The following is a 72089-nucleotide window of genomic DNA, read 5'->3' on the forward strand; positions in this document are numbered from 1 at the left end:
GAAACGTTCCGGCCCCTGTCAGCCCTGCCATCGTGGGGGTCATGCCGAGAGGTATGTATACGTAAAATATACATATATCACCAGTGCTCCCAACATACAGGGTCAAGGTACCCGGGAGATTGCACATACACCTTCATGGGGAAGTTAAAAGGTTTCATTTCCAGGGGTCCTTGATGGAACTCGTTGTTTTCTTGCTAGTTTAACATTGACAAATTTGCGATAGCGGAAGCCCAATGTATATCCAGTCTCAGGTCCCATAAAATTTGCGAATTCGGTCACGGGTAATTGCGTGGGGGGGGGGGGGGGGGCTGGATTTTATTCGTTGGTAAAATGAATATTTGCAGTGGCCTTCACAGGGGATGCCCGATTAGCTTCCGAGTCAGGGGTCCCGTTCCATTTTGGGGGCACTGGATGAATCTCATTCTTTTCTGTTGTTTAACATTGTAGAATTTTCAACAGCACAAGCCCGAGATAAATCCAGTGTCTGTGTGCCCCACTAAAAATCTGCGTATGGGGTCCCCGTTACTGGATGTGGGCCCTGGATTTTATTCGTTTTAAAATTGATAAAAATTAAAAATTTTCGTGGCCACTCACAGGGGGGTATGTCCGACAAGCCTTCAGGTCGGGGCCCCATGGAAAAGTTGATAGGTTTCATTTCGGGTGTTCCTGGATGAATCTCATTGGTTTTTGTTGTTTAACATTGTAAAATTTGCAACACATCGGTAGCCCGAGATAAATCCAGTCAGGGCCACCCCCCTAAAATTCAACGAATTGGAGTGTGGGGGAGCCCCATGGGGAAGTTTTCTGGGGTTACTTGATAAATCACATTTGTTTTTTGTTACTTTATTATTATTTCGCTTCTTCAGTAAGCTGGTGCTTTCACGTGTCCCTTTCCATAGCACGCTGATGAAGAGGGACGAAATAAATAAGATATGTTAGGAATAGAAAAGGGGGGGGGTTTCACAGATGGCAGGGGGGGGGCAGAGCCCCCTAGTACTGTATATAAAATAACATGTCATGACTGATTCATCATCGCCGAGCCAAAACCGCTGAAGCTGTAAATATATCAAATTTTGTTAATAGTTTTTTTCACGACGTAAAGACTCACTACGAAATGGTTTTTCCATATTCGACAACCTAAGGGCGTCATAAGAGGGGGGGGGGGTCAACGTTGAAATCATGCCGAGCCGAAACAGCTGAAGCTATAAATATGACATTAGATCAATATTGTAATATAGACTCATTGAGAAGGGATATGTTTTCGGAACAATCGGATTTTTTAATCATTTGTGACACTACTACGTTAAAAAAATTAACTAACCAATTCACTCACTCACTTACTGAACATTCACTCACTGACTCCCTCCCTCACTCGCTAACCAATTTACTCGCTCGTTCAATCACTGACTCGATCACTCGCTCAATCACTGACTCACTTGGTCACTCAATCACTGACTCGGTCACTCGCTCAATCACTTACTCACTCGATCACTCGCTCAATCACTTACTCACTCGGTCACTCGCTCAATCACTTAATCACTGTCACTCGCTCAATCACTTACTCACTCGGTCACTCGCTCAATCACTGACTCAATCACTACTGGGTCACTCAATCACTGACTCGGTCATTCGCTCAATTACTTACTCACTTGGTCACTCAATCACTGACTCGGTCACTCGCTCAATAACTTACTCACTCGATCACTCGCTCAATCACTTACTCACTCGATCACTCGCTCAATCACTTACTCACTCGGTCACTCAGTCACTCGCTCAATCGCTTACTCACTCGGTCACTCACTGGGTCACTCACTCACTCAGTAACTCAATCACTCACTCCCTCGCTAACTGACTCGCACTAAAACTGTTGTCGGTGAATTGTTGGTCGGTGAATTGTTGGTCGGTGAATTGTTCGTCGGTGAATTTTCCTAGCGGTGAATTGTTGGTCGGTGAATTTTCCTAGCGGTGAATTGTTGGTCGGTGAATTTTCCGGACACGGTTCACTGGCTAATTCACCAACTCATTCGGTCCCTCACTCGCTCACATATTCACTCACTTGCTCAATCCCTCGCTCGCACATTCACGTACTTGCTCGATCACTCGTTCAATCACTGACTCACTTGGTCACTCAATCACCGACTCGGTCACTCGCTCAATCACTTACTCACTCGATCACTCGCTCAATCACTTACTCACTCGGTCACTCGCTCAATCACTTAATCACTGTCACTCGCTCAATCACTTATTCACTCGGTCACTCGCTCAATCACTACTGGGTCACTCACTCACTCACCCGCTCAATCACTTACTCACTGGGTCACTCACTCACTCGGTCACTCAATCACTGACTCGGTCACTCGTTCAATCACTGACTCAGTCAGTCAATCACTGACTCGGTCATTCGCTCAATTATTTACTCACTTGGTCATTCAATCACTGACTCAGTCACTCAATCACTGACTCGGTCACTCGCTCAATCACTGACTCAGTCACTCAATCACTGACTCGGTCACTCGTTCAATCACTGACTCGGTCACTCGCTCAATCACTGACTCGGTCACTCGTTCAATCACTGACTCGGTCACTCGCTCAATCACTGACTCAGTCACTCAATCACTGACTCAGTCACTCAATCACTGACTCAGTCACTCAATCACTGACTCGGTCATTCGCTCAATCACTTACTCGGTCACTCGCTCAATTACTTACTCACTTGGTCACTCAATCACTTACTCACTTGGTCACTCAATCACTTACTCACTTGGTCACTCAATCACTTACTCACTTGGTCACTCAATCACTTACTCACTTGGTCACTCAATCACTTACTCACTTGGTCACTCAATCACTGACTCGGTCACTCGCTCAATCACTTACTCACTCGATCACTCGCTCAATCACTTACTCACTCGGTCACTCAGTCACTCGCTCAATCACTTACTCACTCGGTCACTCAGTCACTCACTCACTCACTCAGTAACTCAATCGCTCACTCCCTCGCTAACTGACTCGCACTAAAACTGTTGTCGGTGAATTGTGGGTCGGTGAATTTTCCTAGTGGTGAATTGCATGGTGGTGAATTGTCGGTCGGTGAATTTTCCTAGCGGTGAATTGTTGGTCGGTGAATTTTCCGGCGGTGAATTGTTGCCGGTGAATTGCTGGCGGTGAATTTTCCGGACACGGTTCACTGGCTGATTCACCAACTCATTCGGTCCCTCACTCGCTCACATATTCACTCACTTGCTCAATCCCTCGCTCGCACATTCACGTACTTGCTCGATCACTCGTTCAATCACTGACTCACTTGGTCACTCAATCACCGACTCGGTCACACGCTCAATCACCGACTCGGTCACTCGCTCAATCACTTACTCCCTCGATCACTCGCTCAATCACTTACTCACTCGGTCACTCGCTCAATCACTCAATCACTGACTCGGTCACTCGTTCAATCACTGACTCAGTCAGTCAATCACTGACTCGGTCATTCGCTCAATTACTTACTCACTTGGTCATTCAATCACTGACTCAGTCACTCAATCACTGACTCAGTCACTCAATCACTAACTCGGTCACTCGTTCAATCACTGACTCGGTCATTCGCTCAATCACTTACTCGGTCACTCGCTCAATCACTTACTCACTCGGTCACTCAATCACTGACTCGGTCACTCGCTCAATCACTTACTCACTCGGTCACTCAATCACTGACTCGGTCACTCGCTCAATTACTTACTCACTTTGTCACTCAATCACTTACTCACTTGGTCACTCAATCACTTACTCACTTGGTCACTCAATCACTTACTCACTTGGTCACTCAATCACTTACTCACTTGGTCACTCAATCACTGACTCGGTCACTCGCTCAATCACTTACTCACTCGATCACTCGCTCAATCACTTACTCACTCGGTCACTCAGTCACTCGCTCAATCACTTACTCACTCGGTCACTCAGTCACTCACTCACTCAGTAACTCAATCGCTCACTCCCTCGCTAACTGACTCGCACTAAAACTGTTGTCGGTGAATTGTGGGTCGGTGAATTTTCCTAGTGGTGAAGTGAATTGCATGGCGGTGAATTGTCGGTCGGTGAATTTTCCTAGCGGTGAATTGCATGGCTGTGAATTGTTGGTCGGTGAATTTTCCTAGCGGTGAATTGTTGGTCGGTGAATTTTCCGGCGGTGAATTTTCCGGACACGGTTCACTGGCTGATTCACCAACTCATTCGGTCCCTCACTCGCTCACATATTCACTCACTTGCTCAATCCCTCGCTCGCACATTCACGTACTTTCTCGATCACTCGCTCACACATTCACTCCTTTGCTCAATCACTCGCTCACACATTCACTCCTTTGCTCAATCACTCGCTCACACATTCACTCCTTTGCTCAATCACTCGCTCACACATTCACTCCTTTGCTCAATCACTCGCTCACGCATTCATTCACTTGCTCACATATTCACTCACTTGCTCAATTACTCGCTCGCACATTCACTCCTTTGCTCAATCACTCGCTCACACATTCATTCACGGGCTCACATATTCACTTACTTGCTCGAGCACTCGCTCACACATTCCCCCACTTGCTCAATCACTCGCTCACACATTCACTCACTTGCTCAATCACTCGCTCACACATTCATTCACGGGCTCACATATTCACTCGCTCACTCAATCGCTCACTCACTCGTGACGAACTGTTTGTACGTGAAATTTTCATATTGGTGAATTGCGTGGCGAGATGAATTGCTGTCGGCGAATTTTCCCATGAATCGAGGATATAAGATATTCTTCAATAATGACTGATTTGCATAATTTTTCAATAGTACTTCAATATTTTCGCTCAACGACCTTCTTAGAATGATCACGGTTGTTACGACAACTCGGTTATAACGTCAATAAGTGGCGGTTGTAACTAATTCTCATAAGCCCCGTTCACATGTGCAGGATTGGGGGTCGCTTTGGTGATAATTACCGGCATGACAACTTTTTCCCCTCGTAGGGAAGAAAAAGGTGGGAGAGAAGCTCATCAAAAAAAGCCCATCTTTCTTGGGGTGGATTGGAGGTCGACACCGACCTTCTCTCCCATAATCCTTTGCGCCGCGAAAACTGCTACATAAAAGCTCCTTCGTCAACCATCTTGAATCAATCACTTCCGTTCAACCTACGTAACCAGTGACGACTTCCGGAAAGAAGAGGGGGGATTACCGGCATATACTTAACGACATGTGGACGGTTTGTAGCGAAAATCCCCGTTACCGGGAACTTCCCGGGATGTTTTATTGTACATGTGAACGCGGCTATAGAGAATAATGTTAACGAACCTCTTGCCCCTTTTATTTTTTCTCTATTTTCAACAAGGCTTAGTTGAAGTTTTGAAATCAATAATTAAGATTATTTACATGACTTATAAATTATATCATGATAATTATGACTCATTATGACTATAATTAATCACATCACATAAATATATTCATCCCACATTATTGTCAATGAAAATGCAACGACCCGGTTATAGCGACTCGTTTTCTTTTCCCTGTTAATCAGTGTTCTTTATAATAATTAGGGTGATAATGTTACGGTAAATGTGATAAATCCGTTTATTTTGCGTAATCACCTACCATTTTTGTAAGTTTGATAAACTTCCCTAAATTTATCACTTTTACCGTCGATTATGCATAATACCCAAGCGTCGTCCATGACATGATGAATCGTGCTGAATTCATCACATTTGCCGGTTATTATGCATAATCGACATTTCGTATTGGAAAGTGGGATAAATCGGTTCCATGTCCGTGATAACATTTTATTATCCAGATGACTATCGGAATCGGATATAATGAACTCTGATTTAGCGAATTTTTCCGAACATCTTCAAAATAACACCTATAATTAATGCTCATATTTGACGAATTCTGAAACCTGACCTTGATATAACAAACGCTTGTTTGACAAATTTTACGATTGTTACGATTTACATGCAATAAATCTTTTTCCCCCAACGTAAGATATAAAAAACAGACGAACATTCCCTGGATGTAATCACAGCTCCAATCTCAACAATTTCTTGAGAAAACTTCATCAACATGGAAACAAAAGTGACGCAGTCGAGCCGTTAGGAAGCTAGCCTCTCACTGTGCAGGTCTGGGTCCTGCAAAGTCTTTGGACGGATCATGCTGATCCCTTGGGAATACGTGAGGATCGTAAATTTAATTTAATAATTTAATTCGTCGTTGTATCCGAGGTGGTTGCATTTTATCGACGCTATAAGCAATGTTCATTAACATTATTCTTTATGGGAATGAGTACGAACAGTTAATAATTACAGCCGAGGTGTCGTTTACAACCGAAGTCGTTAAAACCGAGTTTGACGGTACGTTGGGAGTCGCGCATATGAATTCAACACGTTCTGCATGCACAAATTCCTTAGAAATTTCCCAGAGAAATGTTTACGAGATGCACATGTGCGGTTAAGTAGTTCGGTAAAACCCCTCTTAACGGGGACACTCCACTGATGGAGTCACCCCTCTTTTACGGCCAAATAATATTTTCCCTTGGTGTGTAATAGAAGTATACCATTGAAATCCTTGATAAACGGTCACCCATTTTTTACGGACGAATTTTATTTTCGTCCCACCAGTGGCCGCAAAAGAGAAGTTTTACTGTACTTAATCATCTCATTAATTACACTAGTAAACAAATTAATACTTTCTAAATCTCTTAAGCTAAGCAAATGGGTGGCTTTACTTAATAGGCGGCTCGTGGAGTCACTTCGGTTATAACTGGAGAAACCGCGAGACACCCAGACTGACGCAAAAATCAACGTAAGCACTTCGCCCCCCCCCCCCTCCGGGGAAGGGGGAAACCGGGTATCTCTGGTAAAACCAGAATTTATTGATGTGCCAAAGATTAAAAGCAGTGCATCGTAATGAACATTATGTAAATCGAATAATCAAATAAATCAAGTGAAAGTCAAAGTGGGCACCAAAAATAAATTATAGAAAGTTGTGTAAAATCATATCACAGGAGCAATCAAAAGTTTGATCGATCAAGGATTACATGACAGAGGGGTGTAGCACCCCATTCCGCTCAGACAATTCAAACGGTACTAGTGTCCTCTTGTCGAAGCAGTCGATTGACGGTGTATTGATAACTCATGTGGTCAATCCTATCCATCCCGATGAAAATTTTACGGGAACCACAGAAAACCACCACTGTGATGACGGTAGAGTTCGAACCCGGGTTCTCTCATTCGACCACCACAGTGGTTTAGTGTACATACCTACGTTTGACTGCAGTTGTCTTGAATGAAACGGTTTCTGCTCAGCTCTGCGAACTCTTAACCCACCACCTCAAAACCCGGCACCATTGGCACAGTGGCTCGAAACAACGAGCCAGTGATACCATTGCCACGACGATGTTGAGTGTAAGTGGCTGAGCAACTGACCTCCAAATGCAGAGAGGACGAACGCAAAGGGTTCGCTCACTCAAACTGCCGGGGGTCACGATGCTCGGTACCTCTCTGGTCCACAGAGCTAAGCCAAACTAACAGAGGAGAAAGAACAACGAACCACAAAAACATCAAACGAAGACATTGGGAACCCTTCCCAGAGCTACCTAACCGTTTCAATGCCCACGACCGAAACCCTAAAAACTGTGACTCTTACCTGAATCTAGATTAAGCCTCATACAGAGGCCTTCCTTCGAGGATAGACGCAAACGCGTCTTACCGGAATGGAATCTCCAACACGAATGATTTTCAACAGACGTTTCAACACCTCCAAAATGTATTTTTAGGAGATTCCGTTGCTCAATAATGAGCGAGAAAGTAATTCATTTGTTGAAACACATTGTTATTCAACTATGGTAAGAGCGAATAACAGTGGTGAGCAAACCGTGGGTCGTGTCAATGAACTGAGGGGGGGGGGGGGTCATGAGAGATTCTCCAAAATAAAAACTTACAAAGAAATTTTTATTAAAAAATATGTCAAAACTACAGAATGCCTTTATTCAGCTAAGCTAATTACCATGTATCATACTGTAATTTGTTTTGTAACGTAATTTTGTCAAATTATGCTTGTACAAGAACCAATATATCCGTTACATCATGGCTACGTCACCGGTTGAGAACCTCTGATATAAGGTATACACAGGGTGGGCAAAAAGTTCGTAGGAACTTTAAAAGTTCATAAAAACTGGAAAAATAACCGAAATAAAAAGTGGTTTGCAGGGTTAACATCGCTTGGGGTCACGGGAATTTTTTAATACAGGAAAAAAACTAAAAAACAGCCTATAGATGGCGCTGACGTACACAAGTTAAAGAAAATATACTCAAATAACAAATAGAATGCTTCCAAATCGTTTATCACAGCAGTATGTGTGTTCCACAGGACCACCACAGAGAATAACACAGGCGAATCACAAATCAAGAAACGGCAGAGTGCAGCAACTGTAAGACCAGATTTGATCCAGGCTCTGTCCCTAAAGGGATATAAGCCTTTTACCCTGAGGGGTTGGAACGGTGCAGCAGGTCCGAATATATACATGACACCTTTCGGCGGATTTATGCGGATGCATTCCCCAAAAGGAGGTGTGGGTTCATAGGTTCGTTCATCATAGGACCCTTCTTCTTTGAAACGCAATGCCAGTAAATGGGTGGAAAACGGCTACGGTAAATGCGCGGCGTTATTTAACTCTTCTGTGCAAGAAGGTCGTGCCATGTTAGCGTGAAAGAGATGCGCTTTCTACCGTCACATTTATGCAAGATGGAGAAACTGCTACTCCGGTCAAGGCATTCCAGATACAGAAGTTCGGGGAAGACAAAATCATTAGCAGGCGTTGTAGGTCTGGAGACCTCCTCAGTCTCCAGATTTGACACCGGCAGACTTCTGGTTATGGGGATATTTGAAATCCCAGGTATCCATCCAATCTGTCGGAACTGAAAGAGGCGATCCGCCGAGAGGTGTCATGTATACATTCGGACCTGCTGCACTCAGTGCCGTCTTAACGCACGGCCTGGGAGTCTCAAGAGAATGGGGGGCCTCAGAAAAATGAGTAGTTAAATTTTTCGAGAATTTGGCTGGTAGGGGCCCATTGATGCTCTTTAGACGGTCCTGTCTGCACTCTGCCGTTGCTGGATTTGTGACTCGCCTACAATGTGTTATCCCCTGTGGTGATGGTCATGTGGAACACATACTGCTGTAATATACGATTTTGAGGGTTTTTGCGTATTTTCGTTACTTGCGTATCTTTTCTTTGATTTGTGTACGTCAGCGCCACCCATCGGCGGTTTTTTAGTTTTTTTCCCCGTCTTAAAAAAATTCCAGTGACCTCTAGCGATGCTAACCCTGCAAACCGTTTTTTAATTCGGTCATTTTTCCGGTTTTTATGAATTTTAAAAGTTTCTACAGACTTTTTGCCCACCTTTATAAAGTGTTATAGGTGTGTGCGGTAGGTATTTAGCATATTTAGCGTGCATAAGGTATTTAGCGTGCTTTCCAGCAATGTTAGGAATGACCGACTCAGGTTGGTTTTTTGTGGTTTCCCAAATTCGCAGCGCGAATGTGAACCGACCTTCTCTTTTAAAAATCTCTCTCCACAGAAAGCAACCGACACAAACGCTAAAATAAGGTTAGCATAATTTTTCCGGTCGCAGTTTATGGATAAGGGAAAGATTGGTTTTGAATATTATGGAAATAATTTCCGTCAAATAAAAAAAAAATAAGAGCATTGGTAATTCATTCGAATATAACCGATCCACGTATTGGTTTCATTTTCAAGTTTATAAAAGAACTTTTATAGTGTAATCCTGGCTTTATTAATGCAATTCTCATGCAATTTTTCATGGAAATTTAGTGCATTATAATGTACTACAGGGTGGGGACAAAAAGTCCGTAGAAACTTTTAAAATTCATAAAAATAGGAAAAATAACCGAAATAAAAAACGTTTTGCAGGGTTAGCATCGCTAGGCTACGGGAATTTTTAAGACAGGAAAAAAAAATAACTTAAGAAACAGCCGATAGGTGACGTTGACGTACACAAGTCAAAGAAAAGATACGAAAATAACGAACAGAATACCTCCAAATCGTTTATTACAGCAGTATGTGTTCCAAATGACAACCACCACACGGAATAACACATTGCAGGCGAGTGACAAATCCAGCAACAGCAGAGTGCAGCAGGCCCACGTACACGGTTTACAAAGGTGAACTGGTTGTGAATTGGGAGCGCAAGTTCTTATAACCGTCTCATTCGCATATTTCCACCGAAGTCGCTCGTACCCGCACCGCCTATCGGCTGTTTTTTGTTATTTTTTTCCCCTTAAAAAAATTCCTGTGACCCAGCAATGCTAACCCTGCAAAACGTTTTTAATTTCGGTTATTTTTCCCATTTTTATTCATTTTTAGTTTCTACGAACTTTTTGCCCACCCTGTATTTTATTAATACGTGTAAAAGACATGAATGAATTATTCATGTATGGATAGCTTCTCGAGTTATCCCATTAATAAATATCCTTGTTTATTTTTAAACATGTCAGTGTTAGAATTCGCGACGCCCCTCCCCCCCCCCCCGGAGGGAAAGTTATTCCATTTATTCAGAGAACCCTATTAGAGAAAAGTTTTCCGTCTGCACCACAACCCTGAATTGTCCCTTACCAATCGATACTTTCATTTTCACAGTCGAATATAGTCCCCCACCGCTATTTCCGTTGTAGGAACTGGACCAAGCTAGCTTTACTTTATTAAAAGAAATATTTACACAAAAAAGACATCACGAGAAAAAAAAAAATACAAATGAGTGAATGAATGAGAAAAAAAGAATAGAGATCGGGATTGGATTTCTTCCGAGATAGTGGAAGAAACTGGAAAAAGCCCGAGGGTAAGGGGAAAAATGGAAGAGAAAAAAAAGAGCACTAATTAATGTTCGATTGTTATACGTGATTCAATTTTTTTACACGTAACTAGGGCTTGTTATTTCACCTCATTGGTTGTGAAAAATTATAAAATAAATATCAAAACAATATATTTCTGATATTTATACAAATACAAATACAAATACAAATACAACGCCACAACAGGCAAAATGCCCAACGAGGTGGCTGATAAAAAGATGCCCATAAAAATATGGTTGTCATATGTTTCAAAAATACAGCAACCCAATTAAAAATGCAATTAACACAAATTACAAACAATATATACACATGATAAAATATTATACGATGCCCATAAAGATTACTTATGGTTGTCTTATTCTAAGAATGGATAGCTTCTCGATTTACCCCAACATGTTTATCGTATTTCTTTTTAAACGTGTCAATTGTGTTACAATTTACTACCTCCGGGGGTAAGCTATTCCATTTATTAACAACCCTATTGGAGAAAAATTCCCTGCGACACCATAACCTTGCATTGTCCCTCACCAATCGATACTGGTGTCCCCTTGTAAAAGCAGTCGATTGGCGGTGTACTAAAAGTTCATGGTCCATCCTATCCATCCCATTGAAAATTTTGAACACTTCGATCATATCTCCTCGACACCTGCGTTCATCCAATGTAAACATATTCAAAAAATGAAGTCTTTCTTCATAACTCAAGCCCTGTGTGCCAATAAGGACACGCGTAGCTCTTCTCTGCACCCCTTCAACCAAGTCTATGTCCCTCTGTAGGTATGGTCTCCAAAACCTTACAGCATACTCCAGTCCAGGACGAACTAAGCCTCGAAAAAGAGGAAGAATGACTTTAGGAGAACGCGAAGAGACCTTTTTGAAAATGAGACCAAGCATTCTATTCGATTTTTTGACAACCGCTGAACAATGTTCAGAAAACTTAAGTCGCTCGTCAATGAGAATTCCCAAATCGGTGACTCTAGTTGCATCCGGGATAGTGACACCATTCAACTCGTAAGAGAACCGTTGGTTGTTCGAACCAAAATGAGCGACCATGCACTTATCTACGCTAAACGTCATGCTCCATTCATTTGCCCATGCTGCAATCTTGTTTAAGTTGGTCTGGAGCAACTCCCTATCGCTTTCATTCCCGATTACCCCCATTAGCTTCACATCATCTGCGAATTTGCTAGTAATTCCATCGATACCCTGATCGAGTTTATCGATAAAAAGTGAAAAAAGTATGGGGCCAAGGACACTTCCCTGAGGAACTCCACTTGTGACGTCTGTCCAACCAGAGAATTCCCCGTTCACCATAACTCGTTGCGACCTATCTCTTAACCACGATTCTATCCAATTCAGCAAGTTGCCCCCTATTCCAATCTCGTGTAAACGCTTCAAGAGTTTGCCATGTTGGACCCGATCGAATGCCTTCTGGAAATCAAGGTAAACAACGTCGACATTTTTGCTCTTACCCAAAGCCTTAGTCACGTAATCATAGAAGCAAAGGAGGTTAGTTACACATGACTTCCCCTTCCTGAACCCATGCTGATTATCCGACAATACATTATTCTCGTCTATCCACTTCACAAACTGCCTTTTGATGATAATTTCCAAAATTTTCGAGAGGGAGCTCGTCAAACTCACTGGACGATAATTAGACACCACTTCTCTACTACCCTTCTTAAATATCGGAACAACGTTAGCCAGTTTCCAATCTCTCGGGACGATACCCTCAGCAACACTACTCCTGTATATCTGTGCGACTGGCCCCAACAATTCATTAGCACCTTCCCTGAGAACCCTGGGATAGATATCATCTGGTCCTGGTGCTTTGCTTGCACATACATTTCTTAGAAGATTTAGGACCTCCACGTCTTCCACTTGAATATCGTTGAGCGTTTTATTACCCCATGCAACACCCGTATATAGAATATCATTATCTCCATTAAAAACCGACGCGAAAAAGTCATTGAAAGCACTACACATGCCTACATTGCTCTCTACTTTTGAGCCTCCTATCGAGAGGGGGCCAACTGTCCCCTTACATCCATTATTGACGTATCGAAAAAATGATTTTGGGTCAGAGCCAATGTTATCTGCCAACCTAGATTCAACTTGCTTTTTACTATCCCTTATCGCTTTCTTCAACAGTCTTCTTTTATCAGTAAACAATGATAGGTCACCTCGTCCACTTTTATACTCTCTGAATGCTCTTTTCTTTTCAAGATAAAGGTTCCGCACGCTATCCGTGAACCATAGAGGGTGTGATGTACAAACACGCTTTTTTCGAACAAAGGGTATGACGTCGTGCAAAACAGAGGACAGCTTCGTACTAAATTCTTCCCATTGACTTACCACCCCTACTGATTCCAACCGGTCTTTGAAAACTTCCGCTAACCTTCTTCGCAAAACATCAAAGTTAGTTCTCCGAAAACAAGGAACCAATCTTTTGTTATCAACCTTACCCGAGGAAAAGTTACAGTGAAATCTGACGATACGATGATCACTGGAAGAAAACTCTTCCCCCACCGAAACATGTTCAACTAGATCCTCAGAACTAGTAAGAACTAAATCCAAAATAGCAGTACCCCTAGTGGCTTCTGATACATGCTGATACAAAAAATTTTCGAGCACCAACTTAAGAAAGTCTCTTTCATACTGATTTCCAGATGAAAGGTTCTCCCAATCAATACCCGGGTAATTGAAATCCCCTAGTATGAGAACCCTCTTTCGCTTACACATGTAGGAAATTTCATCGTGCATTTTGGCGATGTAGTTTTGATCCCTATTCGGTGGATTGTAACAAACCCCAACAATAAGCTTATGACGTCTTTTGTTCTCAAGTTCAACCCATATGGTTTCAATATCACTTCTCTGTACGTTACACTCTCTAGCCTTCAAACATGATTTCACGTATATCAACACTCCACCCCCTTTCCTATCAGATCTATTTCTCAAAAAAGTATCGTATCCGGAGATGTGTAAGAAAGATTCATCCCCATCGTTTGCCCAAGATTCTGTAATGGCTATAAGATCCAAGTCCTCCACAACTATCATAGTTTATTTAATAATGACATATCTTCCAGGATGTGTAATACATAATTTTCTAATAAAAGACATATATCAAAGAAAATAACTATCACACACAATAATAATTTTAGTGTAAAAAATATTGTATAATTTAAAGAATAATACATGATTACATTTAAAATTATTTAATTGCATAACAATTTCATGATAAAAGTCAAGAAGTTTTTATCATAAATTCTTTTTCTTAATGCCTGAGCCCCTATTTCCAAAGACTGACTTCAGTAATATACGGTTCACCCCTTTCTAATCTGAATTCTTTTGGAAATGTTTTTCTAGAAATTTATTTCATCTTTAGGTTCAATAAAACATGAATATAAAACATTTTCCCGAAAAAATAAGTACTGCTACTATGAGCTGCAGAGTGTATGTTTTGTTGTCTTATTTTGTGTATTATTTGTATTTGTGTGTTATTTTGCAATTTAAATATATATATATTTCAGCATTGGAATTCTAAAACGACTGGCAATTTCAAAACTAATTAGCAATTTCAATTTGACATTTTGTAGCGAAATACTATTTATAATTTTAAATTCAAGAATATAATTTGTCATATGAGAAATAAAAACCAATATTGGTATCATTCAAATATGCAACAAGTACCTGTTCCAATTTTTGAAAGTTTCGCATGCAGTTAGAAATCAGAATTATAATGCACATAACAAAAAAAGAATGAAGTTGAGTGCATAAAATTGATTGCGATATAGCAGTAAACCACTGCACACACACACAATCTATCAGCAAAGTATAAAACTGCAACATGTAATGCTAATCGGTATAGTTCCCCCATGAAGAATGGATCGTGAAAACGAAAGACATTAGCAATTATCACTGGGTTAGAAATGGTTAGAATATGTTAAATCCAGTATATGGTGTGACAGAATTCGATAGAAATACGAAACTCTCAAAACACTGTGATTGTAGGAATACCTCCAAGTTGTTCCACCAAGTTCTGAAATTTTATAAAGGACTTTCTCTTTTTAGTATTTTGGCACTCAACTTTAAAACACCCTAATAACTGACACAGGAAATAATTTTTTTTGCTATATTAAACTTAACTGAAAAAAGTGAATTAATTTAGAACCGTTATGTTTCCTTCAAATAAAAATAATTTACTGCTTGCTACACTTTAGTTATTCAAATAAAAGTAGTTTAGTGCTTGTACATAGATAAAAAATTAGTTATACAGATGTATAGCTAGTAAATTCTTTCAAAATGTATATGCACTAGATTAACATTATAATTAATGTACTCGTCATTAACAGCAGTAAATTATGATTGCAAGATTACAAAATGAAGTAATTTTTTTTTATAAATCAGTTTCTCCCATTTCTTTCACATACAGTTTGGAAGAAACCTATTTCTTCTGGCTGATTTTTCCCACCTCGGAAGAAATTTTCCAACAAAGGTTTAAGTTTCTTATTTTAGAAAACATCATTTTAAACATTTCACTCATGTGGCTTTTCTCCATCATGAGTTCTTTTGTGAACATTCAAATTTCCGATTTGAGAAAACAGTTTACCACAAATATCACATACATGTGGCCTCTCTAAAGTGTGAACTCTTTTGTGAATATTCAAATCTGTGTTTCGAGAAAACTTTTTACCACAAACATCGCACTCATATGGCTTTTCTCCAGTGTGAACTCTTTTGTGAATATTCAAATCGGTGTTTCGAGAAAACTTTTTACCACAAGTATTGCACTCATGTGGTTTTTCTCCAGTGTGAACTCTTTTATGAACATTTAAATGACCGATTCGAGAAAACTTTTTACCACAAGTATCGCACTCATGTGGTTTTTCTCCAGTGTGAACTCTTTTATGAACAATTAAATGGCTGATTTGAGCAAATGTCTTAACACAAAAATCGCACTCATGTGGTTTTTCTCCAGTGTGAACACGTTTATGAACATTTAAATAGCTGATTCGAGTAAATGTTTTACCACAAACACCACACTCAAGTGGTTTTTCTCCTGTGTGAACGTTTTTATGAACATTTAAATGGCTGATTTGAGTAAATGCTTTACCACAAAAATCACACTCAAGTGGTTTTTCTCCTGTGTGAACATTTTTATGAACATTTAAATGGCTGATTTGAGTAAATGTTTTACCACAAACATCACACTCATGTGGCTTCTCTCCAGTGTGAACTCTTTTGTGAACGTTTAAACTAGTTTTTCGAGAAAACTTTTTACCACAAACATCACACTCATGTGGCTTCTCTCCAGTATGAACTCTTTTGTGAATATTTAAATGAGCTTTTCGGAAAAACTTTTTACAACAAACATCACACTCATACGGCCTCTCTCCAGTGTGAACTTTTTTGTGAGTGTTCAAATCACCGAGTAGAAAAAACTTTTTAGCGCAAGCATCACACTCATATGGTTTTTCTTCAGTGTGAACTCTTTTATGAGCATTTAAATGGCTGACTTGAGTAAATGATTTACCACAAACATTACAATCATATGGTTTCTCTCCAGTGTGAACTCTTTTGTGAATAATCAAGTTGCTGATATCAGTAAAACTTTTTTTACACAAATGACACTCATATGGCTTCTCTCCAGTATGAACTCTTATGTGATTCTTTAACTTGTTACTTACAGAAAATTTTTTACCGCAAAAATTACACTGATGCGGTTTCTCTCCTGTGTGAATGCTTTTGTGAACGTTTAAATTTCCCATTCGGGAAAATTTTTTTCCACATAAATCACATTCATATGGCCTTGCACTGGTGTGGACTTTTTTTTTATGCTTATTCAAATCAGATGCTTTAGAAAATATTTTTTCGCAAAGTTCACATGTAACAAGTTCATCTTTAATAGGGAGGTGATCATGACAGAAGGATTCAAATGGTGTTACATTCGATATCAATGAGATTGGATCATCATCTTGTGAGCTCCCACAAGATAATTCATCCATTTCAAGAGTTAGAAGAATATATCAAAGATGCATCTTTGCAAACGGAGAGTAAAATTGTAATTTACTGCATTCCTTTCCAGTACTGCTGAAAACATTATCATTGCATGTTCGCTTCACAGAATTGACAAGTTTCTTCTTCCACTAGGGTCTTCAATTACCTTGAAAAAGAGTGATATGAAAATAAATATAAAATTAACCTATAATACGTGATGTATTATAATCATAAAATTAATAATGATGTTGATAGAGTGGCCTCAAAGTTCCCCTGTTCCTAGCTAGGGACTATACCACATGCCGGGCAACATCGAGGGAGACAAGCATGCTAAGATTACCCATATTTTTTGACATGCCGGAAAATTTGAGTCACTGATTCCAGAAATCTATTAAATTTCTGGACTAAGAGTCAGCTAAATACAATGATTTGGAGCTCTTCTTTTCTCTGTATTTCAGGATCCTCTATGTCTTACGAACTACTTTAGGGATAACTGGAATTTGATGTTACTTTAGCTACCATAAATCTTGATTTATTGAAAATATTGGATACTAATCATACTCATTGCCGCAGATTAGATGAGCTAAATAGAAAATGAGTAGACTGTGAGGTATTTTTGTATGATTTAATCAAATGGTTGAAATTCAAAGAAGAACAAACGAGGAAAAATTGCACTACAATGAATGGTATTGTGAAATAAAAAACAACATTTTCCTTTAATCTCTGAGCATGCAAAAAAACACAAAAAAAAAACCTGTGCAAAACACACCATACTTTGTATCATTCTGACAATAATTAGGTTAAAGTAATAAATAAATGCTCAATTTTCATTATGACATTCCTGGGCAAAACTTATTTGCTACAGTGTAAACTATAATTTTATTCCAATTCACATATTCATTTAGAACAGTTAACTCTTGACTATGCAGCCTAATGCGACGGAAGGGCAGGCTGGATATAGGCCAGAAGTACAATAAATGTTTACTTACTACCACACCCATACCATCAAAAACACTGTTTTTATACCAAAACCTGCTCTTATTACATTTTTTAACCTCTGAGTGCAGGCTAAATTTATAAATATTTGTTATTTACTGTACTATGTATTAGCGTAAGCAGAATTTTCTTCGGAAGGAGGAGGGGGTTGATTCTTTTTTTTTTTTTCCAGTGGTTTTGATTTTTACTGCAAAAATTCACCATAAAATCGGCTGTAACCTTCCCCCCCCCCCCCTTCCTCTGGCGTAAGCCTGTTATTGTACGTTAAGTTTTATTACAAAAATGGAATTCCACGATAAGAATTTCGTACATATTTTAAGATTAATTTGATATTGTCTAACTTAATTGCAGGGAATACAAAAATATGTAAACTGTACATACGGTGTAGTATACTGTACAGAATACGTGAACTTTTAAAAGCAAATAAAATAATCAATGTAGACGATTCTTACAAAAACTATTCACATTTATTTTACTGTTCATTCATGAATGATTACAGCAGTGGTTCCCAAACTTTTTACATCACAGAGCACTTTCCAGAAGATATTATGAATCTGATGATTATGTGTAATAGCCATTATTTTGCATAATCACCAACCATACGCCTAATGACTGTTATAAATCCTGTGATTATGCACAATCACCAATTTATCACATTTACTGTAACATTTTCAAGGTGTTCCTTGAGACAGCATAACTACTATTAAGTTGATTTATCTTTATATGCTTTGAAGAAACACTGAAAACATTCATTTCTAAGCTATTACTCTTTCAATGCAATTTTTTGCTTTGAAAAAATAATAGCTTAGAAAAAAAAATTGTCATTGAAGTTTAAAACATTGTTCTCATTTTCATGGGAAAAATCTCGAAACAGCATTTGAATGAAACTTCTCTAAATTATTTTTTAAGTAGCAGACCCCGGAATAACTAATGAATTGCAGCAAGAGTGGAATAATCTTGGTTTCACTATTGTTTTCTAAATTGAAGGACTTGGACAGTCGCTTCCATTCTTCTTTGCACTTTCGTTCTGCTTGGAATGTCTGGGACAGCTGCTTCAGTTCAGGATTACACCTTCGTTCTGGTTTGAAGGGCTCATACAGTCACTTTTGTTTTTGTTTGCTCTCTCATTCTGGTTCATAGGGCTTGAACAACCACTTTCGTTCTGCTTCGAATATCTAAGACAGCCTCTTTCGTTCGGGTTTGAGGGGCTTAGAGAGTCGCTTTTGTTCTTGTTTGCACTTTCGTTCTATACAAAGGTTTTTTAAAACTGGCTGTTGCAAAGATAAATTTTTTGGAAAGAGAGAAAATTCAAGTGCCCTTGCGGAGAATCGAACCCACGTCCTCTCACTTTCCGGGTGAGCGCCCTAAGACACTAGACTACAAAGTCTACTTTCAGTGCATACGAGCTCCAAGGAAAGATTGAGAGATTCGTTGCCTTTGTAGTCTAGTGGTGTAGGGCACTCACCCAGAAAGTGAGAGTATGTTTGTTTGATTCCCCACAAGAGCACTTGAATTTTATCTTTTTTCAAAAATTCATCTTCGCAACAGCCAGATGTTAAAAAACATTCATATGAATAGCAGAAAGTGACGTCATCCTTTGACATCCATTCTGGTTCACAGGGCTTGGACAACCGTTTCCGTTGAAGGACCCTGGATAGCCACTTCATTCATTGCTTTTTCATTCTGGCTTGAAGGGCTTGGACAGCTACTTCCGTTCGAGCTTGCACTTTCGTTCTGCTTTGAAGGGCTTAGACAGCCGCTTCCGTTCATGTTTGCACTTTCATTCTAGTTTGAAGGGCTTGGACAGTCCCTTTTTTCCAGTTCAAAGGGCTTGGATAGCCGCTTTTATTTGGATTTGCACTTTTGTTCTGGTTTGAAATGTTTCACAAAAACAAAAAGTGGTAAAGCATAGTAGCGCCTAAATTTTACTTTTCTGTCCTGTATTCGTATCCTTTGCCGATCCATAATGATTACCATATAACGGGGGGGGGGTGCTCAACCCGCAGGCCAAATGCTGCCCGCTGAAGGTGTTCCTGAAGAAGGATATCTATGCACACAACATGATAGCTACACCAGTGTCTCGGCGCAAACGGAAAACCATATAGCATCACCACATCACCACCTATCTGACCTGTGGACTGAAAAGGTTTGTGCACCCCTGCTATATAACAATGAGGGTCATGACCCAGGGCTGTCTTAAGAGCATCATGAGCCCCCGGGCCAAGTGGTTTTTCTGAGGCTCCTCCAAGTAAATTCTAGAAAATTTCAACCGTATCTCATTTTTGTGGCTCCCAGCCGTGCCCAGGTAAGCCCATGCGTTAAGATGACACTGCCATGGCCTCTGTAGAGCCCTAAAAGAGCTAACATAAAGGGTTTTAAGACCATTAAATAGGAAAATATCATAGAAGTTTTATTTATACAATTGTAAGTAGCTCTAACGAAAATTAGTTCATAAATCATTTTTTTACTATTTCTTTCATTATTAACGTCAAGTGCATTCTCTCAGCATGCATCAATATTAAAATATGAATACGTAAAAATCAAGTAGCCAAGGGAGAGGAGCCTGTAGTCTCTCCACCTCACGTTTACCAAAATACTGATATACTCGTACATGGAATAACACGATTAAGTTTACTGTACCTTCCGAAACACTAGTTTAGCGCAATTTACCTCCGATAGAAATTTCTGGCTGGCTTTTATAGTCCCAATTCATTGAAAAATACTGTATGTATTACACAAAATATTTTTTTTTCAATATTAAAATGAGACAAAAATATTATTAAGTGTTTTACAGAGCCAATAGGACTCACTGTATCTATACTAAGAATTACCATAGGCAAAAACTTTTATAGGATCCATAGGTCAGAAGCCACCCCCCCCCCCCCAAATTTGTCACCATCCCCATAATACATTTTTTAAACATCTATGGAGATATTAGGTTTGCTTCCCCCCCCCCAATATTTCAAATAACTTTACGCTTATGCGAGTTACTATACGTTAACGGTTCCCAAAGTATGGGTAGCAAGCCCCCTTCCCCAGCTGGGGGTTATGGTAATGAAATAGGAACAAAGCATGCATTTGAAAAAAATTTAAAAAAAAACCACTTAACTAGATGGCAATACAGTCACTGTTTTATTTTCGATGAAGTTAATTGCGGCAGGAGGAGGGGGGGGGTTACGAAAAAAAGTTTTGGAACCCCCTTACTTACTATAACATCATAGGATCGCTTAAAACAATGTGTAAAGAACACAAAATTTTAAGGCTGGTTTAGGGAATATTATGAATTAAGAGGAGCCATATTCAAGAAGTTCTATTGAACTGCTTCATTTTTAAACCATGAGTGCACAAAGTGTTCTGGTCGGGAGCCATCTGCCATATTTCATGCGAAATCACTTTTAAGGGACTTGTAACGTCTACATATCGATGAAAAACACTGATAAATTTAATTCAAATGTATGGTGCCAAGACACTTTCTGCATGCTTGGTTGTAGTCTAGCAACAAAATCAATAATGCACATTACATAATATCTATACATATTATCTTTAACCGCACGTCCTAAAGTGTATTTTGAAATAATGAAATACTTTTTCAAAATTTTTTCGTGAACCGATTAAAATTCTAGACGGGCCTGACAGTGGTTTGTGCACTTCTGTGAGTCAAATATGCTTGCATTACTTGAATATACAGAGTGTTCAACAATCGCCAGACGGTTTTCAAAATATGAATAGCAAAAAAAAGGTAAATGTGCAAAATCAGGAATTTCTGCTCGTCTTTCAGGTTTCAAGAGGTTTATTTAGAGTTATTAAAATTAAAAAATTAAGTTTTTATGTGCCCAAAAACCAAATTAGAAAGTTGTTTCCCTGTCTCTTCTGATAAAACAAAGAAATTTCCATGTTTCTAAGTGTAATATTCGCAGAGATACAGTATCTGAATTCAAAAATTGGAGAAAAGTTGGGAAAGAAGCATCATCCGTTAGTTTTTGCTGCTTTTTTTCTGCACAACTTTCCTCTGATTTTCGAATTCAAATATCTCAGTGAATACTTAGAAGCAAGGAAATTCTTATTAATTAAACTGCTTTTGTTCCTTCCATTTTTGTTCTTTTCCTTATGCTACTTTATATTGAAAGCTACATAATAAAAAAATATAATAATGGTATAGATTATGTAAAGAATTCTTTGAAAAGTTAATTTAGTATTTAAAAGGTTAAAATAATACATCTTTTATAGATATTTTCCTGTGTATAACAGGAATCAATTTTTGTGAAAATTTTTTACATGATAGTCAAAAATGAGCCACGTTTTAATCAGTAACCAAAAATGCATGACAAAACTTCATGGTTTCCAAAACTTGGCATCTTCATAAGTTTCCAGACAATTTTCCAAAATTTCAATTCCACAGGTCTGAATAATCAAATTTACTGTATTGAACTGATTCTAAATGCGAATTGACACAGGATTTACTGAATGGTAATTAATTTTTTTTTATTACAATTAAAAATGAAATGAGCAATAATTAATACATATATTTTATTGTGGTCTTTTGTTTCTATATTTCATTGTGTAAATATTTTTTAGTTGCGGTACATGTAGTACGTACAGTGCAATATTTCTTGGAATGAGCACCACGTGAATCTATGTGTCGCTGTATCCAAAAAAAAAAAGAACCATCAATATATGATATTTTGTTTATGAAGTATTTTGGAAATACTTGCTAAATGCTCAGTAATGCTTGTCGAATGCATGCCAATTTTTAAAATGCTACTCGGTTAATTTACAGTTTAATATCATGTGATGTAGGCTGAACAATCTCTTGGAAACTGTGTTTTTTGAAACAAAAATGAAAGTATACATTGCTTCTCTCTCAGAGTGTAAGCACCAGTCTATAAAATCACATTTTTCAAAACATACGTAACACGATGCTCGTTTCATGAATTAAATCCACAATTAAAATATTGTGTATATGCAAAAGGCACCATGTCCATTTTCGTCAATATGGAGATGACGCTATTAATTTGCTATATTTTCATTACACAATATACATAGGTTAGAGAACATTGTCCTATTTCAATAAATAACAGAGATATTCACTTTAAAAACATTGCAAACGGCTCTCTTGTAAAATTTCCCTTTTGGCAAATGGCGTCATTTATCTCTGATGTACAGAAATATTTCAAACTGAAAATGTAAACTGTTCACCTCTCGAGTTTGTTGCACGTTTGAAAAGCAAGTAAGACAGGGCAATATAAAGATTGCAGAGAAAACACAATTTAATTGTTATCCCTGTATTAAGACAAGGATATGAGTCCACTTCATTGAGATTTCCCTTTTAAACTGTTTTGCCACTAACAACGTCTGTTCATCACGGCTTTTTGAAAAAACCAGGGCTCCCACTCAAAAAATGAGAAAAAGTAGGAAAACGCAGGAATAAAAAGTAGGATAGGGGAGGGTAACCCCCTTAGACAACATAATCATAGCATAATGGAAAAAAATCCCTAAAAAAATTTTCTTTTTTGCAAAAAAAAAAAATTTGAATTTTGAATTAACTTTTTTTTTCATAGCACTATTTCAGTTTCCTATAAGATTGACTCAAGACAAAGCAATGATAAATGACTTGGTTACAAAACCAATTTTTGGCCAAAACAGTGTACTAGCAACCACAGATAATTCTTTTCTGTCTCTCCTCATATATATTACACTCCTTTTTTGGAGTCTTCCAAAGTGCAGAGTCTGTCAACTCCTTTCGACAATGCACAGCAAATTTTGAAGACTTACGTTTTTTAAGAATGACGCTCCTTCGAGACCACTTTCAAAAGCACAGTGCAAAATGTGTAGATTGCAAGATCCGATGTAAATAAGGCAAGGTGAACCTGTTTTACTGCGTTGTCCATCATTTTTTAAAGGGATTTGTTCACATTTTACTGTCCAATGCCAGTAGTTCTTTGCTGAGCATTGTAAATATTGTTTATGCCTCTTCATGCCTTAAAAATACAGAAGACAACTGAATGCTATTGGGTAGCACCAGAATCACCAAACCTAGAATAGGCCTATGTATCCAACTGTTTTGAAATGCAAACTGTTGTTTCACCTATTTGCACCATAATTTTGAATGATGAATGTTAGTTACTGTCCAAGACCACGAAGTAATAAATACAAAATTATTTTTCCCATCCAGACAGAAGTTTTTAATGACTACTATACTTGTTGAACCCTCAAACTAAGCAAATGAAAAATTAATCAACCAACTGGTCCACATACACCCCCCCCCCCCGCCCCCAAAAAACCTTAAAAATGATAAAATTTCTGCTTTGGCAGAATCATTAATTGCATTCTTCAACATTTTTAATATTTGGCAATATATCAATGATTTTCTGCTCAATTAAAATCAATTGCACAAATTTTGTCCATAGGATTTGGTAAAAAAAACTAGGAAAAGTAGGACAAAAACTAGAAAGTAAGACAAAAGTAGGACATTTTACCAAAAAGTAGGAAAAGTAGGACGAGTGGGAGCCCTGAAAAACATTATAAGTAGGTAGTATTCACCCACATATAAAAAAAATATTTTTATAACTAGCTTATCATCATTTTTTTTCTGTGCTATTCGCCTGCATGTTAGAAGATTAACTGACTTTTTCACTCAAAAAATTCCTGTTTTTAATATCTAAACCAAAATGTCGGTAGCAAAAAAAAAAATTACTTAAGGACTTGAAATGCAGGAGACAAAGAATCTGAAGCAGCGATGGTTTCAATATACTTTGATGGTTTACTCATCAGCTCACATGAAAGATCAGCTTTTGGCCACGGTATCTGACGATTTGTAAATCACATTCCTAGAGAATACCTACAGAGAAAATAATTAAAAACTTAAATAACGAAAAATGCTTTATGTATAGTCAGTAAACAGCAATTCTTATGAAGTGATAAAATAGTGGCCGTTTTTATTTTTGGCATTCTTTCCATTGATGGGAATGGTTGGTACAACATACAAATGCGATTCAATTTAAAAGTTTTATCCTCATATGCTGTAACTTATCCAAAATAAGTTGTTTCATTACAAATGATGCTCTTGATCAAGTAAATAGTTCTTTATTCTATATATTATCATTTAATAATCTCAGCAATAATCCCGAGATTAAGCTTGAACTTCAGCACAAATGCCCATTTTCCATTGAAAATTGTGCAACTCCGGGTAGTGGAAGTCGGGGTATTACTGCCCTCAAATGGGTGCTTCAGATCAGAGGTAAATGCTTCCAGAGTAAGGATTCCCACAAGAAGAATGACTACTACTTAACCATACATGAACCTCACACCATAGGTGAAGATAAAGACGAAAGGCTGGAGGACACGATCATGAAAGTTGGGAGGGGTTATGATAATGATGCCAATGCATAGCCTGTACATTATATCAATCAGCTCTGTTATTGATGCTGGGCCAATTTACATCGCTGCCAACGCCTTGCACCCATTCTTCTGGAAAAATTCAAACAAGTCAGTACATGATCTGTATGTTTTTCTGAGTGCATGTGTAGCCCTTTAGGTATTCATGTTGCCAAAGCCACGCTTGCTTTGTGTTCTTGTTGCTGCTATTATCTGTCTTTCATATTTTGAAGTGATTATGATAGTAAGTGCTTGAATTTTCATGTTATGTAAATACCCTGTTGTAGGTCTGCCAACTTTCTGTGAGGGACTTCTGAACCAGCTCACATTTGCGCCTTGAAGTTTGAGAACCGTAAGAAAAACAACTTCAGCTGACCACCACTGTGGCTGATGGGGTTCAAATCAAGATCCTCATGGCAATCACACAGCGACAGGCAAGAATGACTGTCCATTTCAGGATTCTTGATATTATAAGAATATCACACAAGCTACTAAAAACAGACATGCATGGGTTCCTATCCAGGGATCAAATCACTGACAGCTGTATCGTCAATTCGCTTGAATTCAATTTCTTGTCCACTGGGCCTGCTCCTAGCAGGCCCAGTGGACAAGAAATGCTTGATTTTAGTCACGATTTTTTGGGAGAGCTCTGTTGCTGCACATTAAGAGATCAATGCCAATGGTTCTCTCTGTAAATGGCCATGGGAAATTCAAGGCAAAATTAAATTAGTGAGATAACTGATACAGATTTTTTTTACATCAAGGAAATAGGACAAAACTTGATAATTACCTTGTGGTGCGGTAGCCCAGGTCGATAAGATACTCGTCTAAAGTACCTACAGATGTTTAGATGTGTCACAAGTTTGATACCCGATTCGTCCTTGTCAGAAACTTTACTGACACAAGTACAATAGATACTGTGACACGACTATGGAAAACGATTTCTACCGTAGGGAGTCCCACACAGAGGGGTTAGCACACCAGCCTCTTGGTGAGTATAAAAAACACCCTGCCATTCAGAATCGCCAATAAACTGTATGTCCAGGTCTAATTAGCCTTCATGTGCAGAAAATGACCATGGTGCTACAAAAATTATCAAATAAGTCTTAATGCAACTTTTGGAGCAAAAATTAATGCGAGAACAGATATTACTTTCCGAGAAACACAGCATGTGCTAAATACAGTCAACTCAACTACATTGGCAAAAATGAATTACCTTTTGGGTCAGATAATACCATGGAAAGCCAATGTATGTCGACCCAAAATTGCAAAAAGGAACAATGGCTAAACACGTTTTCAAACTATATGAAGTTCCTTCACTAGTAGCAAAGAAAGAATGGTGAAAATACTCCTTATAGCGGTAGTTACTAGCTGTTGTAGACAAAGAGTCAAATTCAAAACGAAATGACAACAAAAGCAAAGGAGGAGGAAAGAGAAGGAAAATGGCAAAGCCAATCACAAACGAGAATGTGATAGTGATGCTGATGGAGAAGAATAATTATTGTAGAAACTGTTACCAGATTTTTGAGAAGGGTGGTGTGCTAGTTAGGTCATTGACGAACTGGTTTGAGTTTTTGTTGATTTGTAATGATTCGAAGAAGTCCAAGTCAGACAGTGAGGGACATTTTTGAATAGTTTTGGCAGAAGAAAAGTCAAATTTATGGTCAAAGGATCAGGAATGTTGGGCTATGGATGAGCAGTTAAAGTCTTGGTCAGTTATGTATCTTCTATGCTCATTTAAACGGTATTATAGGGCATGTTTAATTTGACCAATATATGATAATAAGCATTGGCATGAAACGCTGTAAATGCCCCAGTTGTTGAGTGGGTCAATTGGATCTTTTAGTTTAAAGAAGTTGAATTTATTGATGGGAAAATCACAGAAAAATTATTCTTGAAGGATTTTAGCAATGCGTTGGCTGGTTTTTGGGTAGAAAGGCAAAATGATCACGCTTTTGTGTTCAGGTTTAGGCTGAACCAAGGGCGAAGCGTCAAAGGTGGAGTCGACTGATCTAATGTATATATGAATTGACATCATCATCATGCCCCCCCCCCAGACTTCTAAGTATATCTCTGTCTATGGGCTGAACACAAAAACTTAAAAGCTTAATTGCATTGATCGGTTTGTCATATTTTTATTTAACGTCCCAAAATAAAAAATTGAATCTCTCATCAGGAAGTTCTTATTAAGGAAATTCTCTAGAGAACCTTTCCTCCCCCAACAATCAATGTGATCTTCCTCCAAGGAATCACTGCCCACACACATTAGGGTAATGGAGGTTAAGGAAGAAAACTCTTTTCACATAATCGTATCTTAAGGGTGGCAAAATTTCTAGGACCGGCCCTGCCCCTATCCTACAAAGAAATGCTTGGGCTCGGAAATACGTTGAGAAGACCCTACACACATCTACTGACCTGTAAATGAACGTGAACTTGACCACGAATGAATCTGTCCAAGGAATCAGAGAATCCACGCCAAGAAGGAAACTTAATGTTGCCCTTTGATGACCAATTACGACCATCTTATGATCTTTCAACGATCATAATCATCACAACAGCAACACCAGTCTCGTAAACATAGTCGACTGCAACCAAAATAAACTATATAGACAAAACAACGAATTAAGTTTGTAGTTGTTGTTTACGAAATGATTTTTCTGTTACGTGACATCATCGTTTTCTTATAGACACTGCTCACTTTCCAATTTATTCTAATTTTCATCCCCCATGAAACTTTCTTCGAATTCTATGAATTATATTCATAGAATGAATTTAACTGAGTTTTATGAACATTTTATATTTTCTCCTTAATCTTTCCAGGTCTTGATTTTCCAATATTTTTCATGCCATGGCATTAGGGCCATCTAACGAAAACCAAATGGTCATTGGTTCATCATATTTCCAAGAGATAATAACACTGGTAACAAAGGTTTTTGTTTCTTGGATGCTGAGTACTGTTTCTTACGTATTTTTCGATGCTGATTCTGAATCCGTCATCAGAAATCGTCCATCAGGCACCAGTTTCCCGCAATTATATTTTCCATTGTTGCGGGTTAGCCTAACCAGCCATAATAGTCTACACTTAGAAGATCAACATTTTTAGCCTAATAATGGGTATTATGAATATTAAAACTTGCCTCATCTGACTAAATATTATGGAATAGTACATCAAGATTCTTTTGAGATACCTCTGATCATGTGCTAGCCATGGGAGGACAAGGGAATTATGAGTCCCTTTCATCCTTTATAGGGAATTCTTTGCCAAACTGTTCAAGCTTTACTCCTCGACCAAAGCAATTTGAGCACCTTTGTTCAAAGGAAGACGTCTTAGTCTATTGTAATGATGTCGATGCTCTGTATGTTGCATTTGGGGCATCAGTATAATCTCCTAGAATGGAGGTTATTCATAGATTCCTCTAAAACCAGCTTGAAAGCAGTACTTTTGCACAATGGTAACGAAAACCCCTAATCCATTTGCATCGCTTACGGGGCCCACATGAATGAGACATGAAAGTTTTATTATGGATGGTTCAGTATGAAAGACATGGATGGCACTTTCGCGGAGATTTGAAAGTCATTGCCCTTGTACTCTGTCTTAAACTAGGATATACCAAATTTTGCTGTTTCTTGTGCTTGTGGGACAGCAGAGGTAGACAAAACCATTATGCAAAAAAACAATGCCCACCAAGAAGACAGCTCATTCCGGGAACCAAGATGTCGTCAGTCAGCCCCTGGTGAATCTCCAGAAAGTCCACCTGCCACCTCTACTCATTAAACTGAGATTGATGAAAAATTTTGTAAAAGGAATGAATTTTTTGAAATGGTGACGGTTTTAGCTTTCTAAAGACTAAATAATTCACAGCAATTTGTATAAAATCCCAGGAAAAATCATCAGTTCATGCAGAAAACACCCATGTTTTTTCAACCACCAGGTTCGTTGCGGCATCATTCATACCAGGCCAGGAGTGATTGCCATTTCTTGTCAACCCATTTATTTTCCTTTAGTGAGGTCATTCAAGTATTACGTCAGCATCGATGGGGGGAGGGGGGGTTCTAATTTGCTGATAGGGGGAAGGGGGAGTTGGATAATTCTTACGTCATCAACCACCCCCTTTATGAAGACATGAAATATTCTTAATGGTATCTTATTCTGTGCATCAAAAATGGAAAAACCTTTCGATAGTTATTGGGCACCTGAACTAACATTCTACCTATTGATAAGTCCTTCCCTACAGAGCCACTTTAATGATCTCTAAATGTTTCACGGATCCTTCAAGTGCTCTGGAAATGTTTCCGGGCCACTTAAGTAATCTGGGAATGTTCCGCGGGTAACTTGTGTGATATGTAGAACCACATTGGGGGTCACTTAAGTGCTCTAAAACTGTGCCACATGTCATCCAAGGGATCTCTAAATGTGCGACGGATCATTTAAGTGTTCTGTAATTATGTCACGGGTTACTTAGGTGATCTTCGAATGTAAAATTAATCTTTTTTGAGGCCTACCTAAGTGATCTGAAAATGTGCTACGGGCCACTTAAATGCCTTGGAATTGTGCCATGGGACATTTAGGCGATCTGTAAATGTGCTGCTTAGTTCATTTTTACAAAATTAGTTTTGAGGGGCAAGCCACATCAGATAACCTTCAGGGCCACATTTGGTCAAGGGTTTACCATATATGGCTTAAAGGGCGAGTCGCAATGAATTTCTTACGAGAGATTTTGAGTTCTTACCCTTCAAATAGCATTGAAATTAACAGAAATCGATTATAATAACATATAACAGTATTTTCTTTCGAAATTTTAATTAAAAAAATATTTTTTGAATTAAAAAAATGTTTTCCGTCTGGGGTAGGGAGGCACACGAGCCCCCTATGCCCCCCCTCCCACGTACGCTTCTGATCCCACCAATATGCATTAGGAGGTAGGGGACAGAGATAACGAAATTTTGCTGACAAGTGACAAGTGGTAGAGAGGGTTAGAGTTTTGCTGACAAGGGGGTGGGGGGGGGGGGAGTCAAAAATGGCTAAAAATTTGCTTACATAATACTTGAACGGCCCCAGTCATGTGTTTGACTGAGCCATCCCCTTACAAAAAATAAATGAAACCAGGCTGTGAGCTTCTGAAGATTGAGAACCACTGTAAGCATATATGGGTCCCAGTGCAGCTGAAGGTCCGGTGAAGATGGTTTTCTGGGGTTTCAAACTTATTTAACTCATTAAAAAGTCTCGAAACAGGGAGAGAGAGCATCAGGCCTTTAATCAATACAATATTTAATCTCATTACACTTTACTCATAGTTTGAAAAATAGATGGCAGCAATAAAAATTCATGCACAACACTAGACATGCTTTCAGGCTGTTACGCATACATGCATACTTTACGGCGAAACTCGAACATCTGTAATGTAATCCCTCGTTGGTGATTTTTGGCGACTATTTCCTTTCTAGTCTGTTGGTGATTTTCTTCCTGGTTGGCCATTTTCTTCCCTTGGCATTTTTTATTCCTGCCAGCAATTAATATTATCGTTCCAGAGGTGACGTCACCTCTGGAAGTTTTGTGTAAATTATAATAAGACGCAGCATTTGAATTTAGTTCATTAGTATAGGTGCACATTTTTTTTTTTTTTTTTTGTTCGCTACATGTTTCATCTTATAGGCTATACCATTTGCAGGATTACGTATGGATTCTTTCAGGCTGTGCACATTTCATATTTTAGTTAATTCTTTGCACACTGGCAGTTACATCATGCGATCATGCTTTTATTGAACCCAGACATTGATTTCAACGAAGACAGACAAACGTCTCTTTTGTCACAAACGGTTAAAATAGAGTCCGGGTTTATAAAATTGTTTTTATAAATTACTTATCTAATTAATTAATTATTTTTAAATAATATTCCAGAGAATATTTTATTATACATAACAAGAGGGGAGACGGTTGTTTAATGCGAGTCCTGGTTTTTCATTATTTTCAATCCCATATCTGATCCAAGAATATTGCATTTTCAATCTCCATCCCTTGTTTAATCCAGGAATGTTATTGTTTTTTTATTGTAATTTTTTGTTTTCAAGTCAAATTGTTATGACGATGTGTTGGAGATTTTTCTACTTGGCAAGAAAAATTCACAAAAGCATGAGTCTGCTTCACTCTAGGGAATTTCTCATCATGCTTTCAGACCAAACAAAAAAAAATTGCCAACTAGATATAATACCAGAGGTTCTCAAACTTTTGTCAGCCACAGGCCCCTTGCCCAATTCACGGTTGATCTGCAGCTCTCCATAATAGTCTAGTCGCTATTTTCACATATAAAATAACCCCCTTCAAGACAAACAGGTGAACAAATCAATATCTTCCGCTTTCCATGATGCCCTTAAGAGCAGCAACACACATTTTGAGAAACACCGGATTATATTATAGCTGTTCCACAAAATTCTTTCTGAAGTAAAATGCCTGTGACAATAGACTGCAGTTGTGCTCGATTTGAAAGAAAGAAACAGAATATGGATAGGGTGTTTTTAAAGGTTTTCCTGGAACATGGAAACATAAAGTACAGATGACTAGATACCAAGCGAAGATAATTGGAAAGAAAAGTGTCACATTCCTCTGTGGAGAATCAAACCACCAATTTCGCACTTTCCGGGCACGTTTTACATTAAACTACAGGGGACAGACATTTTCTTTCCTAGGAACACACTATGCTCCTTTGGGCTGAACAGGACTGCACAATAGACAGCCTCCTCACTCAGCAGCAGCTCGTAATAAAATTAGCCTCCAAATGGCGACATAGAATGAAACTATGAACCTCTCTGCTATTGTTAAAGTACAGATGACTACTACTAAACCATGCATGTACCTCGTCCATATTCCTCTGCAGAACTTTTAACGAATTGGTACATGTTGGGATATGTGTGTCTGTGTTGTGAACCTAATGTGAAGCTTGTTTCTGTGTAATGCTTGTATAGTGCTGCCACATATTTTTTGGACTATGAGTGAAGTTTAATGATAACTGGATACCAAGCAAAGATAATTGGAGAGAAAAGTCACATTCCTCTATGGGGAATCGAAACAGCTTCGGTATAAGGGGCAGGTTGGCGATTTTCTGCGCCAAACATGTCAGACGACCCAATAAAAAGTCACCAAGGCCATTAGACACATTGCGGGTGCCAAAAAAAAAAAAATCGCCAGCATAGAAAACAATATGAAAAATATCACGAAACACAAGAGAAATGAAAACATAAATAAGATCTGGATTATAAATATGATTTCTGGGTTAATCAATGTGATATGAGGCTATGGGACGCTATTGACGCTCAAGCAAGCATAAACATGCTAAAACCAACAAGCATAATTGTAATAAAAATAATTATAAACTAAAACCCAGACTCTATTTCCCAGAATCCAGGTTCTTTTAAATAAAATAAATTAGAAAAATAAAAATGATACAGGATGTAGAGAAGCATAAATATTGGAAAATATTAAAGGTACAACCTGAGAGAAGAGATATCCAATAATTAATTAATCCAACCCACACACTACATTATATATACGGAAGGAAAAGAAACTGAACTAATCTCCCAACCGGTTTTCAAATCATTCAAAATGCTGCGGCTATAAGGTGACATCATTTGGAAGAAAAAAAGAGAGAGAATGGAAAGGTGAAAAAACCTGTTTGAAAATGGCAGTTGGAAGTTTCAAAAGATGCGCTAGAAACAATGGAAAACAACCACCAGTGCCATCTAGCTGTATTTTTTTTAACAAAAAGAGAACATTCTAGAAAACGACAACCCAGCAGGCAATGGCAACGCAGAACACCAGAGTGGGCTGGCGCTTGCGACTTATTGTCGGGAAAAAAGTCGCCAGGTTGGCGTGTCCCTCATACCGAAGCTGTTCCGGGGAATCAAACCACCAACCTCACACTTTCTAGGCGCGTGTTCTACCATTAAACTACAGAGAACAGACATTTTCTTTCCTAAGGACACTGTGTTCAGGGACTGCGAAATAGACAGTCTTCTATCTCAGCAGCAGCAGCTTGTAACGAAATTAGCCTCCAGATGGCGGCATAGAATATGTCTGTATCCAGTCATATGTACTTTGCACAATTAGCGGAGAGGTTCATCGTTTCGTTCATGGAAACATATCATCATGGCTCCCACATCTAGGCTGAGATTTTGTATAGGGGACCCTGCTTTAGTATGATTCACACATGAAGAAGGACAAAAATCGTTATTTCACATGATTGTGCTTGACTTGGGGCTTATGCTCATGGCGATGTTCAGGACAGAGCAAAGACCCTTGACGGGTGATTGACGAAAGGGGCTGATAATTGCTGAGATCTTGTCTCGTTAACGCCCATACTTTTTATTTATAAACAAACTGAGTATAGGAAGCACTTCCCTCTTTTCCACAAAAAAAAATTTCCTTTCTTCCAATACGGACCTACAACTGCTGACCTGCACTTGAAGATGAACTTGACCACGAATGAATCCAAGGAATTAGTGGATTCACGCCGAGAAAGGATCCTATTGCATTCCTCAATGACTAATTATGACTATTTATAATAGTCATTTAACAATCGAGATCAGCGAAAGCAGCAGGATCTCTCATGACGCAAATATGGTCGACCGTGACTGAACTCAGCGCACCAGATAAACAAATCATGAAGTTCGTAGTGGTTGTTCTTCTGAAAACAATCAAAAACATTTTTGAAGAAATTTGATTGGATTCATCCTGACAAGAACAATTTTACAAAACGTTTAATGGACGTGAAATTAGAAATTTTCACAAAAGAAATATCATAAATAATCGAAAAGAAAACTTTATATTAATTTTAAAAAAAAACCGTAACCATTACCAACTTTGTTTATCTCTAGTGTCAAGTGCAGTCACAGACATGTATATTCTAGAAACCTTGGTCACAGACGACAATGTTTAACTTTTACCTGACGGTCGTTGCTGTGGAGATCATGCTCTCGTCTATCCTAGAGCCCTAATAGACATAGGCATAGAGGACGTTATTACATATGTGTATCTCCCGTCGATGTTGATCGTTAAATGGTCATAACTTGTCATCAAGGGATTCAATTAGGATTCCAGCTTGCATGGATTCGCTAATTCCTTGGGCGGATTCGTTTGTGGTCGAGTTCACATTCGAAGACAGGTCAGCAGATTATTAGGGTATTTTTTTACTGTTCTGGGGGGGGGGGGGGTGGGGAGGAGTGGAAATATAATATTTTGTGGAGGGTTCCCCATGAGTTCAAATTATTATATAAAAATTATGCTACACGCATATTAACTCTTTAATGCCCAGATAGAAAACCTGAGAGGGTCGTGAAAATACCAAGTTTTTTGTGTTCGAAGTGGACTCGTCCAAATTTCGGCCACTTTCCTTCTCCCCACCCTTTCTCCATGAGTTTCTATTCATGCCACCCTTTGCATTGACGTTCACCCTTTCATTTCAATGGATTTTTGGGAGATAATTTGTCTATATATATACTGAAAACACCCCTTTCCTCACAGTATTACCTCTTTGTAAAATGCATTGAGTACCCTTAGTCCATTCTCAAGGAACATTCTAGTACATCAGCTTTTAAAATCCCATTGATAGTGCGTTGCAGTTGTCTTTTCCGTTCCCGCCTCTGACAAGAGCTTTCATCTCCTTCCCCATAGGGGAACAGATGCAGTATGGTCCGCCACGACTTTGGCGACTTTTTTCTCGCGATAAATCGCCAAGACCGTCATAATGCTTCTCTGGGTTGCCGTATTTTTTAACACTTTTCCGGTTTCGTTGGGTGATACTAGATGGCGCTAGCTTCAACAAACAGGATTTTTCTTTTGTTCACCGCGTTTTTTCAAAAATTCTAAGCAGCCGTTGTTCCATTTCCAGCGCGTCTCTCTCTCTCTCATTATTATTCCTCCCTTCTGTAGCTCTAGTTATTTGGATTATCTACTGCTCAGGTTGTATCATACCATTTTATTATTTCGTTGTATTTATTAGTTATTCATCCATTGCCATGCCTTCTGTTTTATCGGTTTATTATTTAAAATGAACCTACAGAATTTTTCATGCCCGGACCCGTTTACTTAAAGAAAAGGGTCCGGGTTTTAATTTTAATGCATAAATATTTATTTATTCAACATGCCCGGATCCGTTTATTTAAAAAAAAGGGTCCGGGTTTTAGTTTTAATGCATAGAATATTTATTTATTTATTCAACATGCCCGGATCCGTTTATTTAAAAAAAAGGGTCCGGGTTTTAGTTTTAATGCATGGAATATTTATGCTCGGAATTCCTTATGCCCCGATCTTTTTATTATTAAAAAAATGGGCCAGGTGTAATTTTTTTTTAACTGATATTTTTTTATATTTTTATGCTTGGTGGTTTCTATTATGTTTTGCACGCTTTTTTTTCGGCGTCCGTAGTGTCTGACGGCCTTGGCGACTCTTCGTCGGGCCATCAGACATGTGTGGCGCCAAATAATCGCCAAGTGGCGGACCATACGACAGCTGTTCCCCCATGGGTGACAAAAGCCCACCAAAACATACCCATACCCCCTAGCTGGGCCGACTTGAGGCGGTTATGGGCATTAACCTACTCGGCCGACTTCGGGCGATCTGGGCATTATAGAGTTAATGAAAGAAATGTTCATTATTTCTTATTGTTTGGCTTAGAGCCTCCTTGGCCCACCACACACGTCAAGGATCGTGCTCTGTCGCGGTGCCCATTGTATGCCATCTGATGTTGAAATGCTGATGGTTATTATTATAATTGGTTTCATTTTTTTGTGAAAAATTATTTAGAGTGGCATGCAGTTTAGACCCCTTCAGAAAGTCGCTAACTGTGGCACCTTGGAAACGTTTGTTTATTTTCGCTGTGTTTGCCGCCTTTAACTGGATTATACTGCCTTCTCTGTCTGCTAGAGCTTTAATCCTGCTTAGTGAAATGTTATTGTCATGTTTCTGGTTGTGGTGAAAATAGAGTTGATATTTTCAGTTCGTGGCAGGGGCTCCTTTAATGGCCGGAGGAGTGAAGCAACGTCCGAGCCCTAACAAAGTTCAGCCTACAGGTGTAGTGGCTGATGAAATAGTCTGAAACTTTTTTTTGCATATCTATGGTTATAGCTGTAGGAATTTTACTACGTTCCCCTCTTACGTCTTATTTGCATATTCACATGCACCTATGTTAGCGATTGGACAAAACTTTTTTACACTAATGCATTGTTACACTACATGTCATTTCACTTCCATTGTGCGTTGTTGCAGGATATTCTGCTCACAGTAGCGATTCAGCGCCAATTTTTTAAACTCTTGACGGTGTTAGGGGTCATTCAAGTATTACATCAGCATCGATGGGGGAGGAGGTTTCCGATTTGCTGACTTTTATGACAAGAGGGAGGGTGGGGGGGTTTGGATAATGCTTACATCATCAACCGCCCTTTATGAAAATATGAAATATTCTTAACGGCATCTTACTCTGTGCGTCACAAACAGGAAAAACCTTTCGATAGTTTGTGGGCACTTGAAGTAACATTTCCCCTATTTATAAGTGCTCTACAGAGCCACTTTAGTGATCTCTAAATGTTTTCCGAATCAAAGTGATCTGGAAATGTGTCTGGGCCGCTCATGTGCTGTGGAAATGTGCAATGCATCACTCAAGTGATCACCCATAATTATACCATGGATCACTTAAGTAATCTGAGGATGTGCCGCGGATAACTTGAGTGATGTAGAACTGCCCTGGGGTCCACTTAAGTGCTGTAAAACTATGTCACATGGCACTCAAAGGATCTATAAATGTGTCACAGATCACTTAAGTGTTCTGGAAATGTGTCCCGGGTCGTTTAAGTGATCTGGAAATGTGTCTGGGCCGCTTAAGTGCTCTGGAACTGTGCCACGCATCACTTAAATAATCTGAGAATGTGCCGCGGGTAATTTGAGTGATATAGAACTGCACTTGGGGCCACTTAAGTGCTCTAAAACTATGTCACATGTCACTCAAAGGATCTATAAATGTGTCACAGATCACTTAAGTGTTCTGGAAATGTGTCCCGGGTCATTTAAGTGATCTGAAAATGTGCCACAAGCTGTTTAAATGCACAGGAATTGTACTACTCGACACTTAAGCAATCTGTAAATGTACCGCTTAGTTCATTTTTACAAAATTAGGTTTGAGGAGGGCAGGCCGCATCCGATAACCCCCAGGGCTATATTTGGTTCATGGGCCAAGGGTGTTTATGCACTTTATCATGATATGGCTTAGAGGGTGGGTCACAATGAATTCATTAAAGATAAGTTTTGAGTTCATAGCCTTCAAATAACACTGAAATTAGCAGAAATTGATTATAATAACATATAAAGGTATTTTCTTCTGAAATTTCAATTAAAAAAAATTTTTTTTTTGCATTAAAAAAATAAATTTTTGATCGTCTGGGGGCCCTTATGCCCCCCCATGTACGTCTGTGATCCTACCAATAGGCCTATGCATTACGATTCAGAGGGACAGAGCTGATGACAAAATTTTGCTGACAAGGGGGGGGGGGGAGGAAGGGGGTCAGAGTTTTGATGACAGGGGTCAAAAATGGCTAAAAATTCTCTTACGTAATACTTTAACGGCCCCTTAAATAGCTTTTGTTGGGCCTAGTAACTTGAAACCCTGCAGAATTTATTTTTCTGGTGATTTTAGTTTCGTATTGTCGTGACTATTTTTTTTTTTAATTCAGTAGTATGAGTTTACCACTAATTCAATTCCATGTGAATTATTTTGATTTATAACGTGCATTTTGGATTATTTCATGTGCATGTGCCCAAAGGATTATTTTGATTTCTAATGTGGATTATTGGTGTGCGGTGGAGAAAGGAGGATGGGGGAAAAAACAGGTGTGCGGTGAAGAAAACTTTATTTTTCCTTTCTTCTCCTTCGGGGGGGGGGGTTGCAGTAGACTCGTCACTTCTTGGCGCCAAGCAGTGCCAAAAAGGGTGCCTTTACTGCTTTTTCACCACCATCGCATCCGGATATCCTGAAAGTATCCCAACTCCTTTCTCGCCATTTGACAATTGTCACAATTATCCTACTCGGGCCTTTGGGGGATCCTTATGTCACGAGTTTAAACTGACTCATTTATAATAATTTCATAGTGAATTTTTTTTGTGTTGAAAAAAAAATAAAAAGCTTTAGTATCATATTGTTTTGGCAATGTGTTGGCGATTTTTTTTCTTTGGGGAGGAAAACATCCAAAAGCACGACAAAACGTCACCTAGAGTGAAACTCAGTCATACGCTTTCTGACGTCTTTCTTGCCAAAGAAAAAATCTCCAATGCATCCACAAAAAAAGGGTAACTAATACTATGTTAAAATGAAAAAGGACAATAAAAGCAAAGGACAAAAACAATAACGAAACAACAATCTTAGACTAAATAAGGGATGGAGATTAAAAATATATAACATCATCATAGTGATGCAATAAATAATATGACCATCCCTCCTGATGTACAAATAAATATTCTCTGGAATATAAATATTATTTGAAAATAATTAGTAATTAAATAATTTATAAATTATGTATATAAACCCAGACTCCCTTTTAAATATTATACAATAATCAGGGCAAAAAAAGCTCTGGGTTCAATAAGTTCGGTTTCCCGCAAGGGCAGTTGAATTTTCTCTCTTTCCAAAATTCATCTTCGTAAGAGCCAGTTGTTAAAAAACTTTTGTAAGTAAGTGATTTATGAAAAATAATCAGCTGTATCCTGGATAATTATAATTAAAGTTCTGATTCTAAAACACTACACAATAAGGACTACTGGTCAGAATCGCTAGAAAATTTGTAGGGATAATTCTGGAGGAATGGAATTTCCTTTGGCTAAAGGAAAAAACCTTTAAAATATACAAATAGATGATGCTGTACTTGGTCAGTGGTACAATCTATTTTGCGCAGCCACATCATTTCGGCACTTAACAGTAATGGGACAGCAGAGATGGGCAAATTCCAGGCACCAGGTTGTCATGGCAACTAGAAAATCGGTTTTGGCACCTAAAATTTTATGTGCATCATTGCTAAAATGAAGTGTAAGTATGATACAAATTTTTTTGATTTTGTAATAATGTGTCTTCTAAAAAAGGGAATGTCTACTCCACCTTGAATGCCACCCCCCCCCCCCCACCCCGTATCTCTGCCCATGATTATTTAGGACTGCTTTTCTTAAGTGAAAAATTTGCTTCGCACCTGCTCAAATTTGGCTGGCACCTAAACTCTGTTTTTTATTTGTCCAGCCCTGGTGGATAGCACAACTTTTATCAAGATGCACATTATAACACCAGCAAAACAGCTGCTGAAGAACCATTTTGGCAATAACGGGATGACATGACACCTGAACACTGCTATAACCCTTGCAACTTTTGGCTTTGGGAATACCCTAAAATGTTATATGCAGTGATTGGATTGTAAACTTTGTTGAATTAAAAGTACATCCACATCATTACCATGACATACTCTGATCTGTTGCTGAACAAGTATTTTTGCACTTCTACCTCACAGTCAGAACATGGTGGACAACATATTTATCATTTCTTGTGTAGTTTGTTTGAATGACTTCATTTTTGTGGTTTCCATAAATTATGAAATGTCGCGATTCTAATTATTTATAAATTATTTCGCTATCATTTCTATTCTGTGATCCAATTTCTCATGTGTTGGATGAGTACAGCGTCTTCTATTTTACATTTTAACATATTTTTTTCATTCCTCATACAAAATTCTGTTGCTTTTCAGGAATATTCGTGTAAATTTTCAAGTCATTCTGACCAGTGGTTCTTATTTTACAGTGTTTTGAAATCAGAACATTAGTTATAATCTCCCTGTATTTCATAAATCATCGCTAATTAATCTGTATGGTTCATTAAACACATTGCATTCACCTAATTTTTATCACAGTTTTTGCAAAATAGCCATCCTAATTAAGCATATTGAAAGTAACGGGGAAAAACATCTTTATTATAGAGTTAATAATAACATTAAGAATTTTCAAACGCAAAATTATTCCTTGGGTTAAGTTATAAAATAACTAAATTGCAAAAGTTGGTTTTTATTAAAGTGCAAAGAATATTTATAGATTAATTAATATGGTAATAGTGTTAATTACATTAATAAACATTATATTTTCATTTATTATCAGAAGTTTGATTGATTTTCCAGAAATTTAATTGTTTTTAATGTAAATATTATTGAAACGAAAAACTGGTTTAAGCCAAAAAGAAAACCGGCTTTTTTTTTACCAACCCTGTTTCTAAGTGTATGGGGAGCCCCTAACATATTTCTATTGCCACAATTGTGCTTGTTTCGTGTTCTTGCTGGTGCTGCCACCTGTCTTGCATATTTTGAAGGAAATATGATACATATCTGCTTGCACCTTCCTGTTACATCAGTATCGCATTGTTGGTCTGTCTGCTGTCTGCAGTGAAACTTTTTTAAATGGGAGATCCACTCGCATTCATGTCTTGAAAATTGGAAATGGCAAAATCACTGCCAGGCACAAATCCAAGGAGATGTGCCAAAAATCACATTTCAGTATGAGTACAGGTTGTTATATGACATTACATTCTGTATTTTATGGAACAAAACCATCATTTTCCTATATTATTTTTGTTCCCAGGCTCGATTTTCCCTAATCGTCCAATCCACTCTGGATCACTAATGTGAGAGGCTTAAATGCAAGATTTATCCCAACACTATATTGCACTATATTCAATATGAGCAAAAATGTTTTGAAGTAAAACAAAAAACATTATCCTGATATACAATGAATCCTTGATATAATGATACTGTACAAATAAAGAAAAAATATTGTATAGGGGGTTATTATTATAATAAATATGTTATAAGGAAAGTGAATTTGAGCAAAATATAAAAAAATGTCATTGTAGCAGTTGCTAAATCTCAAAAAAATATCATCATGGGAGGGATTTATCGCTGTAAAAAATATCGTTGTATCAAAAGGAGTTTAACATTCCCTTATGGACAATTCCAAACAAGATATAAAAAAATATCTTTGTAGAGGGATTTATAGTTATATCAAGTATCATTGCAGCCAGTTTTTATTGTAATATAGGCTGCACCTGAGCAAGTCCAGTGTTCATTTTGACCAGATTTTCAGAATATTACCACATCCAAAATTCAAACTATGGGAGGAGGGGGAGTGTATTTCGTGAACTTCCTGATGTCATGGACATCTTTCAAAGGTTATAGAGGAGTAGAGGAGTCTCTGGGTCATCTATCACATTGCCATAGCTGCCGAGTCTCCCGAATTTTAGCTTCATCCCTCAACCTCCCGAAAAGTTCTTAAATCTCCCAAATTTTTACAAAAATCCCTAATTGTCCCTAAAAATTCCCTACTTCATTTAAAAAAATCTCTGTTTCTGAAAACAATCCCTAAGGTGGGGCATGAAGTCTTTTGTCTCTGTTTCTTTTCCCTTTTCGAAGTCACACGTTGTAAATGGGGAAATTCCTATTTGAAGGAAGTTTTACGAACCCCCACTGATGGTAACAAGAAAAGTTTTGTCTCATCGTGCAGGGAAATAGCTTAGCAGCCAATAGTCCTGGATAATAATTGAAGACTATAGTGATGCGCATGTGGTCAAAATTTTGTTTGTTGAAGTTACGTATGTGTGATATAACAAAACATGAATACTGATAAGCAGACACATATTTAATCAATTTTAAAGATACTTATTCCCCGATGAATTTCCTTTCATCAAATGTTCCAGAGAAGGGCTGACTTTGTCTTTTTGTACAAGTTGTGTTAAGGACATAAACATCTGTCATGGTAGAAAGATTGATATCGTCACCCATGTGAGAGCAAAAAAACGCGAAGCAAGTGTCACAAAAAGTCATGTGTTCTTCAAAAATTGATGTTTTTTCCAATGATTTTGGGGTCATTCACGCAAAATGTTTGTTCACGTTGTTTCTGAATGAACACAATATTTTTTTTTTTAGATCACCATTTTGAAGTTTTGGCCTCTAATTTCACTTGTTTTTTTGCGTAGGGATTTTATTCCCAAGGGTTTAACTTCCATGTGTGTAAAGTCCCTATTTTATTTGACTTCAGTTTTTGAGTATGGATTTTATTCCCTGGTTTTAGCATAAAATATGGGTCCGCGCGAAAATCTTTCTAATTTTCATTTTCAAAAGTTGGCAGCTATGCATTGTGTGCATAATTTTTCAGAAAATAATAGTGTATTTACATAGCACATTTAGAATATTTTAGATAGTTTACTCCCAGTTAAACGTTTCTGTACGCTGTTATGGGAAGCATTTTTTTGCAGTTTACAGGCAAAAAATTTAACATACTAAGATATTAACATATAAGTTACGGGCCCATTTTCTGTGAGAAATAAGAAAAATTTTCATTTTAAATTGTTAATTATATATATATGCATAAAAAATAAATTTTTCTATGTGCTATTTTGAAAAAAATTGTGAAAAACCATTAAAATGACAGAAAAAAGTCAAAAATTTTTTAAAACTGTCTTTTTTTCAGCATATGTGTAAGAAATTAGCTGATTTCATTATTTTAAGAGATAAAAACATCAGAAATAATAATAATAATTTTTTTACAGTGAAATTTTTTTTTCGTAACAGAGTAGACAAAGTCCATAACTTTCAGTCATAAAACCCAAAAAAATAAAATATTATTACTAAATAAAAGTGAAAAATATTTTTAAAATATTAAACTTCAAGTCAATTAGCATTAATTTGAGATCAATTTTATTTTGAAAATTCAACTTTGAATTTTTCATTTAAAAAATGTGGAATGTACACTTTTTTTGGGAATGACCCCCCATAAGCATTTCTTTTTTTTTATTAACGCGGCCCATTGTCTTTGTTTTGATTTTCATTTTTCATGTATGGTTTTCGAAATGGGTGTTTTAGGCAGTATGGTAAATACAAATGGTTTCTCTGATAATGACCAAACCCTTGCCAACCGTGATTATAATAGATTTAGACTTTGTGATGAGAATACTTTTTCTTTTCCAGATAATCAAAGATTCTCATAATCTGCAGAATAAAACAACAACAGCTCTACAAGAGGATATGCTGAGAAGTTTTTTTGGAAAACGTTAAACTTCACAGAAAGATCACAGAAACTATAACAGATTTGGTTGCTTGCTCTGTTTAACACATTTTTAAGCATGTGGGTGAATCATCCGCGAGATTACATAATGAAGATGATATGGATGAATAAAAGTGTCAGTTTTATATCGATTTAGACAGAATTTATAGCTTCTGATCAATTTTAAAACTGAAGGAAACTCACATGAGTGTCAGTGTTGCAGAAAAACATTGATGAAAAGTTGTGTTCGTAAAAATATCAGACTGAAATGTCCACATTGTAGAAAACACACATGACAGTGAGTGTATCTGTGGTAAAACATTTCAGAAATCAGCAATTTTTAAATCTACACAAAAAGAAGCTACATCTGCATAAGAATGTTACATCACATCAACACTTTAGAACAAGCACACAAAAATCAATACTTTGGAGGTGTCACACAGATGAAAATTTTGTGGGAAGCATTGTTTTGCTAAAAATGTCAATATACACAAAACTTTCCCTCACATGAGGGAAGCCATATGAATTGTGATAAAACATTTCTTAACATCAGCAATTTGAACTGATGTAAAAGTCCACACGCAAGAGAACTGCACAATTGTAAATTCTGTGATAAAATATTTTTTCGAGTATGCTATTTGAATGATAAAATGGAGGTCCATAGTGGAGAAAGGGCCATACAAGTGTGATATTCAGCAATAAAAAAAATTCGGACATTTACAGTTTTTAGCAACAATTAGTCCAACAAATTAGTTCACACTAGCAGAAGTCACGCGAGAGTGAAATCTGTGGTAAAACACCGTCTCTTGTAGGTAATCTAAACATTCACATCTTGTGATATTTGTAGTAAAATGTTTTCTAGCCGCAATATTTTTAATATGCACAAGAGAAACCAAACAAAAAAAAAAACACATGAGTGCGATATTTGTCATAAAACATTTTCTCGAAGTAGCAGTTTAAACATTCACCAAAGAGTCCACACAGGAGAGAAGCCACACAAGTGTGAAATCTGTGGTAAATCATTTTCTCAACTTGTCAATTTAAAATCGCACGACAGGGTCCATACTGGAGTGAAGCCACATAAGTGTGATATTTGTCATAAAACATTTTCTCGGAATAACAGTTTAATCATTCACATAAAAATCCACACAGGAGAGAAGCCACATGGATGTGATGTCTGTGGTAAATCATTTTCTCAAGTAGGCGATTTAAATAGGCACAAAAGAGTCCATACAGGAGAGAAGCCACACAAGTGTGAAGTCTGTCATGAAACATTTTCTGAATGTAGCAGTTTAAACATTCACAAAAGAGTTCACACGGGGGAGAAGCCACATGAATGTGATGTCTGTGGTAGAACATTTTCTCAAAGACGGAATTTAAACATTCACAAAAGATTCCACACGGGAGAGAAGCTACATGAATGTGATGTCTGTGGTAGAACATTTTCTCAAAGAAGGAATTTAAATGTTCATGAAAAAGTCCACATTGGAGAGAAGCCGTACGAATGTAAAGTCTGTCATAAAACATTTTCTCGAATTGACCATTTAAAAGTACATTATAGGCTCCATACTGGAGAGAAGCCACATGAATGTGATATCTGTGGTAAAACATTCTCTCGAGTAGGTAATTTAAACATGCACAAAAAATTTCACACGGGAGAGAAGCCCCATGAGTGTAATGTCTGTGGTAAAACCTTTTCTCAATTGATTCATTTAAAATTACACTATAGGCTCCATACTGGAGAGAGGCCTCATGAGTGTAATATCTGCGGTAAAACATTTTCTCGAGTAGAGTGTCTAAAAGTGCACAACATGGTCCATACTGGAGAGAAGCCACACAAGTGTGATATCTGTCATAAAACATTTTCTCAAAGTAACGGCTTAAACCGTCACATAAGTGTACACACGGGAGAGAAACCACACGATTGTGAAATCTGTGGTAAAATATTTTCTGACCAAAGTAGCCTTTACAGACACAGAAGAGTCCACACGGGAGAGAAGCCATATGAGTGTAACATCTGTCATAAAACATTTTCTACCATCAGCAGTTTTAACCGACACAAAAGAGTCCATACAGGAGAGAAGTCACATGAATGCAATTTTTGTTACCAGAAGTTTGTAACCAGTTCTCATCTGAAGAAGCACAAGTTGATTCATTCTGAAGGGAGTTCGAATGAAATTGGTAGTGCCAAACAAATAGTTTAGCATGAAAATATGTCCAAACCAGGGACTAATAAATCCCAGATCGCCATGGCGAATAAAAAATTGGTATTGGTGCCCAAATTTTTTTTTTTTTTTAAATTCAAGTCTGAGAACTACATAAAATTTTTGTAACTTATATCAGCATATGTGTACGAACATGGAAAGGAGTCACTATGCGTTTTAAAATTTAAAAAAAAATTGTTTTCTACCATTTGTTTTTCTCAGAAAAAAATGTTTGGCTCCTTAAAAACTGTTCTGGTGCATAGATTTTTTCAAATTTGTCAAGCCCTGCTGACCTTACCACAATATTCCAGTGGAAGAACCTGCACCTCTTTTAATTGATTAAGAGGGTTGTTATAGAGGGGAAAATAATAAGTACACACGCAGGGACGCCGGAACATATCTGCTCATGTTGCTGAAGCAATACCAGTCATTTTTATGGTATTGCTGAGCAACTCCAATCATTAAAGCCCGGAAGTTCAGGCAAAATGCCATGAATGCCTTTTTTTTTTGCCTATTTTCAAACTGTTTTTGATCAAAATATATATATATTTTGAAATTTTCGTGATAAATGCCTATTTCAACATAGTTTCATGTTTTTTAGTGAATTTCAGAGGCCGTAATCTGTAAAACTTGGATATTTTGGACATTGAAAAGAATCCTTATTTTTAAAATTTTCCAACTTTCAGTATTAATTATTATAAGGAAGTCCCAGCCTATTTCACGCAAATAAGTGATCTGAGAGATTGGTGTTGCCATGCATTAACTTTGCTTTGGCCGGATGTGTTAGACGAGAATGTTTCATGAACGCAGCCCATGCTAGAAAAGCAGAAAAAAACGAAGTTTTTGTTTCTCTCCGCACGCTTTACATAATATGTCTCGGTCAGGCATTGTATGTGTATAGCTGGCCGATGGTTGTTCCAAGAGGTCATGAATTGCCGTCATGGCTCCCACTAGCCGGAGTAGGAGCAGACAGGGCCCATGTTTTGATTTTTTTTTGTACCATAAATGCACTGCAAACAACCATGGTTATTTATTAAACATACATACAGCATTTAATATTCGATTAAATTGGCATAGCTGCCAAGTCTCCCGAATTTTAGCTTCATCTCTCGAGCTCCCGGAAAGTTCTTAAATCTCCCGAATTTTTACGAAAATCACAAAAAATCCCCTACTTCATTTGAAAAGAATCCCCGCTTCTGAAAACAATCCGTAAGGAATTTCTTGTGGGGCAAAAAGTATTTTGCCTCTCTGTTTTTTCCCCTTTCGAAATGACGCCACACGTCCTAAATGGTGGAAATAGTGGGAAATTCCTCTTTTATAAGGAAGTTTTACAAAACCTCTGATGGTAACAAGAAAAGTTGTTTGTCTTATCGTGCAGGGAAACAGCTTAGCAGCCAATAGTCCTGGATAATAATTGAAAATTATAGTGACGCGCATGTGGTCAAAACTATCTCTTTTGTTGAACTTACGTACGTGCGATAACAAAACATGAATACTGATAAGCAAAAAAATATTTAATCAATTTTAAAGATACTCATTCCGATGAATTTCCTTTCATCAACAGAGAGAGAGAGAAAAAAAAAAGGCCTACTTTTTCTACAAGTTGTGTTACGGACATAAACATCGGTCATGATGGAAAGACTGACATCATCACCCATGTGAAATCAAAAGAACATGAAGCAAGTGTCACAAAAAGTCGGTGTTCTTCAAAAATTGAAGCTTTTTTTCCTTCATCTTCCGGTGATTTTGGGGTCATTCGCGCAGAATGTTTGTTCATATCGTTTCTGATTGAACACAATATATATATACAGGGTGGTGACTATCGGCCACCCAATAATTACACACGTGATTCCTTATGAAAAACTAGTATAGAAAAGTGTTTTCCGTTCGGACGAATATTAAGTGAGTTATAAGCTTTTAAAATATTGTGACGTGTCATTTTTCTAACGGTCAGTTATGTGCCAAACACCGAACCAAAGTGCATTTCTCCGCCAGCAGCGGGTTGTCACTTCAAAATGAACTGAAATATTCAATCCCATTAGAAGCCAAGTTCGGCCTATTCCTTCACGATTTGCGCTTTTACTCCCAATGCAGTGCGCTAGTATAACCTTGTTGTTACGTGTAATTACGTATTAGTTTCATCCACTATATTGGCAAATTTATCACCAGATTTTTAACGTGTTGGCCAAATGAGATCTACTTGCAATTTTTTTTTAACCAAATCAATACTTTTTGCCAAAATGTGGTAATTTGTTCTCTTTCACTATCAAGTCAACATTTTTTGGGGAAGGTGCATACAGTGCGTTCTGTTTACTACGCGATCGGTTTTATACGCTGTCGTTTTAATCAGATTACATATTGATTAATGAAACAGGACAATAGTTTTTTAGTTATTTTATTATCTCATCGAAACACACACACAGTCACGTGTAATAAACTTCAAAGACGATTGCAAAAATGGTAGCTTGACGAAGGTGACTTGTGAAAACACTAAAATAATAACAACGCTTCGATCAGAAACTTTCAATCAAACTAGTCATTTTATGAATTGGCATATTCAAAATAATTAGTGGTTTCTCTCTCTCTCGGATATTTTCTATTGAATACGAATGGGAATTTCTGGCAGTACCTACAGGGCCGTCTTAAGAGTATCGTGGGTGGTTTTTCGGAGGCCCTACCTGGTAAATCCTAGAAAATTTCAACTGGATTTCATTTTTGTGAGGCCCCCGGGCCGTGCCCGGGTGGGCCCATGCGTTAAGACGGCACGGAGTACCTATCCTTTTGGACACTAGCTGCCCTCTTAACAGGCCCGCGGGGGACCAATATGAAGAAAAAAGACGAGAGTAAATGTATGTGCTTTTGTGAAGTGCATGTAATTTTGTCAGAGTCCGATAAAATGTCTAAATCAGGAGACCCACTGTTAATTAGAATTAATTAACCAGGAATTACAAACTCAACATGTCTGGCGTAATTGTTAGTAATATTACTTTTTTAATATTTTCGGCAGGAAAAGTGAACTGCTCTGATTTTTTATCGCGATGAAATATTAATAAATTTTTACTTTTCACAAGAAAGATTTGGAGTACTTTGAAATTTTTATTCCAGCCTACATAATTCGCGCGATATATTAAAGGTACTTTAAAATGAACGTTTATTCCGGGGCGTATTTATTCGATTGGACTTTGATTTTTGTAGCGCAAGGACCAATTAGGTGAAACTGTGCCAAAACAAATGACCAATTGAAAATAATTGAACTTGTCATGTCAGGAAAGGAGGCAATTGCCATGGGACCCCTCTTAACATAGACGGACTTCAGGATTTTGCCGCCCCGTTGCCCTTATATGTGTATTTCGTTTCTTAATTTTTTTCCTAAAAATCACGATTACCCTCCCTCCTGGTTCTCAATTTTCGAAATTTGAGAATTTTTTACCACCATGTCTTTACTGTCTGTTGCTCCAAATATGGTTTTGAGTAGAGCCTATACTGTTTCATACGCACATTCATAACATAAATGAGTTGCCGTAAAAATTTTAAACTGTAATCGTGACAATATTTGTTACTGTGATCGATTTCATTCATTATGTTTGTTGTGTTACTCAGTTTTAATTGTGTTGTAGAATTTCAATCAAAAGCTGTGATGCAACATGTAAATCTTCCAGAACTTCTGAATTGGAACTGGAAAAAAATCTCATCTTAAAATTGTTGGAGATGATTTATTCATTTAAGGGGGTGTCATGACCCCCTGAAGTCGAATTTTCAAACATGACTTTAAAAAATATTTAATTCAATCGTGAAAATCAGATGCAAAATACTTCTTGTCAATCGGGTTAATTTTTTTTTTCAAAGTAAAATTAATGAATTGTGTAAATGTGAACATGAAAAAACACTTTGAACGCGATTTTCACAAATTGCAGTTTTTGAGCTCATCCGTTTAAGATTTGAAAGAAACATATATATATATTTATACATACATACTACACACTAAATGATGAAACTTTGCAGAAATATTTATATGGCATTTTTTAGTGAGATGAATCTCGAACTTCGATGTTTGATCATCCGTAAGAATTTTACGAATTTTAAAGTTTAAAAAAATGTATAAATTTTCAAAAGTATGAGAAAACATTCAATATTTGTTTCAAAAAATACTAGGGTTAACTTCGAAATCCGAAGTTCATTTTACTAAACATGGCGAGTAACACATTTCAGCAAAATTTCAGAATTTTCGGGGTGGCAGTAGCTTTTATTATCTTATGGATGAACTCAAAAACATCTGCAACCTTATAAAATCAATAATTAACACCCACTTAAAAATTTGAAAAGTGTACATACAACAACAAAAGATGGAAAAGAAACTGGTTTACTTTCTCGATTGCATAGGGTTATATTATTGTGAAGTTTAAAAAAAACGCCAAGTTATACATTTGGTGAATGTGGTCGAATTTTTAAGTGACGTCATCAATTTTTAAAGCGTTATAACTTGGGTGACCATACTAGGTGAAATACGTCCCGTATTTCCCGGGACAGTCCCGGTATTTCCTGTTTTTTTGGCCGTCCCGACTTTTTGGCAAAAGTGTCCCGGTTTTTCCCGTATTTTACACGAAGCCTACTTGAATTTTTATTCTTTATTGAAGTCAAAGATTGACATTATTTTTCAACTGATAAATTATTTTATGATAATTACAACTATGTATGAGAATATTAATCTCCCACATTTACCTTGGTGAAAGTTTTTTTTTTTCGTGGAATACATTTTGATCCACTGCAATTTGCAGTAATGCATCATTTCCCGCCATTGTAATTTCCCGTAATTTTCGCAATATTTGGCAACTTTGTTTGATTTTGGCGTCGTGTTTGGCGATAATTGGCGATGTCCCGTATTTTCCCGTATTTGGAATCCCAATGTCCCGTATTTCTCTCGAGGAAATATGGTCAGCCTAGTTATAACTCGTTAATTATGGGTCAGATCAAAAAACGGAAAATACTTTTCCATATTAGTTTTTCATAAGGAATCGCTGTGTAATTATTGGGCGGTCGATAGTTACCACCCTGTATATATTTTTAGATCATCATTGAAATTTTGGCCTCAAATTTCATTTGTTTTTTGCGTAGGGATTTTGTTCTCTACACTTCAACTTTTATGCGTGGAAAATCCCTATTTTTATTTGGAGAAATCTCTTTTGCATTTATTAGGGAGTGGTTTTAGTATAAAATACGCGTCCGCGCGAAAATCTCCCTAATTTTCAGTTTCAAAAGTTGGCAGCTATGAATTGACCAGAGTGGCCCATAGGGGCGTTTGGTAAATGCGACCACACAGGGTCCCGCGCTTGAAGGGGTCCTGTGTTTACTTTCATACGTGGTAATAATTTTTTTTACAAAAATATAACAAAATAGCCATGTTTTTAACTATAAAAATGATAATGATTATTCCTAATAATACAGCAAATAAACGAGAATTGTTCGCAACTCGAAGGAGCCCCACAGATCATTTTCTCTACCGGCTCCACGTCTGGTAATAGTGGTTCTGGAATTACCCTAATCCTGAGGATCTACTAGCATCTTATTTTGGACTTTAAATCAATTTAACTTAGACAATAATGCAGTTATTGCAAACTATAATTAAAATAATGAACGGATTAAGTGCAACTAATTTTTCAGCTAGTTTTTGGACCCTTAATATCTTTGTTTTTAATTTTATTTTTCTTCCTTCCAACACTTATAAATACTTTTTTTTAGTGTCATCTATTTTAGGCATTTTTAGTGCCTTTTTGCCAGCCTATTTCGACCATTTTTAGTGCCTAAACTTCCGGGCTCTACCAATCATCATTTAAAAATAGCTCATATATTACACTGAAAACGCTTTTTTGTTTTCGTGAAAAAAAGAGAAATTTTAAATCGTTGTTAATTTAATTTTTCGCCTCTTACGCACTGCCAACGGTAAAATCTACCATTCTCCCCGTCCTCCTCGGGGAAACTATCAATTGATTAAGAGCTTGCATATCCAAAAACGTCTAGCACTAGCTCATTAGCTCTGGGATGACAAAACAGGATTTGGCTAAAAAGACATCCGTTACCGAATGCCTTTTCATCTTCCCGATATTTCTTGAATACATCCTTACCCCCAGGGATTTGTGTCCTATTATTGAACTTGTAGGAAAAGAAAAAGTCCAGTGCGAAGCCCGCGGACACCATGTCACTCGAGATGATTTTGCAGGCTGTTTTCCCTGAACGCATGCAATTCACAATAATTGAATCCGTTTGTCTTTTTTTACTCAGTGAAAAGAGAGCCGCTGAGATAAGCATATAATGAGAGAATGCCTGTCGTCAAAGGTCCCTATATATTTCAGAAAACTTGGGTGCCTGGTTGTTTTTTTTGAAATTATATACAGTATATTTTTCCACATGAGGAAAAAAACTCGTTTCTACAGTGCTTCTACACCAATAATCCTGCCCCCCACAAGGGTAGGGCCACAGAATTATAATAGTATATATTATAGCTTTAGTCTATGGGTAGGGCTGACAGTGATCCAGCCCTGGAGCCGAAGATAACGTTGTTTTTTGTTTTCATGCTGTAAATTCACTATGGGGGGAGCCCACCAAAGATTCTAATTTAGGAGGCCCCTGCTTCAGGATGTGGGGACCATATCAATACTTACCAAGAAGTTAGACAAGAAGCTGTGGTATGACAAATTTTTAAACTCATCCTTGATTGTAATCCAGCTGCATATAGCATGGACATTTTATTGCCGTTCCTGTGCAATTGTTTTTGTAAGTTTTTTTTTAATTTAAAAGCTTTTTGAAAGTTAGTAATTCGGAATTTTTCTGGAAGAAATTCCTTGCGCTCCTTTTCTGCCCCTTCCAAAGGTCAATTCGAGTTGGGGGGGGGGGTTTAATCTCTCACTCTTGAGCAGACATTAATGGATTTTTCTTTCTTTTTTTTGCAGTAAAAAAACACTTTTGGGAATTTAAAAAAATTAGACAAACCTAACAAATAATAAGGTAAATTGAAAAGTTTTTGAGAGATCAACTTTACAAAATGTCTGCTCTTGTAAACGCTAAAATTAGAGGCGAGTGATTGACGAGATCTTGTTAATTCCGCTTAAAGGGTTGAATATGCGGCGTGTATTTCATTAATTTAATAATTTATCTATTAATACTATTAATTGTATTCAAAATTTATTGATTTCAGTTTATAAAATGCATGCTTCTATAGTAATAAAAATTTCTTAGACATGTTAATTCAGTACAGAAATGTGATGTGCTTCAACATTATTCTACTTCCGGGATCCCGGGAAATGAGTTCAGATTCCAGGGAAATTCCCGGTTGAATTCTAGGTGCGGGATCGCGGAAAAACTGGATCCCAGGAGGAAAAACCTAGTGGGGACTTGGGATCCACTTCTCCCTGCAATATGAAAAGATTACCGATATGTACTGGATGACACTTAATTCTATTGTGCTGTCGCTTTGGTCGTCCCCTCCCGAAAGGAATTTCTGGCTACGGCCCTGATAGTACATGGCATAAGTGTGATAATTTTTTTTCTTCTCAGTTTCTAAACGATTAATTTTAGGTTATTTTCATCTTTTTCCTTTATTTACAAATTATTTTTTCTTAGTGCCTATTTTAAAAATTTTTGCTTGTCTATTTTACCTTAATCATAAAATTTTATAGGTTTAATTACTATCCTGAAGCCTTGCATTTTGATTCTTAAACAAGTGAACAAATTTTCTGAACAAATGTATTCAATTTAACCCTCCGAGGATCACAGAAGTTTCACAAAATGGTTTGAAAAAAAACACTTCACCTTCAACAAAATGTTTTCAAAAGTGGCCAGCTAGAAAATGCTTTCCCCCCTTCTGCTCCGCAGGACATCGAGCAAGGGGTGCTAGGGATTTGACTGAAGTGGCATTTGTGTAACGCCCACTTAATGCCTCTATTCTTTAGGCTGAACAATAGTGCACCTCTGGATTTTTGTGGAACCTGCTCAATCGTTCTGACAAAGTAGAGAGTTACTTATTTGTTCCGGTTTAACTATTTAGAAATATAGATGAGGGAAATATTCTGAAAAATTTGTATTTTAGGTGTTCTGCATATGAGATAATTTATAATTTAGGTGTTAAAAAAATAAAGGAGGAAAAGTGTGTATAGACCTTGAACGTATAATTTATGTTTGATTTTTTTTTTTAGATCATCAATCTATTTTAGGGCTCCTTATCGCATCGGCTTCAGAAATGGGCCGTACACAAATCCATCTGAATTATAAATATACCTTATATTTGCTGTTCCACTAATTTCACAAATAATGAAAATCGAACATTTTGTTTGTATAGGTGTGTACAAACTTTTTTATAGGCGTTTGTATTGGTATTTAATATAGGCACTTTCCGATTCAAAATATAACTCTTCTAAAGTTGATCATTCTGTTGGATTTGTGTTACGGCTAAAAAAAGTAAAAAAAAACTCCAATTTAATTTAATGCTATGTCATTTCCGTTTTCAAGACTCGAATTTTTTAGTTCGGCGTTTCTCAACCTTTCTGAGCCCAAGAACCACTAAAATGTCTCGTACAATTTTTCGGACCACATGTGTCCCCTATTACGGGACAACCTGTAATCTTTGTTCCGATTATTTTTTTTATACAATTTGTTCCGTTTTTTTCAACGAGGCTTTATTTAAATTTGTAAATTTACTGAAGTCGTGAATGCACAGACACGCATTCATGTTGCAAGAAGTACTATAGTTATTAAAATGTAAAATGTAACTTTCTATACGCACGTACTATGCCCAAAAATCCAACAAGAAAGTTGTTGCCCTGACTCTCCTTATGATGTCAAAAAATTCCCCGTTTCTAAGTGGAATATTCACTGAGATATTCGAATTAGAAAAATTAGGGAAAAATAGCATTGGAATGTGGGTAAACTGTTTTACCACGTGGAAACGTGGAATTGGTTTTTGTTGGCTGCAGTAGAGAGACAGACAGGGTACAACTTTTTAATTTGATTTTCGGGCACAGTGTGCCCGTATAAAAATTAATGTGTTTTATTTTAGTAACTAACAACCCTTTGAAACATGAATGACGTATCTGAGTAATAGGTGATTGGATACTCGCTGATTGGATACTTTTTCTAATTGGGAGTATGCCTCTAGTGACAACGTTCGCCAGTAAAACGCCGTGTATACCGCTACCTGTGCCCCCCCCCCCGTATATATTTTATGGTAAATGCGAAAAATTCGGTTATTATGCATAATTCCAGACCATTTTGACAAATTCGTTAAATTTTCCGAATTTATCACATTTACCGGTGATAAATAGACAAATACCGATGTTCAAGACAAAGAGTCAAACAGTCCGACTCTTTGTCTTGAACAGCGAGTAACTCCAGCTATAAAGATTATTTTGTCTTTCCATTATTTGTCTCTGCTACTGAAGAAGGAACTTCATACAGTTCCGAAACGCATCTAGCTGTTGTTCTCTTTTAATTCTTGGTATGCTCACGTTGTTTTCCCTAGTATATTGTCTCACCCAAAAGGTAATTCCAACATTCTAAAGGTAACATTCTAACGGTAGCTAACATTACAAGATTGGTAATAATTTATATGTTTTTATCATTATAACATTATTTTCATTTAATTCAATTCCTCCCATCAAGTACGGAAAAAAACTGATAAGTGGTTGAATTTGGGGATATTTCTGCATGATTTGTTCCATATTCATGTTATCAACAACATTCGGGAATTATGCGTAATCACTGATAAAAGTGATAAATGTAGGAAAATTAATTTACTTTATACCGACGCGATTGGTGATTACGCATAATAACTGGCGATTATGGGTAATCACTGATTTTTCATATTTACTGCAACATATACACATGAGTTCATACCATTCTCACAAAATGAATTTTGATAGCTTTTCAATGAAGTATTTTCTCTAACATACAGATGTGGGGTAAACGAAGTCTTGAAAATTATAATGAATTATGAACTTATAATGAAAGACACCTGAAGCAGCAATTATTAAATTTGTGAATTGAACCGATAGTAGAAAAATAAAAAAAATGAGAAAAAGTCCCCTTAAAAATACAGTAGGCTACAAAAATACAGTAAAATGTTCCACATTGCAAGGCATTGAGAACTAGCGGCACATTTGCAATATTAATAATATTCTCGCATATTTCTCGAGGATTTCTTGCATTAAGTTTGCACCAGTCCATATTACATCATTTATGTCTTCCTCTTACGACTCGGAAACGGATGATTTAAAAGATTCATTTTCTGAGCTTGATAAAAGCTCTTCTCTGTCGCTCAATTTTTTTTTACTTTGTTTCAATATTGTCGCAAGGGAAAATGAAGGTGATGAAGCAGTCAATTGATTATAGGCAACTGAATAACCGTTTTTGAGATAGTTTCTTATCAGGAAAGAAACAATTTTAGCTAACAATAAAAGGAGGTGAAAAAAAAAGAATTCCAACTCTCTTACTGTGGCAGAGGATTTAGAGGGGGAAGGAAAATCTTTATTTCTTTCACTTGCTGGTACTGACGTTAAGTTTCCTTCAAACTTGCTAGTACAATGAATTGGAATGTATTTTGTACAGATAATACGGGGTATTTATCTGTATTTTAAGAATGGTCTACTTATCTCAACGCAAAGCTAATAAAGCTGTATAAATTCCTAAAAATTATGTTGAACCCCCCCCCCCCCCCTCCGTGAACTTCCGTATCTCTGCTCATGACTATGTGCAAGATTACAAGAAAAATAAATCTGAGATCAAAGGATCCACATATTTGACCCTTTGTCACCGATGTTCAAATGATGAGAGAGAGAATTTTTTTTCAAAAGGAATTTCTCTATCACGAACGAAAAACTCCTTCTTTACGGTCACTCCTCTTTTACGGTTGCTGTTTTGTGCCGCAGGGTGTCCGCAAGAGAGAGGATTCACACTGTATTTCATTCATCAGCGGATGCAGGCGCTTCGAACGAGGGGGGGGGGATTTTCCTCCTCCACTCTCCGCCTATGATAATAGATTTATTTTTGGGGAAACGGAGGGCGGTAGGGGCAAAGGGCCAGGGAGGCTGGGCCCGTGCACCGACCCCCACCCCAAGCCCATTAAAAATTAGGAAAATTATACAGTGAAACTCCTCTAAGACAACAGGTTGGCCGCTGATCGCATACAGAGGTGGCCGCGAAATAGGGGTTATTTTTGTATTATGTCTATGGAGCCTATTTTCCGTTCAGAGAAAAACTTGCCGCAAAGGTAAGTTGGCCAGAGAATAGGGTTGGCCGCCTATGAAAGTTTCACTAGATTTATGTAAAAAAAATTGAAATATCAAAAGAAAATATTCTTTATATATTTACCAATTTCTGTTAATATAAATGCTTTTCGAAGGGTAGTAACTCAGAATTTCTCAGGAAGAAAATTTTTGTGCCCCCCCCCCCCCGAAGTCTTTTATGCCTCTCCCGAAAGTTGATCCTGCGTACGCCACTCGGTAGAGGCGACCAGTCCCCCCTGTTTCCGCTCATGATTTTATTGCTCTGCTATAGGTATTTAATTTTGTAATTGCAACACACAATTATTGAAAGGTTGCGTAAAATTTCTATGATAAACACGTCGTTTAATAAAAATTGGCGACATTGATAAATTGACAGAATGAAATATGCTAGTCTATCAAGGCCTTTTACAAGAAAATCTGTTTCCCTTTGTTGACGGGAATTATCTGATATCCAAGAATGCTTCTATTTCACTGCTGAGTTCCTAATACATCCCCAACCCAAAGTAGTCTTCGTGATAATCCTCGAAGAAAACCGATGTCGAACAACACTCAATTGTTCATTTGTGTTCGCCTACGTATGAGTATATGTGTTATCAATGTGTAGGAAGGTACATGCGCCCCGCAACTCTTCTTTTCCCGTGTCCTTTTATTTTAGAGATCTTCAAGTGAGGGGCAGTCTGAAAGATTAAAAATGGAGAAAGGAAAGGGGCGTATGACATGGCAGTATTAGTGTCCGGTGCAATACAAAAGATATGGGGGAAGGAACTGGTTTTCTCCGACGCAGATGTGCGTTCCTGGCACTTTCGAAACCATTTTTGGTGAACGCATATGTGAGTTGCTGCCCCTTTTGGTACACTAGAGTTTTGACTCACATATGCGTCGCGGCCCCTCAGCTGGTTAAGAAGCTTCTCAGACCCGTTGTCCGAAATTCTTTCGGAGGGGGTTTGAATTTGAAGTGACACAGAACAATAAATTTTTTCTTTGCCTCTTTCTAATATGTTGGGGGCGAAACTGGACCTCCCAGTTCCCCTCTCGCCACGGCCTTGCAGTTGCTGTACGTTATTGTCTTTTGCCGACGGCTATCCACACACCCGTCCCTTGGTCGGCGTCATGGGAATATTTGAACTTAGTAAGTACTTTCTTACAAAGTAAAAAGAGCGCCGCTAATCAGTATGGGATTGGTGATTGCTCATATATCCTGCCTATTTTCTTGGAAATATTTGGTGACTGTATGGCAAAAAAACCCTACATTATTGTAATTGCTGCTGCTGTTGAAAACATGTTGCTTTATTTTGTTTGGACTTTTCCCTGCCCAGTAGTGTGCATCGTTTGTAACATGAAACGTTCTTGCGCAGAGCAGAAAGAAACAATTACAATTTTCCACCCAAAGAAATTTCACATGGGCATTTATCAAGAAGCGGGTTGCACCTCGTATAAGTTCACTTTTATACCCCTCCTTTGCCAACCCAATTCCTGCGTATACCTCTGCCCCAGGGCAATATGATGTACAATCTGGGTACATCATATGAACTTATACGAGGTGCAACCCGCTTCTTGATAAATGCCCATGTGAAATTTCTTTAATTTTAATCTTTCTTTTTTCAATTAAAATTTTTTTATTTTAATTTATTAAAATTTTAAAAAATTTTCTTTTCTAATTAAATCAAATTTAAATTTCTTTAATTTTAATCCACGAAACGATTCTTTCCCAGAGTTTTATTCCTTCGTACTTCAGCACCACCTCTTCCTCCCATCTTTCATAGTCGCACTTGGAATTATACGAGAAAATTTTGAAGAGTAATTTCACTCCTCCAAATTTTTAAGGGGTATTTAAAAAAATTATTAATGTTATTAAAATTTATTTTTTAAGCGGTATTTTATTTTGTGAAAAAACATTACGCAAAATTTGAAAGAGTATTTCAGTCCTCTACAAAATTTGGAGAATTGAAATTGAATTTAGATGCGTATTGGATTTTCACGGAAAGTTCCCGCTCTCGATTTCGTCCCCAAAATCGGATCGCGGTAGCCGCAGCTCCTTATTTAAATTATCGGCCCCTCATCGGGCTTTTCATCGTGAAACCCTGATCATATCCTCGATCGTGCAGCTAAAGATGGTTTACTCTAGTCTAGTGTTTCTCAACCACCGACCGCGGTTTCCGTTTTCAAGAAAAGAAAAAGTCGCTCCTGCAAGCAGCAGAAATTACTATGGTCTATCGTCATTGCGTCAAATCCCGATGTTTCGAGGGAAAAAAATTCATTTCATGAACAAAAGAGCTAGTCTGCCGAATTATGAGTGCTAATTTGTAAATTTCGCCAAATAACGAGTATTAAATCGCCAATGTCACCAAATAACGAGTGCTGAATCGCCAAACATCGTGTTGAATGTCCTGAAATTTGCTCCCATTTTGCAACAATGAAAGGGAGCAGGAAGAAAAGAAAATGAAGCCGAGTGTGTGTACAAGTAGCACCTGTGCTGAAAGAGGAAGTCTACAAGGCTATAAGACGTATGAAAAAAGGCAAATGCCCAGGTGAAGATGGGATTTCAATAGACATTATTAAAGAAGCAGGAGAAGAATTTGCCAGTATGCTAGCTGCCTTGTTCACAAATTGTCTCACAAAATCGGATGTGCCTGAAGATTGGAATAACGCAATGATGGTTCTTTTTTACAAAAAGGGTGAAAAAGAAGATATCAAGAACTATCGACCAATCAGTCTCCTATCAGTAATTTATAAGATATTCACCAAAGTGCTGACATATAGGCTTGAATCCAAATTGGACGAAGCTCAACCAAAAGAACAGGCAGGATTTCGAAGTGGATTTAGTACAATGGATCACATCCAAACAATCAGGGAACTTATAGAGAGACATAAGGAATACGAATTACCATTGTGCATGGCCTTCATTGATTTTCAGAAAGCGTTTGACTCTGTCTTCACATCTGCTGTTACTAAAGCTTTAGATATAATTTGGGTAGTAAAGACTTACATCAATATCATCAAGAAAATATATGACAAAGCAACTGCAACGATTCGTTTGGATAAGGACTAAGCAAAAGTTTAACTTGGAAAAAGAGTCAGACAGGGTGATACTATCTCACCAAAACTCTTTACCGCTGTTTTAGGAAAAGTATTCAGAAAACTGGATTGGGATAAAAAAGGAATTAAAATAAATGGAGAATTTCTCAACCATTTGCGTTTTGCAGATGACATTGTTGTTATCAGCAGTAATCCAGACGAACTAGAAGAAATGATACAAGAACTGGAAAAGGCAAGTATTCAGGTTGACTTGAAAATGAATCAGCAAAAGACTAAAGTTATGTTCAACCCCTTTGCGTTAAAGAGCACAATCTTGCTCAACAACACAGAGATAGAAGAAGTAGAAAGCTATGTATACCTGGGACAAGAAATTACCATGGACAACGGAATCATTAATAAAATAAACAGAAGGATCAGGATTGGATGGAGCACTTTTGGCAAAAACTGCGTAATTCTGAAGAGTCACATGCCATTATGCCTAAGAAGAAAAGTTTTTAACCAGTGTGTGCTACCAGCACTGACTTATGGAGCTGAAACATGGACACTCACAAGCAAGACGATACAAAGACTACAGACAACACAAAGGAGCATGGAAAGATGTATGCTAGGCATCACAAGGAGAGACAGAAAACGAATCACTTGGATAAGGAACCACACAAGCGTATATGATATCATGGAATGAATCAAACGTTTGAAATGGAAATGGGCTGGACATATTGCAAGAAGACCGGACAACAGATGGACCACAAGTATTCTAGAGTGGTACCCCCGTGGTGTTAAACGTCCGAGAATGCGTCCCCACGCAAGATGCATTGACGAGATCAGGAAAGTGGCAGGATTCAACTGGATGGCTAAAGCATCAGACAGAGCAGAATGGAAAAATTTAGAGACCTTCATCCAGCAGTGGATTGAAAATTTTTGTTGATGATGATGATGACTGAAAAACAAAAAGGCAGCAGGAATCATGCCAACAAAATTGAAAACTTAATTTTAAAGAATTTGTGTATGTGTTGATCCACTTTAAGCGAGAGGTGAATAAAGAGTTGCTGCAAATATAAATAACTTTGTAAAAAAATCTTTGTCAGCTTTGGTTTTTTTTTATTTTCAATAAAATTGAGGGGGAATGAATGCCTTAGAATTTTTATAGTTTATGTGATGCTGTTATGAGTTACATTTTTGAACGAAACTTGAGGGTTTTAGAACGCTTTGAAACGCTTTAAAAGAAACAAGGTATCCCTAAAATTGTGAATAATAATTCAGTGGGTCTCCCCTTATCACACACCCGAACTAGTTTAAGATGAAAATTATCAACTTTTTTTCTAAAAAACAGGAGTACCTTCCAACAAAAGTCATCTCCATTATAAACGAAATGCTCTAAACAGGTTTTCAATATATCTGCTTCAGAAAAATAGTAAGCGTTCGTCGTTTTTCCAAGAAGTAAAAGAGTTCCCTAACAAAAGGGAAATCAGTACGACTTAATTTTTTTCCCATTGAAAGCAAAAAACTTGCACTTGGCCAAAAATTCTTTCCGTTTGAGCAGGTTTTCTATCTGAGAAAATAGACTAAATATGCCTTCCGTTTCCACGTTAGGCAGTTTCCGTCTTAAAGAGGTTTCCCATAATGGAAAAAAAAACATTCATTATCCACTGGACTATTACTTTGTTTCGTTCAAGACAGGTTTCCGTCTCATACAGTGTCCGCCTTAGACAGGTTTCACTATTATCAAAATTTAAGTTTCGCAAAGTGACAGAAATAAATCACTGCATACAGGGCGATTCAGAAAAGATCTGGAAAAACTTCAAGAGGTGAGAGTACACACCAATACAAACAATTGTCATCAAAGAATGCATGGTCTAACATGAAACGCAAACGCGCGTTTCGAAACGGCCGCTCCGCAAATGTTAAAAGACATTTCTGTTGAAATTTATCAGGAGAAAAAGAACACCATGAATGCAAATGTAACCTGGGGAAAAAGAAGAATCCGTATGCAAACCTGCATCACAGTGAATAAAAAGCACTTTAGTAATACTGAAAAAGCAGACATTCACTGTGACGCAGATTTGCATACGGTTTCTTTTTCCCCAGGATACATTTGCATGCATGGTGTTCTTTTTCTCCCGATAAATTTCAACGGGAATGCATAGGCGGAATAGACTTGGAAGTCTGGGGGGGGCGGTCATTATTTCTGGGGGGGGGCACGATGATGATGATGTCAATTCATATATGCATATATACATTATATCAGTCAACTGCGGCCGTTTCGAAACACGCTAGTGCGTTTGCGTTTCATGTTAGACCATGCACTCGTTGATGACAATTTTTTGTATTGGTGTGTACTTGTAACGTATTAGTTTAGCCGTTACATCTCGGATTCTACTTTTTTATCTTTCCCAACATAGAACAAGCATTTGCGAATGACAACAATGAAAAAACAAATTTCTTTCCATTAATAAATTTTATTAAAATATAATTTTTTTTTAATTTTTTGAACTTTTAACCTGTTAAAAACAAGTTAACATAAGTACAACAATTTTTTTAGAGTTCTTTAGTAAATATTGCACGTTAATTGATAAGATCTCACCGATCTGTCAGTCTATTAGACGAAGTTTATCACGTATACCCGTGTCAGCATCTCCTTTCTTCAGCTGTATCGGTATCACCGGCTTATATCGTGACCTACGGGAGTGACACTTACGTAGCGTATTACTTTCGAAGGTATCCCATGTGGTGGAGGTTCTGTGACGGCGTCAGCTCTGCCCCGCTGAGATCTTCTTTCTCCACGTGCGCTATACAAGACCAGGTTTCGGAGAGGAATCGATGTCCCGAAGGCTAGTACTCCATCTCGCTCGTCCTACGGCCGACACGAACAAGAGCCCGGTGGCCCTTAGCCGTTACGTCTAAATTTGATTAGACTGTCGGTTCACCAGAACAGAGACGTCTTGTTGGAACAGATCCTTGTTTGAGTGTGTATTTTTCATCTCTTTCTTTCTCAGCACACTAGCGGCCTTTAAGGGAAATCTTCCCATTCCAAGATCCAATCAGATAGCAGGATCAGTAGCCTTTAAAAACTTAGCATATACAAATATTAAAACTCATTTGCATTATCATACGGAATAAAACAATTTCAACTTTCGACATATGGAAGTTGGCAACATAGAAGGAGTATTAAACATTGAAGACCTGGCCAGGGTACGTAACAATAGGCCTATTGCACATTAATTTTTATCATGAAGTTATTAACCGAAAAGTGGTCCATGGCCCACAGACGGCATGAAGATAAAAACATTGCACATTTTTCTTGTATAATTATATATATATATATATATATTTTTTTTTTTTTTTCAAACCGAGCACAACCCAGATCCATCGCCATGGGCAATTTACTACCTAGCGAGTTGTGCCGGAAGTGTAAGTGTGTGTACCTAACAGTCTGAGTCCGTATCTAGTGTTGTGTATTATTTTTCAGTGCTGCCATCTATGTTTCAGAAGTAAAGTGAGTGAAGTGTGGTGACTGAATATTTGTACGGCTTGTAGGCCTGTTGCGAGACTTTTTAACGGGGAGATCGGCTCGCATTTGCGCCTCGAAGTTGGGAACCACAGAAAACCAACTTCAGCCGACCATGTATATTGCAAAAACATTTATCGAAATTTAATATTGCACAATAATATTTTCATATTCTGAGTTCGATGACGATCCCACGCTGAACCCCCGCCGGCGATTCGTGGGACTTCCCAGTGGCGTAGAAAGGGGGTTGTGGCCCGCACCGGGTACCAGCTCTAAGGGGGTGACAACTAAGGGGTTGTATTCATGCGCCTTTTTGTTACATAAAATAACATGTCAAATAATTTACATGGGCCTTTACAATCGCTAATTGCGGGTGTACGATGTGATGCTGTGATAATTTAGTATTATTGTGTGGTGCGTAGGGGAGGAAGGGGTGTTCTGTCTCGTCTTTTAAACTGCGCTGTTTCTCAAGTAAACAAACCACCGGTCCTGGTGACTCATTGTCTCATCTCTGCGACAAACATCATTCGCCCCATAACGTTCTGTGCAACAAGATGATATTTTTAACCCGAGTATAATAAAATTTAAAAAAAAAAAAATCGTGAACGAATAAGGCAAATACCAGGAAATACTAAAAAAAATTCCTTATGCATTTCGACACGCTACGGGTGTCGTCTTCAGAGGATAGGAATATCACGCTGACCGAGTTTCCCACTTGATTGATTTACAAATCTTCCATCTCGGTTGCTCAGCCGAAAGAAAAAACTGTCTGTCCAAGTCGTGGCAAGAATGAAGCGCATTGCCTGCGTGTAAGTAAATTCGGTCAGCGATTGATATTCTTATCCTCTGAAGACGACACCCATAGCGTGTCGAAATACATAAGGAATTTTTTCAGTATTTCCTGGTATTTGCCTTTTATTTGTTGCATTAAGGCCCTTACACACGCTCAGTTATACCTGTATAGACATAACTGCGCAGGTATAACTAAACGCAGGGCCGGACTTGGGCAGGTGCGAAGTGTGAGGCCGCAAAAGGAGATAAAAATGTTTTGATTACATTTTGAACTTCAACTTCTTAGCAAAGCAATAACTTAAAATTCAGTTCAAGATAGAGAACCTCTGAGGGTGAGGGCCTCGGTAGATAATCGGTTTAGCTCTGAAAGCCAAAAATCCTATAGTACCTGGAGTGCACTTGCAATAAATATGAAAAAATTGCCAAATGGCATTTTTTTATGACTACGAAGGAGTTTTACAGTGTTTCTCGGGAACCAGAGTACCCATGAACACCATGGGGTATTGAAAACCCCCCTGTTCAGAGGGGCCAGTGGCGTCGGAGCCGGGGGGTGCTGTGGGTGCTCGAGCACCCACGGAAGTTTGTAGAGCGAGTTCGAGCACCCACAGAATTGATTAAAAATCGAAATTTCCTACATGAATCTCAAGACGGGCACCCACAGGTCCGAAACACTTCCGACGCCCCTGAGAGGGGCCGCAATTTTCTGGGGGTTTTTTTGCACCGGGCCGCAAAATACTCAGGCCCGTCCCTGACTTAACGGTTCGGCACATCCACACTACTCAGTTATACCTGTGCAGGCGAAGTCTCTGGAACCGCTTCTAGTTGATCTGTGGGGATATTTTCATTCTTCGATCTCTTTCTTCGCGTCTGTCAATCAGTTCGGATTTTTTCAGCGAGTGCTCTAAAGTTAAAAATTTTCTAACCTGATTTCCACAAATGATGCTTTGGATGTAGTTCAGAGTTGTAACTAGGCTGGGGCCTCTAACTGAATGGGCTAATCACAAAAAATACACTTATTTTGTATAATTGTTTTCCTTTTTAAGGGGAGGGCAAGAAAATATATGCCCCGGGACCCCGAGAAGGTGTGCTACGGCTGTGGTGTTGTTGGATTGGTTACAGCAGTAAAAATTATTACTTCCAAAAAAAGACGGGTACTGTGGTGCAAAGGTTGGTTAAGGAAAAGGCAGCAATTTTTTCGTTCGTTAAATTATTACAGGAATTTAAATTTACATAATTTTTTTCAGAATGGATGAAGATGCCTATTCAAAGGCTGTCTCGATTGCTCTTCTACTCGTTTTTTATGCGTATTGTTGAAAGTACGTTCCGGATTCCGGGAATAATCCGGATAAATAACTTCTTTTAAAATGAAAAAAAAAAAAAGCTTTGTAAATTCGTATCCGTGATTATCCGAATATTGAGAGAGGGAGAAAGAAAAGATCAGATCACACGCGTACCCCTGTAGCTAATAGAAAATTTCTGAATTCTTCGCACACATTGTAAATAACACTCCCCAGTACTAAGTAGCTCCAATAATATACTAACTGGTACTAAAACGCTTCAGTTAAATAGATACTAGATTCTTTTATTTATTTACTTATCCGTTATGCCTATCAATACAACACGTACTGAAAAAATAGATGAAATTTTCTCAGTTGATCTGAGAGTTCCTTTATTTTTTGTTACAGCAGAGTTTTTTGTTACTTATTATTATAAGAACATTTTGCTTCATATTTCAGTTCGCTGGTTGTAAGTCTTTTTTTGTTTGGCCCGGAAATTATAATTAATAAAATAAATTAGGGGTTCTTAACCCTTTTGTGATTCACGGATCCTTTATGCCAATAAAATAAAGGTAACGATATAACACCGTTATAATAATATAAAAAGACCACCAATAATATTCAGTATATAGGCTATGTAAAAACAATGAGTTAATCAGGGCTGAAACTAGTGGGAGCAAGTGCTCCGAGTGGCAAAATTTAAGGGGGCGGCAATTTTAGGTGGGAACGAAGAACACCGTTATAAAATTATCGAACTTTAAAGTTTGAAAGGGCGACAAAAATCCTAGTTACGGCCCTAGAGTTAATTGTTTTTCACATCCTAGGTCACGGACCCCCGGTTTAGAAACCCTCCTACAAATAATCAATAAAAAATTAATATTGTCATGGTATATTATTTGAATATTTTATATGTGTTTTGGTGTTTTTATAATTTCGGGAAAACTTATTGAAAATAGACTGATTTCAGAAAAAAAAGTGGATTTGAACAATGGTCGGTCGAAGTATTTCTGAAATTTTATTTTGATTTCTTTATCCGATATGAAATTGCAAAAAAATAAATACCGTGAAAATTACGCCATTAGAAAAATTTCTTCTAATTTAAAGGCAATCCGTCTCCAAAACAAATTATTCAGTTACCATTGTTCAGCTTAGTTATTAGTAATAAAGAAGAGGGAAGAAAGAAGTACAGAATAATAAAGGGGGAAAAACTGCGCAGTTATACCTGATGGCTCCTACACATGCTCAGTTATACCTGCGCAGGCATAACTGTACAGTTAGTTATACCGAATCGAAAAACAATTCCCTTCAGGTCGCCTGTGCAGGTCAACTAACTGCCCCTACACACGCTCAGTTATGCCTGCACAGTTGGCCTGTACAGGCACATAACTGAGTTTGTGTAGGGGCTTTCATTAAAAAATTGCTCCCATTTTATATTTTGGTGGACATAGGAGGTGACAAGTTAAAACTCCGCACCGAGTGTCACCAGACCTTGCTATGCCACTGGGACTTCCCATCAGTAACGGACAGGCCCCTCAAGTTACATACTATCACCCTCTTAAAGTTTTCCCCATCTTTTCTGAATCACCCCATATACGTATTTTTAGGTGCACCTTTATAAAACGGAAACCTGTCTGTAACAGAAAAAAACTTCAGTCCCTTGACGTTCCGTCTTATACAGGTTTCACTGTAATAGCAAAAGTGATGTTTTTTTTCATATTTTAGTAAAATTGAAGGAAAAATACTTCACAGCTTTATAGATGTGCAAAGACCTCAGTAAATAAGGCTTTGTAAAACAGTACAGTTTGAGATATATATTTTTAAAATATCTTCCTCGGCTTTCTATACATTTCATAACCTATGAAAAAATTGTCAGGTCGAAAAAAGAATTGAGTATTTAAGGGTTTAAAACTTAAACCTTGGTTATAATGAAAAAATAATCACCAAGTTCCTTGAATGCCATTATAACTTGTTTGAACTAATTTACTCACTGGATTTGTTCGAAACAAACACCCAAGTTCTCAAACAGCTTCAATAACAATGTATGAATTGAAATAAAAAAGATGACGAACAATCAACTGGAAACTACAAAATAATGTGCACACAATCTCGATTGACATTCTTAATATGATCTGATTACAGAAGTGATACATTATCATGCAATCACAAGGACTGACGTGATCAAATGTTTAGAACATGGTAAATATGTAATTGTTATATAACAAGAAAAAGTCTTGTGATAATAATTTCGAAATGATTCACTCTTTTTTGTTTATTTAAATATTAATCACACACACACAGGCTCAAAAAGTCATACTAAAACCATCACTGTTGGTTTGTGAACACAGAACTTTTATACTTCCATTATACAAACAAGGCATTCTTGTTGAGCTCATTTTCAGCGAGTTTTGAGAGAATTAATACCTTCATTTTCTCTGGCCACTTGACACAATCACGAACAAATGAAAAAAAAAAGTTTTTATCATGTGACATCATACTATACCGCCACTCAGAAGTTTTCAAAATAATTTCACCTTCTCTTGTTACCATTTTACTAATTTATTTCATTTGAATAAAAAGTCATTCATATTAATTTGAATCAATAGAATATTCATTCTACATATTCATTACATCAGTTGATTTGCTGTATTTTATGTCTGTGTATCTGTCATATTTATTGATTATTTCTTCAAGGAAGAGTAAACTTTGTCTTGCGTTTTTTGTTCACTTGCATTTTTTAAAAAAGAATTATTATTAGTTTATCATTATTACTGTATTATGTTCTAGTTACTTTTCCTTTTATAGTATTTGTATTTGAAAAATTAACTTTAACAATAATTGCGCACACCAGTATGGATAAACAAAGATCCTTTTAACTAATTTTCTTTGTTTTGTATAATGCTAATGTGATGAATAAATTTGAATTGAAAAAATTGTGAAATATCTAGCATTAATACAGTCAATAAAAAAATTTTGGATACTGGAAAAAAAAACAATCGGCATTGTTAACAATATGTATTGACAATGTTTTGTCCATAAGTTAGTCTCCAATAAAAGATTGGGGGGGGGGGGGAATTGTTTGAACTCATTGATTGGCAAAAACCTATATATGCAAACTTCTCATAGAATTTTAAAAAAAACCAATTTTCTTCGTTTTTAAAGATAGATTTTCAAAGAGTTCAGTTCATTTCCATTTCATCATTTTTTCCCCTTTGTTTCTCTCTCTCAGCCACTCTCTATCACTTGAAAGAGGTGCAGGTTCTTCCACTGAAATATATTGTGTAATAAGACATACTCTTATTCCGTACGTCACGCTTTCTTTTTCGATGCAAGCAATTCCATTTGAATTCCTTTCAATCAATTTCTGCTTTTTTTTCACACAAAACTGGTTGACATCCTCCAGTTACAAAAATTACATTTGTGTGGATTCTCCCCAGTGTGGACTCTTTTGTGTCAGTTACAATTGCTGTGGTCAGAAAATACTTCTCTCCAGTATGGAGCCTATAATGTACTTTAAAATTGCTTCTCAAGGGAATGTTTTAATGTTCTATCACAGATTTGCACTCGGGTGGCTTCTCTTCTGTGAGAAAATTTTTGTGCATGTTTAAATCACTTACTCAAAGAATGTTTTACCACAAATATTGTATTTTCATGACTACTCCCAAGTGCAGATTCTTTTGATTTTATTGAAACTGCTATGGTCAGAAAATAGTTTATTACAAATACCACACTCATGTTGCTCTTCCTAATTATTGACTCTTTTGTATGAGATTATATGGTTCACTCGAGAATTTTTTTTACTACAGATATCACACACACTCTTGTTTTCTCCCCAGTATGAACCCTAAGGTGTAATTATATATATCCGAGCCAACATTAATTAAATATCAGATTTTATGATTAATATTCATTGTAATTTTATAACAATATACACATTTCTTCCTATATATATATAAATATGGACTAGTTGTGTGAGAAAATATTTTAATACGGACAAGATCATAACTGGGAATTTAAAGGGAGGAAGGGAACAAACATGTTTATGTCATCCCCATCCATATTTGTAAAATTCAATGATTTTATAATGGTATTTTTGTTCCCCCTTAAAATTTACACTTCGGGGCAGTTGTACCATTTACCCTTCTCCACTTCCAACCTTGATTAGATATCACACTCTGATGGCTTCTATCTCATATGGATTCTTTTGTGAATGTTTAAATAGTTACTTTGAGAAAATGTTTTACGACAGATATCACACTCATACGGCTTCTCTCCAGAGTGGACACTTTTATGAATGTTTAAACTGTGATTTTGAGAAAATGTTTTACCACATATTTTACATTCATGTGGCTTTTCCCCGGTGTGGACTCTTTTGTGCAGGTTTAAGTGGTCCACTCGAGAAAATGTTTTATTACACATATTGCATTCATGTGGCTTCTCTCCTGTGTGAATTCTTTTGTGAATGTTTAAGCTGCTACTTTGAGAAAATGTTTTACCACAGATTTCACAATCATGTGGCTTCTCTCCCGTGTGGACTCTTTTGTGTTGTTTGAAATTGCTAATTTGAGAAAATGTTTTACCACAGATTTCACACTGATGTGGCTTCTCTCCCGTGTGGATTCTTTTATGAATGTTTAAATGGTCGCTTTGAGAAAAATTTTTATGACAGATATCACACTGATAGGGCTTCTCTCCGGTATGGACCCTGTAGTGTAGTTTCAAATGGTCCAGTTTAGAAAATTTTTTACCACAGATTTCACACTGTTGTGGCTTTTGTGCTGTGTGAGCTCTTTTGTGCATTTTTGTTCCAATTCAATTCGCCGATGTCAGAAAATGTTTCATTACAATTATCATACTCATATATCTTCTCTAATGTGTGGGATGTTCTGTGTGCTTATATTTCTCCAAAAGTAATTCTTTTCACAAAAGTAACACTAAATTTGCAATGTATCTTCCTCTTTTTAACACATTCATCCAATCTACAGCAAATGAGCTCTATTCTAGAATGGAATCTAATGAGAATTCAATCCCTAGTACAATGACCTTAATAACGTTTTCATTACTGAACTTCACAAAAACATTATTTCATGTCTGCTTGAAACCTGTTTGAACATTTCAAGAAATGTCAATAGTTTTCAGACATGTCTCTTCTGTGAACATCAATACATTTATAATTTTTTTCACTTCTAAAATTTTTTTTATTGATTTTAAAGTATGAAATGAATTATTCCCACACTGGTTTCCCTTATTTCCTTAGGCTCTATTTTGGTTGAATTTTAGTCTCATAACCCAGTATTGTTAACCAAATTCTTCAACTTTGTGAATGTTCAACTTATAATTGATTTTGATTTTTTTCCCCTTCAATGTGTTTCATGTTATGTTAGAATCCATTTTCACTGTGATATATCATTGTTTTAAGATAACCAATCTGATAAATTTAATAAAATATAGTATTGTGTGAATTTTTGCAGCGTGACTATATATGTGTATGGTTGTTAGTAAAAAAAGGCTGGTAAAAGCTAGTGGCTTTGGCCTATCAATAAAAAATTTTAAATTTCAATGCTCATGTGAATTTATGTGCACGAGTTTAATGTTTCAGTTGGGAAAAAAAACATTCTTCCACTGATGTGACTTCTTTTTGTGTGTCTTTTTTTGTATAGATTTAAATTGCTGATTTTAAAAAATATTTTACCACAGACATCAAACTGACGTGAATTTTTATGGTATGAACACTAGTCTAAATCGTTTCTTTTCTTCAATGTTCTTCTGCAGCACTGATACTCATGAGAGTTCTCTTCAGTTTAAAATCGACCAGAAACTTAATATCAGAAACAAATATTGTATCTACATTGAAAAAAAACCGGTATTGCTTTCATTCATATCAAACTTGTTATCTAGTGATCTTGAACTGATGATTCATTCATACTTTTGAAGATGTGTTTGAGCAGAAAGCGGGAATCTAAATCTGTTACAGTTTCTATGATTCTTGAGGAGTTTAATGTTTTTCCAACACTTTTTTTCTGAATATCTGCCTGTAAAGATTCAGCTGTTTTACCTTGCAGATTATAATGGGGATTTCTGATTATCTGCAAAAGAAGAAATTATCATTATCACAAAGTATAAATCTATTATAATCAAAGTTGGCAAGATTTTGGGTAGTATGATAAATGCCACGGTATTTACTTAAGTACAATGGTACAATTACATGGTATTTACTTAGTATGCTACAATAAGAATAATGAAATTTGATAAAATCTGACAAAATCAAAGATTATGAAGGAGAAGAAATTTAGACTCATGGTTCCATCTGAATTTCTCATTGGGCTGTCGATAGCCTAATAATAACACAGGTTATTCCTTGTGAAAAGCGCTAATATGGAAAAGGTTTTCAGTTTTTTTTATTTGAATAATAATAATTAATGAGTTGTGACGCTTCAAAAATTGATGACCTCAATTCATAATCCTGCCAAACTCACTGAACCTACACAAAATATATAACTTGGTGGTTTTTTTTTTTAAGGGGTGCTAGCAATCTATTAACTCTAAGAAAAATTGAGAAAGCAAAAAAATTTTTTTTCCTTGCGTGTGCTGCACTCTTCAAATTTTTAAAGTTTCCAAAGATTTACATGTTTCATCCATACACCC

The 72089-nt window shown here is 37.2% G+C and overlaps 2 protein-coding genes and 1 long non-coding RNA gene across 5 annotated transcripts in view; 1 reads left to right on the forward strand and 2 right to left on the reverse strand.

Annotated features, from left to right (window-relative positions):
- Positions 1-13953: 13953 nt before the first annotated feature.
- LOC149065167 (uncharacterized) lies at positions 13954-33875 on the reverse strand. Of its 3 annotated transcripts, XM_089254353.1 has the most exons (4): positions 33698-33875; positions 26054-26346; positions 24584-24727; positions 13954-17059 (listed from the first exon to the last, which is right to left on the reverse strand). In XM_089254353.1, exon 4 carries the CDS (start codon positions 16899-16901, stop codon positions 15432-15434), a length of 1470 nt encoding a protein of 489 aa, XP_089110479.1. In that variant the 5' UTR covers positions 16902-17059; positions 24584-24727; positions 26054-26346; positions 33698-33875; the 3' UTR covers positions 13954-15431. The 3 variants fall into 3 exon arrangements, with proteins under 3 accessions (XP_089110479.1, XP_089110477.1, XP_089110478.1); XM_089254351.1 differs by lacking the exon at positions 26054-26346 and having other exon boundaries at positions 33712-33875; XM_089254352.1 differs by lacking the exon at positions 26054-26346.
- A 259-nt stretch (positions 33876-34134) lies between these two features.
- LOC149065168 (uncharacterized) lies at positions 34135-45764 on the forward strand. Its single transcript, XM_089254354.1, has 2 exons — positions 34135-34418; positions 43288-45764. Exon 2 carries the CDS (start codon positions 44215-44217, stop codon positions 45565-45567), a length of 1353 nt encoding a protein of 450 aa, XP_089110480.1. The 5' UTR covers positions 34135-34418; positions 43288-44214; the 3' UTR covers positions 45568-45764.
- Positions 45765-67406: 21642 nt separating this feature from the next.
- LOC149065169 (uncharacterized) overlaps positions 67407-72089 on the reverse strand; it is a 10662-nt gene continuing 5979 nt past the window's right edge. Inside the window, exon 2 of the long non-coding RNA XR_016195670.1 lies at positions 67407-71530. This is a non-coding gene — a long non-coding RNA (uncharacterized LOC149065169). The remainder of the gene's footprint in view (positions 71531-72089) is intronic.

The sequence above is a fragment of the Pholcus phalangioides genome, unplaced genomic scaffold (assembly GCF_987345545.1).
Source record: "Pholcus phalangioides strain wild (caught in Gottingen) unplaced genomic scaffold, Ppha-v1.0 ptg000041l_1, whole genome shotgun sequence".
Classification (NCBI taxonomy): domain Eukaryota; kingdom Metazoa; phylum Arthropoda; class Arachnida; order Araneae; family Pholcidae; genus Pholcus; species Pholcus phalangioides.

Excerpts from the sequence above, each read along its gene's own strand:
- LOC149065167 (XM_089254351.1), bottom strand. The coding sequence starts at position 16,901 with ATGGATGAATTATCTTGTGGGAGCTCACAAGATGATGATCCAATCTCA.
- LOC149065168 (XM_089254354.1), top strand. The coding sequence starts at position 44,215 with ATGTTTTCTAGCCGCAATATTTTTAATATGCACAAGAGAAACCAAACA.